Source organism: Urocitellus parryii, chromosome 8, assembly GCF_045843805.1.
Source record: "Urocitellus parryii isolate mUroPar1 chromosome 8, mUroPar1.hap1, whole genome shotgun sequence".
Classification (NCBI taxonomy): Eukaryota; Metazoa; Chordata; class Mammalia; order Rodentia; family Sciuridae; genus Urocitellus; species Urocitellus parryii.
In genome coordinates, this window is record NC_135538.1 from 132,767,843 (window position 1) to 132,839,931 (window position 72,089).

The 72,089-nt window shown below is 39.8% G+C and overlaps 2 protein-coding genes across 5 annotated transcripts in view; one reads left to right on the top strand and one right to left on the bottom strand.

The window, feature by feature from the left end:
• The first annotated feature begins 4,008 nt into the window (after positions 1–4,008).
• Positions 4,009–24,737, top strand: Wrnip1 (WRN helicase interacting protein 1). Of its 3 annotated transcripts, XM_026398917.2 has the most exons (7): positions 4,009–5,025; positions 7,218–7,409; positions 8,663–8,904; positions 18,100–18,329; positions 22,255–22,410; positions 23,171–23,250; positions 23,850–24,737. In XM_026398917.2, exons 1-7 carry the CDS (start codon positions 4,213–4,215, stop codon positions 24,123–24,125), a joined length of 1,989 nt encoding a protein of 662 aa, XP_026254702.1. In that variant the 5' UTR covers positions 4,009–4,212; the 3' UTR covers positions 24,126–24,737. The 3 variants fall into 3 exon arrangements, with proteins under 3 accessions (XP_026254702.1, XP_026254703.1, XP_026254704.1); XM_026398918.2 differs by lacking the exon at positions 23,171–23,250 and having other exon boundaries at positions 23,850–23,996; XM_026398919.2 differs by lacking the exons at positions 23,171–23,250; positions 23,850–24,737 and adding an exon at positions 22,715–23,164.
• Positions 24,738–69,725: 44,988 nt separating this feature from the next.
• Serpinb1 (serpin family B member 1) overlaps positions 69,726–72,089 on the bottom strand; it is an 8,641-nt gene continuing 6,277 nt past the window's right edge. For both annotated transcript variants that reach the window (XM_026398925.2, XM_026398926.2), the window contains exons 6-7: positions 71,886–72,053; positions 69,726–70,205 (exon numbers count right to left, since the gene is read on the bottom strand). In XM_026398925.2, coding sequence (XP_026254710.1) covers positions 69,801–70,205; positions 71,886–72,053 — 573 coding nt within the window. In that variant the 3' untranslated portion in view covers positions 69,726–69,800. The remainder of the gene's footprint in view (positions 70,206–71,885; positions 72,054–72,089) is intronic.

Consider the following 72,089-nt stretch of genomic DNA (forward strand, 5'->3'; position numbering starts at 1 on the left):
GCACATGTCTAAAAAGAATAGAATGAGGCTGCAGGCAGAGTATATAATGAGTATGTTGAGATATGTACTTCACAGTTAATATCAACCCAGCACCACAGGACGAAAAGAAAAGAAAGAGAGGGAGGGACGGAGGAAGAGAAATAGAATTGTAATACACAAATTTTTTAATATTTTAATTTTTAATCCAAATTGTATAATGAATATTTTTCAATGACAATAAATACTTTTGAAGACATACTATGGAACAATAAGATATAGAGTTATACCTATATGTAAGTTCACAGCATAAACTTTACATACATTTAGAGACTGGGAAAAGGTGCTAAAGTACTAACTAGGATTTTCCATGAGCAGATTTTCCTTAAGTATGTGTTATTTTTGAACAAAAAGTATCAGGCCTTATATCGAGTAAAAGAAAAGATGTTTAAGAAACTTCACAGTTGTTTAATTTTTTTGTCATTATTTAAAAATATGTTGAATAAATTAAAGGTGACTACTTGTCCATATACTTCTTAAAATGTTTAAAATCAGTGCACATTTAATAGCACTTAAAAAAAAAAACTTGTTTGAAGACAGCCCTAGAAACTATTTTTAAAGTAGTACTTGCTTCTTTGCTATTCCTGTGTTAGTCACTTTGGAGGACAAATAAAAGTTGATGATCCTCTATTTTTTGCACAGTTTCAAATTATATTATGGTCATAGAAATAATGATTCTTTTCTTAACCCACATTTCTTTATCTTTTCTATTAATTTTATTTTTGAGCCTAACATTTCTAGTCAGAAAATCTCTTAACCAACAAAAAATCGGATTTCACTCAGATTTTGTACAGGAGGTTGGAATACATACTTCAGTTAATATCAACTGGGAGGAAAAAAAGGTATCCTGTGCCTTTTCATATCATACAGTACTAATTCAATGACAATGAGGAAGAGATAAATATCATGTCCCAAATACATTTCTTTGGTATATTTTGAGTTGAATATTTCAGAGAAAACTCTGCAGACACAAGATGGCTGTGACAATCTGTCCTTTTGTAAAAAGAAGTCTACATCTATCCACATTAATAAAAGATGCAGGCACTTGCATTCTGACTTGATAACCCTATCCTTTGTGCCTAGGAAAGATCTAGAATGGCTTTAGGACTGAGGCTAAGCAACTCCATTTTAAAAACTACCATTTGAAACCTGCAGTCTCAGCAGGCACACCCACAGAGCCCTCCAGTATGGCCTCAAACAAATTACTTCCACTCACTCTGATAAAGAGAGTGAAGCCCCTGGTAGACTGTCCTCACCTGACAAGAGGGAAAGGCAAGAAGATCAGGGTGGAGACCACCAGACCAGATGTTTCTGACCCCAGGGTAAATGATGTCCTGGAGAATTCCAGTGGTAGCTGATAAGGATTCAAAGGGGGGTCGAACCCCCCAAAATTTAGTATAAATAATAGAGCTGATGAACAGAAATTCAGCCAGCAGAAACAAGGATGCACTCGAGCTGGAAAGCCTGATGAGGACCTGACATCCCATCACTTGTCATCATTCTTGAGTCTCTGCTCTCAAACTCTATTGCCTCGTATGGACTTTGGTGACAGCCGCAACCCCTCATTACGACCCCCTCCTCAACTGATGGTCCACTCCATGCCAGTAAAAGCCTTTTTGGTTCCAGACATGATCACTTCTTTCTGAGTGAGTGTGCATCTGCAGGACGTAAAGCCTAAGGCTTGAGACTTTTGTACTTCTCATGCCCAGGGAATGTCTGTCACTAGCCTGTCATGATTGTGTTTTGCAGTGCTTAGAATTAATTTAGAATTGTTAGATGTGAATTATGTCTATTTCAGTTCCTAGCATTAAGGATTGTCGTTTTCTTGATTAAGAACCCGTAGAGTGAAATTGCATTGAGTAAGTTGAGTGAATAAAGCATTGAAAAGGGCAGAAACATGTGGCTATTCTTTATTTCTCCCCTCGACTGCATATCACAAGTTTGCCCCCTCGAGACACACCTGGTCCAGACAGAGATGAGCACAGGCACCTGTTACCTGTAAGTTTTCATCTGCTTAAACAAGACAACCCTGGCTTACTGGGCACATCTTCCCAACCTTCCAGAAACTGTACCTGCAAAGCCCAAGCCCCTATCTATCCCTTTAAGCTCTATGTAAGACTGGACCATCTTGGAGTCCCATATTTTAGGCATGTAATAGAATCTGTATGCTTCTCTGTTAGCTATTGTCAGTTTATATCATAGAGTAAATTTATCATTTTCAGAGAGAAAACAGTAGATTTAAAACCTCCCTATGATAACTTTCAAGGAGAGGTTCTTTGTCAAATTTCAGAAAAGTTTTCATTTTCCCTCACTTCATTTACTTTTTTTTTCTTCTTTTTTTTTTCTAGTTGTAGATGGACACAACACTTTTATTTTGTATATTTATTTACATGGTGCTGAGGATTGAACCCAGTGCCTCACACCTGCTAGTTGAGTGCTCTACCACTGAGCCACGGCCCCTCATTTACTTTTTTCTGATTACCAAAAATGCATGTTTAAGCCGTGCATGGTGGCATGTCTGAAATCTCAGCAGGAGGATAGGAAGTTCAAGGTCAGCATCAGCAATTCAGCAAGACTCTCAGTAACTTAGCAAGAACCTGACTAGAAATATAAACAAACAAACAAACCTGGGGCTGTGACTCAATAAAGTACCTCTGGTTTCAACCCCTAGTATTTCCCCCACCAAAATGCATGTTCAAGATACATGTTTAAAATATATTTTTTTAAATGCATATTAAGATACATTTTTTTCTTTAGTCAAGGAGACTGAGGAAAGAGGACTGCAAGTTTAAGGCAAATCTAAGCAACATAGCCTGACACCCCACCAGAGAAAGATATTTTTTTCAGAAGGGTAGGTTTACAGAAAAACAGAATTCAAAATCACAGGAAATTGTAGTACTTTGAAAGATGTAGAATACTGTAACTTACATTTTAATCAGCTTTTTATTTTTTTATGTGTGCATACACTGTAATTTTAAAAAGCTGTTCTGTTACCTTTGCAGTCGCTGTGACCAAAATACCTGACAAGAACAATTTAGAAGGTTTATTTGGGACTTACAACGTCTGGTCAGCTGACTCCATTGCTTTGGGCCAGTGGTGAGGCAGAACATCATGATGCAAGGGCTTGGCAGTGGAAAGCTGCCCAGCTCAGGGCAGCCTGGGGGGGGGGGGGCGGGGGGCGGTGTCACGGAACCAGCAGGGAGGAACAGCCCTAATTATTGCCTAAGAGCCCACCTCCTGTATCTTGCTGCTTTGGGGATCACACATTTCAGATACTGCACATTCCAGTTCCAAGCAGTCACACCAGTCATTACTTTGTTGTAGTGGGAGTTAGAATGCTCGAGTTAGTTTCCAACTTGCAATTAAATTGCAAATTTGTTGCTAAAAAAACTAACAAATCTAATAGGGTAGGGAAGCACCTTTATTTGCATTTCTTTGACTCCTACTGGGGTGAACTTTTTAAAATCACCGGTGCATATAAGTTTTTTTCTGCTGTTCAGTTTCTTTCTTCAGTTTTCTATGGGTAATATTTGGGTCCCTCCCCCCCTCCATTTCCGGTTCTTTACAAACAACTTCCGTGACCTCCCACGGACAGGCTCCGCTTCCGAAGCATAAAAAGCCTGCAATGCGCCACCCCCATGGCCCCAGACACTAATCTACTTCAGAATGCCCTCGGGCTTCCCGCGCCTCAAAGGGCCAAAGGAACGCCGCTTCCGCCACAGCGCAGTCTTGCGCAGGCGCACCACACCAGCCCTAGAGACACCCCTCACAAAGGCGGTTCGCGAAGCCGGAAGTAAACGAGCAGCGGCTGGGGCTAACGGTAGAGGACTACATTTCCCAACGTGCCGCGCGAGGTATAGCCTGCATCTGGGTAAGCAGCCCTGGACTACATTTCCCGAAGGGCCACGCGAGGCGATGCCCCCGGCGGGACAAACGGTCGTGGACTACACATCCCGACGCGCCGCGAGAGGCGTTACCAGCGGCCGGCCGAGGGCGGGCCGATGCGGGAGCTCCGGACGTGAGGCATGAGCGGCGCCCTCCCTCGGCCCGTGCGCGTTCTGCCGCCTTCCCGATCGAGGGTCGCGCGGCACGGGGCCTAGCGTCGGGCATCTGAGGCCTCGGCGTTCTCAGGGGCAGGTGCGGCCGCGCCGGGCGCCGGGGAGGGCGACGGCCGCCATGGAGGTGAGCGGGCCGGAAGACGACCCCTTCCTATCGCAGCTGCACCAGGTGCAGTGCCCCGTGTGCCAGCAGATGATGCCCGCCGCGCACATCAACTCACACCTGGACCGCTGCCTGCTGCTCCACCCCGCGGGGCACGCGGAGCCTGCGGCCGGGCCGCACCGCGCCGGGGAACGGGCCAAAGGGCCCTCGCCACCTGGCGCCAAGCGGCGGCGGCTGTCGGAGAGCTCGGCGCTGAAGCAACCGGCCACCCCGACGGCGGCCGAGAGCAGCGAGGGCGAGGGCGAGGAGGGCGACGACGGTGGTGAGACCGAGAGCCGGGAGAGCTACGATGCGCCGCCCACGCCCAGTGGCGCCCGCCTGATCCCCGACTTCCCGGTGGCCCGTTCCAGCAGCCCCGCGAGGAAGGGGGCGGGCAAGAGGCCGGCTGCCGCGGCCGCAGCGGCGGGGAGCGCGTCTCCGCGCAGCTGGGACGAAGCGGAGGCGCAGGAGGAGGAAGAGGCGGGGGGCGACGGCGATGGCGACGCGGACGCGGACGGTGAGGACGACCCGGGGCACTGGGACGCGGACGCCGCAGACGCCGCCTTCGGGGCCAGCGGCGGGGGCCGCCCGCATTCGCGGGCGCTGGCGGCGGAGGAAATCCGGCAGATGCTGGAGGGCAAGCCGCTGGCGGACAAGATGCGACCTGACGCGCTGCAGGACTACATCGGGCAGAGCCGGGCGGTGGGGCAGGAGACCCTGCTGCGCTCGCTCCTGGAGACCAACGAAATCCCCTCTCTCATCCTGTGGGGACCGCCGGGCTGCGGCAAGGTGAGTGCCGTCCTGGCCGCGCGCCCGGCGCGTGGATGGCGCTAACGGTCAGCGGGCTGTGGGTTATGTCCTCCAGGAACTCGCCCGGCTCGGGGATGGTGTGGCCTAGGGGCCCCAGGTGCTGTCTGGGTTAGGGCACTGCTAGGTCCACAAGTGGCGTCTGTGATGGGCGTGAAAGAGTAACACGCACCAGATTCTTAAAGACACATTTGCTGGACGTTTTCAGAAGGAAGATGTCTACGAATTTCTAGGTTCACAGCAAGAGTGGGACTCGGATTGGAGTTCGCTTCACGTTGCATCAGCTCCCCTGTCTTCTGATTTTTAGTGACCCAATTCTTTAGGAAACAGCATGCAACAAAAATTGTGAAGGGACATTTCTATATTACACTTGTATGTATATGGGTTCGGCTCTGAAAAAGTAATTAAATTTTTAAATTTCTGTTGTGCTTCCTTTCCCTTCCACTAGTTGTTGGTTTGACAGTGATTTTCAGAGCAAATATGAAAAACTTTCTTCTCTCTGCATATCATTTTCACCAAGAATTTCCATAACTATGCTTATAATGCTTTGCTTATACTGTTTAAGAGAAAAAGCATCAGTGCCTTTGGTGTTCGATTCCATGTACCTTCATTAGGGATAAGCAGTAGTGCAGAGGAGGGCGCTTAGGATATTGTGGGTCTAGAGAACACGTCATTGGAAGAACATTTGGGAAAAAAGTTATGAATGCGGTAATCCTGGTAAAAGAGAAGCTAAGAGGTGCTTAAGGATAATGAGTACCAGTGAATGACAGAATTTGGGAATCAGAAGAGGTCTCCTAGTTTTGAGGTTCAGACTCCTTCTTATGCAGGATATTCCTGATTTTTCTTTCAAGCTTCATCTCACACAACCACACCTGTCATTACTCCAGTTCCTGGAATGCAACTTGCTCTTTTTGTCTTATTTGTATCATGCTTTCCCTTTGGCCAGGCAAATGTATTTCAAATAACATTGTTTTTTGGGCCTTGGCATGTAAGCATATGCTCTATTACTGACCTCCAGTACCAGCCTCCAGATACATATTATGATGATGGTAGAATCGTTGATAAATCTCCCCATGGATTTAGTTGTTAGACCACTTAAGAGGATAGAGCAGTAACATTTTTAGTAATTGTTAAATTTTTACATCAGATCATGAGAAGGGATTATCAGTTATTAAAGTCCCAGACAGCAAGAAAAAGGTCTTCAAGGAGATGAGTGAGTCATAGAAGATTTTAGTGCAAGAGATTTACTGGGCCAGGCTGCTCAGTAAGGTAATTGGTGATCAACTCCAAGCCTATGTGACGTAAGAGCTTGATTCCAAGATGCAGGTTGGCTGGAATTTGGTAAAGAAGCCCACAATGTCTAATGTGCAGTACAACTTTCAGAAAATAAGTGCCACTTTTCCAGTCAGGAGCAAATTTGTCCCATTCTTATTCTTCTCTTTTTCTTTATTCCCATTCTTAGTACTAAAGTGCTAACAACAACAATACTTATAATAGCATATATATATATTTATTGAGCACCCAGTAAGTGCCAGATACTAAATGAACAACACTTTCCTTGGAGCTTTCCTTTGCTTTCTGGTAAGTGCTAACAGTATCAGTGCTGTTGTTAATGTCCAGAGTAGACATTCAGAAATGGTATGCATTCACCTCAGATACTAAGTGTTTTGTCAGTGGTCTCTCAACTCAACGACTCTTTCACTTTGCTTTTCTCAACCACTTCATTGAGCTACCACTAGTTGTAGTTCTGGGATCAGTTCTACACCTAGTTCTTCAGCTGTAATACTTTTGACTGGAGGAGGGAGAATTTTCTCTTTCCTTTGGTAAGGGGTCACAGCTGTCACCTAGGCTCTTCTAAATCTAGACAGCTGCTCTTTACTCAGATTCCAAAGATCTTAAGAGTCCCCAAAACAGGGATCAAAAGGGGCAAGGTACAAAGAAAAAAAGGTCAGGATTAGCCTAAGTTTTAGCTACTTTCCTGTTTTATTTGAATGTTGGTTTATTTATTTATTTATTTTTAATTTAAGACTTGGCTCTGTTTTTTCAAATGGTGTCTGTGTCTTTGAGCATTCTTAAGAGTTCAACTTGCTTGGTAATGCTCATGCTGCTTGTAGTACCCATGAGTGCTGTCCTCTCTGATTAGCTTTTCAAACTGTGTGTATTGTCTTTTCTAGACCACCCTGGCTCATATCATAGCCAACAACAGCAAGAAACATAGCATAAGGTTTGTGACATTGTCTGCAACAAATGCCAAGACAAATGATGTTCGAGATGTCATTAAACAAGCTCAAAATGAAAAGAGCTTTTTCAAAAGGAAAACCATCCTTTTTATTGATGAGATTCATCGGTTCAATAAATCTCAGCAGGTATATTAACTTCTTTTCTCTTTTGGTCACTGTGTACATCAAGTAAAATAAAAAGTATCAGATCACTTTTGAAAGTATAAAATACTATACAAATGCTAGGGAATGTTACCATTATTAACTGTCTATGAAGAAGCATAGGCTTGTCAACCCATCTCCTTCCACCCTGTATCCCCGTGCTTTTTCTTACTATGTTTTGAAAACAAGAAAATGATACCTGATATATGATTAGTGTATCCCTAAGCTATCCATATCAGAAAAGCCATTTTGGATCCAGTTTTTAATTTAAGAAAATTTAATCTAAAGTATTAGGAATCATTGTAGACAAATTTGATTTTAAGATCATTGTCCCTTTTTTGTCTTTATATTTTTATTTTCAAAATGAAAGAGTAGTTTTCTGTGCCTTTAGGCTGTCACCGAGTCCCCTTGATCAAGATTAGTATTTTTTTAAAAATTTTTTTATTAGTTGCTCAAAACATTACAATGATCTTGATATATCATACATTTGATTCAAATTGGGGTGCATAATCTTATTTTTCCACGTGTAAGATTACTATTTATTTCAGTGGATTTTAGAAGTAAAAGGTTACAATTTATTTTTATAACAAAGCCACTTTTTTTCTGAATAGACATGAAAATATTTTCCAGGCATACTTTTTCCTGACTTATGTTGTTATAGCTTTTTACTTATAATTAGAAATATTTCACAAAATCCAAAAATGTTTTCTGCCCCCCAGTCTTTTGAGTAGTAGACCTTTTAGAGTTCTGTCTAGATACTAGCTTTTCAAGTTTCATATGGGACATTGACACATCTCAGTGTTTCTGTGTAAGACAGTGTCTGGTGGTTATATATTCACCAAGCTTATTAGGAAGAAAATCTGAGTCCCACAGTGGAAGAGGATTTTGGAAATATTAATGTTTTCGTATTTTCTTTCTTTGCTGTAAATAAATAGTTGATATAATAAAGCATATGTCAAGTCAGCCACACTTTTATAAGTAGAGAATTTTTTTATGTTAAATCTGTATTAGAATTCTACCAGGAAGAGACCAGCTTTAGACTCTGGCATCCCACTGATTTTTAAGTTTTGGACTTAAAAACTGAGAGTTGTACTTTCCACAAGTATTTTATCCATACTTAGTGTACATGCTGTAAAAGTAAAATTAGAAAAGTGAGAAAATGGATAGTTAACTTACGTAGGATTCCTCAACTGGCTATTGACTGGAATCACTGTCTTCTGTTTTCCTCCCATGATTAGGATACTTTCCTTCCTCACGTGGAATGTGGGACGATCACCCTGATTGGGGCCACCACTGAAAACCCTTCCTTCCAGGTCAATGCAGCTCTTCTGAGCCGCTGTCGAGTGATTGTTCTTGAGAAACTTCCAGTAGAGGCAATGGTGACTATTTTAATGAGAGCAATCAACTCACTGGGAATTCATGTCCTAGACTCTAGCCGTCCCACTGACCCTCTGAGCCACAGCAGCAACAGCAGCTCTGAGTAAGTTGACAGTGTAAAGTATCCTGGGGACTCATACTTCCCAGAGAATCTCTTGGCAGGGGGCCAGAAAGGGCTGGGTCTCAGCCAGGAGAGAGGTGGGGACCAAGAAGAATGCTGATCTGTCAGTAAGGGGGGCAAAAAAAAAAAAAAAAGGAGAGAAGTGTTCATATCATACTAAGAGTATCTCTATAAACGTACCCTTTCTTTTAAGATGTATTTCCTAGCCTCACAGGGTATATCCATAATTGTTTAGGCTTTAATATTGCTTTGTTATTTTAGTTCTTGGGTGTTTGTTTTGTAGTAAGGGTTCTTTTCCTAGCTCACTGTTTTAAAAGCTTGGGAGACTATAGAAAACTTTGTTGATTAAAAAGATTTTGTCCTTCATTTAATGGAACAAATAGATATATACATCTTGCACCTACTTTCAAAACTTTGGAGATTCTGCTAGATTCAAATTTCCTTTTTTCCTTGCAATTTGTTATTATTTTTTTAAAGTAAAAATGTAACTGTAGCCATATAGTTATTTAATTTTTCACACTCAAAAAGCCAAACTCATTTCATTCCATGAAAGTAAAGGAATTTTAACTGAAATCGACATATCAGAAGCTGTTTTGTTCCTGTTGGCAATCAGTTTCTGCATCATGAACACCATGTTAGTTTATTAATACACAGGGCATATGTATTATGGATAATCAGTTTTATTTCTTGGGTAAGAGATTTTATTTATTTGCAGTAGAACATATTCTTCAGAAGTATTTGTGTATGTGTTGGCTAAACTAATGCAATGAAGCGTAATGCGGTCAGAGGAGAGGCTATTACCCACCTCCTTATGCTTGGACTACACAGCTGCTCCTGTTGCCCTGAGGCCAAGTTCTGGAGCCACTTTTCTGTGAGGATTAAAGTACAAGGCATAGTTGTAGATTCATGGTTTAGGTTTCAACAGTCTCTCCCTATGTGTCTTGTCTCTCCCATTTGCTCCTGCCTCAGATGTGGCTGTGTCATATGAAAGCCTTGAAACATTTGGCCATGGACTCCTGGGCAGAATGAAGTCACTTCATTTTGTAGTGTAGTTGTGATGGAATGGCCGATACAACTGTGGCTACAAAATATGGACCTGCTGGTATCCATCAGATGTGCTCATACTCAGGAGCCCTTTGTGGGCTGGACACTTGTAAGAGTTTCAGTGGTATTTTGCCACTTTATTGTATCTAGTACAGTTGTCTCGGCATCTGCAGGGAATTGGTTACAGGATCCCCCTGCAGATACCAAAATTCACAGATGCTCAAGTCTTTTATGTAAAAATGTTTAGTATTTTCATAAAACATACACACATCCTACTATATACTTTAACTCTTCTTTAGATTACTTTAAAAAAAAATGTTTTAAAATTATTTTGCAATGCTGGAGATTGAACCCAGTGTGGGAATCACTGAATTACACTCTCAACCCCTCTAGGTTATTTATAATACCTAATACAATATAAATGTTGTGCAGATAGATGTTATTCTATATTGTTTGGGGAATAATGAGAAGGGAAAAGTCTGAACATGTTTAATACAGGTACATTTTAAAAAATATCTCCAAGATTTGTTGGATTTGAGGATTCAGAACCCATGGATATGAAGGGCCAACTCTTTAGCTTTTTTTTAAATTAAAATTACAGTAATAGACTCTCATCAGTGTTTGAAAGACAAATTGAAAAAGAAAGGTAAATTTTTTTTAACATTTTTTGTGGTTTTTTTTTGCATACTGGTTATGATGTATCTACAATTTTCATTTACATAGGGTAGTTTTTATTTTATTTCATCATTTCATGGGATTGAGTTATTCAGAGAACTTCAAGTTTTCCCCTCTCTTCAGTAACTGCTGTGCCATAATTTAAGTAAATTGAGAAGGTCAGTAGAGATATAGAGCTCATCCTCATAAAAAGGATTTCTATATTTTAAAAAATTTCCAAGTGACTTCTAAGCATTTTAAAGTTTAAGAGGATCCAGTGAAAGAATTAAAATTTCTTTGAGTTGCTGAAACTGAAAGAGATATAACAATGAATCAGTTATTCTGAATCTGCTAAAATTGTATAGCAGTCAGAAAACCTTTTCCCTTGTCATTCATGTAGAACTGATCCTAGTTATGACTTCCTTTCACTCTTAATTGCTTTCCATGTCCCCTGCCTTCTTTGGAGAGATGGGAAGATAGAAATTTGTCCTTGTTTATATTTGTAGCACTATGTTTAGCATATATTATGCTCTTGGTAAATGGTTGATGAATAAATAAACCCTAGCTTTCAATATGAGAAAAGTAGTTGCATTGGGAGGGGGGAGTAATAGTCCAATATAAGGAATAGTTGCCCATGTATCAAGAACTTTTTTTTATGCTTATAACTTTTTAGTATCAGCAAGCGTAGTTTAATGAAAGCAAATTAAGCTTAGATCCATTAATTGATCTGTTTGTTAGCAATTCTGATAAGAAGTTGGGAGATGTCATAGACCAAAGAAAAAATACATTATAAGTGATTTTTCTGAAAGAAGTATCTGCCTCCCTGATTGTCATGGACAATTAACAGTGGATTGTGTTGTCTTTCAGTTATTATAGGTAAAATTTTACTTTCAAATCCCTATGGATTGGCATCAGCTGCATATTCATCTTTGTGCAGATAAATCAGATTTGGTTACACTAATCTAGCTGTAAGAAAAGACTCTTAACCCCTCCCCCTCATAATTACTTTCTCTTTCTGAGAAGCTATGAGTGTGCATTTGTATTCTTATGTCATGTTTTGGTGCCCTAGATAGCAACTAAAACATGTACAGAGAAATCCTAGGCTTTTGAAGACTTTGTGTGAGAAGAGGTGAGCAGGGTACTGATTCCAAAACTAATAAAGCTGCTACTTGACTATTCTTGATTGTACTTGAGGAATTATAAGATTGTGAGTTCTTAAGACAGTTATACACATGTTCATTCCCATTATAGTGAGATAAAAATATTCTTTTTTGTCAGGGTTGCTGGGGATTGAACAAAGACCTCACACATGCTAAATGTGCACTTTACGACTAAGATACATCTCTAGCCCATGTGTTCTTTTGAAAAAAATTTCCCTCCTATATTTATTTATTCAGTATAATTCAAAGGTTCTGTATTTGCTAGGCATGGCTGGGTGTTGAAAAGTACATTAATGTGCCTGTCGAGAACATGATAAAGGCCAGGTGAGCAAATCGGCTTATAGTGCCATGGGGGGTGGTATAGAGAAGAGATTTCTAAAATATTCGAAAGCAAACATTTTACCTCCTGGATGAGGAGATGCTGAGTTGAGTTTTGAAGGGCAAGCAGAATTTAACCAGATGAAATAACGCTCCTTATCAGTGCCACAGTTCTCTGGTTTGTTTGGCTAATCAACAGTTTCCATGTATTTTGCTCTCAAAGAATTTGGTCACATGATGAAGTGAAGTGTGCTATCTGAGCTGGGTTAATTTTGGAGGCAGGAAAAAAAAAAAAAAACAAAAAAAAACCTATGGTCTCTGGTATGAGGAGCTTGTGATGCTGAAGATGAAAAAGTAAAGCGGCGTTTAATCATTCTGCACTACTTGCCGCAGTAAGAATTGTAGGTTCCCAGATCCTAGGACACAAACATTCAGAACTTCCCTTCTGAAGAAGTAATTTGTTTGTGGTCCAGAGAAACACATCTCTGTGGACATGAAGAGGGTGAAGTGAGAAGCCATAATTGCCCTTTGGCTCTATAGATACGCAGGTCCAAATTGAAGTAGCATCTATCCCTTCATAGGGTGCTGGGGTTTGTCTCTTAGATGGGGCTTTTCTTTAATCACCTGGAGAGAGGAGCCCTCAAACAAGATGACTATAGAGTTTTTTACATTGTTTGTTTTTTCAACAAAGGTTTAAATTGTTTTGCCTACCTCTAAAGTAATCTTTTCTGCTGCAGAATAGAAAAAAAAGATGATAGAACACTGGCATAGAAGATACTGTCCAGAGTGGATTGTGGGTATAGAATAGATTTTAATAATTTTTTGTAAAAATATTTTACTATAAGGTAAATAAGTATGCCAGTATAATTGTGTTAATCTAAAGAAAAATATTAATACAAAGAAAAATTTGGGGGGCTGGGGCTGCAACTCAGTGGTAGAGCGCTTGCGTAACATGTGTGAGGCACTGGGTTCAATCCTTAGCACCACATAAAAATGAACAAATAAAATAAAAGTATTCTGTTAATCTATAACTTCAAAAAATGTTAATATAAAGAAAAATATAAGTTAAAATGGTACTTTTAAAAACATCAGCAACAAGCTAGGTGCAGTGGCACATGCCTGTAATCCCAGCAATTTGGGAGGTTGAGGCAGGAGGATCATGAATTTAAAGCCAGCCTCGGGAATTTAGTGAGGCCTAAGCAACTTAATGAGACACTGTCTCAAAATTTAAAAAGTAAATAAATAAAAAGGACTGGGGATGTGATTCAGTGGTTAAATGCCCCTGGGCTCACTACCTGATACCAAAAAAAAAAAAAAATAGCAACCTTATATTAGTTCACTGTGGTTGCTGTACCACAAACTGACTGGCTTAGAACAACAGAACTTAACTCTCCTGGTTCTGGAAGTTAGGACCAAAATCAAGGTGTCAGCAGGGCCATAACCCTCCAGAGGCTTCCTTCAAGCATCTGGTATCTCCTAGCATCCCTTAACTTCTGGTTGCCATCTCTGCTTCCATCTTCATATGACCTCTATGTCCTTGTGTCTTCTTTTCCTCTTATACGAATATTTGTCATTGGATTTAAGATACACCCTAAATCCAGGGTGGTTTCATCTTGAGATTCTCATATCTGCAAAGACCCTATTTTCAAATAAGGTCACATCCATGGGTTCCAAGGATTAGGACTTAACATCTTTTGAGGGTTACTATTCAACCCTCTGTAGAACCCTGCCAGGTATGTGGTATATAATTTGGAAAGACATAGGATTATAGAAAAAGATGACATTATCTGTGAAATGTATGTCTGTCTTTATGAAGAAAGTAAGTTTTGTTTCAGTTTAACTCAGGTTATCATGGAAACATCAGAGTTTGGGGCTCTGCTTTGAAGATTTACAATTCTAGAGAGCATGCTATTGAATATCTAATTCAAATGATAACAATAGCTAACATTTATAGAGTACTCCTGATGTGGTAGACAGTACTCTTGAGCATTCTGCATGTCTTGTTTAATCCTCAGTATAGCTTTGCAAATTAGGTATCAGCTTTTTTTTTATTAGAAGAGGAAACTGAGGCAGAACAAGGTTAAGAAATATGCTCACTATCATTCAGCTTGAATGACATGGAACCAATTTTAAAGGAATGTTGCCAATTATTAAGCAACCTCAGTTGCTGGAAGGATCCTAGGTACCAAGGTGAAAGGGGATGAATGCTGACAGTGAACATTACCATCCTAACCTTTCTCTGTGTGTTTTTTATTTAAGGGCAACTCTGTATTAATTTGTAAAGGAGTCAGTACAAAAGATCCCACCTAAAATGTAGCAGGTATGCCTTTTAACCAGATATGCATATCACACTTATTTGGGATGTATTTTGTGCCTGGGGTCTGACCCTGGAGTTTTGGGAATCAGTAAATCAATAGTATGGTATCCACATCTGTATTTGAGGAAAGTTCTCTAATCTGATGCGTATCCCTGATTGAGAACCACTTTTTAGCAGTTGTTACACTGACCATATAATGTTTAGTTTCCTTAGTGAAGAGATTCAAGGAGTTTGTTTTATAATTTAGGGAGGGAGAGCTTAATAAACCCATCTTATTCTTTTGTTCTGCGGTGAAATAACAGGGACATTTTCACTTTCTTTACTCCTTCTACTTAAACATCCAGCCATATAAATAGTATTCTCCAAATCCCAATATCCTTTACCAGAAGAACACTGTGCAGGATCCAGGCCACTGGAAAAGAAAGGGGAAGGAGGAAGAAGCTTTCCATATTCTGTTAAGATCAGAGTGTTTCTCTTTACTTAGCTCTGTGTTTCATCTCTAAATTGTATTAACCAGAATATAATCTTTTCCTCTCATTATGAAGGGTTTTTACTACCTTATAACAACATAATTTACTGTCTATTGCTTATTTCTTTGTAGGATGCTATGAAAGTTTGGACACTATCCCCAAAGTAGATTTCATCTCATTTAATTCTATGCTACCTTTGAAGGTTATTTCCAAATGCAGAATATTTTGTAAGTTTATACTTAAATTTAAAAATAACGTTAAATTCTCTAACCTAGAGAAACTCTCTCAAGATAATTTCGTAGTTACTGTTTGCTGAGTGGTTTTGCAAATATCAATGATTAACTTTAGTTCTGTCATCTCTGTCCCATTCTAAGATCTCAGAGTGTTTTATTGTATTACTACTTTTCAGAATTTAAAATAAAGAGGGATTTAGGACATATTAGATGGTAGTTAAATCACACCCCTTCATGCATGGTGTTCATAACAGTGAATTTCCATTTTGTAATTTCCTTACATGACTATTGTGAGTGCAGTGAGTGCCCCCTTTTATTCCTTGAACAGTTGATGAGAAATTCATTTTGGGTTTAAAAGTACACTCTCCTTTTGGATGGGATGAACTTTGAACTGTGGATGATACCCAAGGGGAAGAAGGAGTGGTGGGAGCTTGGGTGGCTTTTGTTGTGGCAGCAACTTCATTCCCATGAATGCAAACCAAAACAACAGAATGATTTATACTTTGGTTAGGAGTACAAATCAAAGGACCATATTTCCCAATTAGACAAATACATGTCCATTTTCAAAGCCTTATTCACAGCATGCTATTTATAAATCTATGGAGCAAAAATGGACTAATTCATAGAAAAGAGATATATACCAAAATACTAATTTTAGGATAGTCTAGCAGTAGTGATTTTTCTCTTTTTGACTATTTTTAAAATAGAAAAATTCAGAAGTTTGAGTAGCTTGTTTTTCAAACCATTATTAAATTTTTAGGAACGTGAAACTGTTCATAGTGTGGTCTAAGTTTTGCTTTAAAAATTACATGTAAGGTTAGTGGTTGCATGGCTGGTTGAATCATAAAGAAAATTAAATAAATGTCATCATCATACTGGTTATTGTCTAAGGTGATGAAGGTAGGATTCTGTTTTGTTTTCTATATTTTTATATGATTTCTTTTAAATTAAAAAATATTACTCTGAAATAATGAGAAAATTGAAGTTAGCCTATTCACTGTGCAGTAATTGAATATCTGTTATCTATTAGGCACTAGAAATACAAAGAACTAGTGGAACCTTATTCCTGTCCATGTGCTCAACATTTAGTGAGGGTGGAGAGATGACACGGGAATGAGCAACCTAGTTCAGTATGTTGGAACTGATTAGGGGTCCTACTTTTACTCCTTTTCTTCCCTCAGTTGTCCTGAAAACTTTTTGTTGTTAGGAAGCTTCCCAAGGAAGTGGAAAAGAGGTGTTCGGTCAGTTTTACCCCCACACTCGCCCCAGGTACTATGCCCTTGATCTTAGAGACATCATAGGCTGGCCTCTTTGATGCTGGTTCCTCCTTTCTACCTCTTTAGTATATGCTCTATTGTTTTCTTCTAAATCATCTTTCAGAAAATCCAGCTTCTGGTTGAGAAATGATCCATCGACTTTCCAAAGTGCCAATAATATGATCCTGGTAATATGTTTTGGATGATCTGTTGAGTTCACTGCTGAGAAGAGTTAACTGCTGAGAAGAGTTAACTGCTGAGAAGATGATGCTCTCAGAAGGAAGAGAGATGAGTTTCTGGGCTATACCTAAGGGTCTGAGGCCAGACAGTTTTCTTGAGTCTGAGGAGACAGTGTTCTTTTAGAAAGTTAAGTCAAGCCAGGTATCTTATATGTGATGAGGCCCACAGTGAGTAACTAAATCCTGGTCACTGTTAGTAGGTAAGGGAATGAGATGGGACAGTCTTCATGACATTAGAGACACATCTTTGAGTGAAATGCAGATTGAGGTTACTCAGGTTGTTTTCCAGGCAAAGTTGTAGGTGGGTGTAGGAGAAGAAATTCTGTATTAGAAATTTTATGTTGACCCCAGCATACAAGCTGGATTCTGCTCCAGAACCCTCCCTTAGCCCATCCCAGTTGGCACCTGTTGTATAACTTATGGTGTACAACCACTGTGTGTTGTTTTCCAAGTAGCTGATTTGGAAGGACAATCCTGATGAACTTATTAATTACTGTGTAGATATTTTCAGTTGAAGGATAATAATGACATGGGTGAACTATATATTCAAAAAATTATATTTTTTGCAGCTCAATCAGGAAATAAGACTCTTGTAAGTAATGAAATGTGTTAGATAGTCAAGATGGAAATTAGACCTGAAAACTAATTATAGTTAGATCTTGTTTATGAAGATACAGACTTTGGAATGTGTTTGCAAATTTTGGTTCTCACATTTGGAGAGAGGTTAGGTGATTAACTCAAAGTCCCACAACTAAATTCTGGCAGTCTTTTGATAATTTTCCAGGGTAGTGACCTCTTTGCTACCCCAGGTAGATTTTGTATGAGTAATACCCACTCTGAAATGACGTACTGCTCTCTGAAATTGTTCCAGGCCAAAATTAGAGAGAACTTCTAGGTCCTGCTGTGTCCAGGGAACTGAGGATCTTGTTTATTGTTTGTAAAATGAGGGAATTGAACTGCCTGATCTGGACCCTTTTAGAGCTAATAATGTGATGTGGTAAATCTTGCCTGTGTGGAAGGTTGTCTGAGCATTTTTTGTGTCATCCAGATAAGGGTTGCCATATGCTATAATGAGGTGCTAATGTTTCTGATAAAGTGTTCACTGTTCTTTAGGGCAGAACCAGAGAGCCCACTTGTCAACTATAACTTTCCAGGACATTCAATTTCTGTTTCACACAAGCTTCAATGAGTGAACTTACAGTAAGATACCCTGGTGGCTCATAAGATACAATGTAGTATTCTTCCAACTCTTGGGACCCAGTGAGATGCCCTTGTAACTTTTAAGATCTCAGTAATGCTTGTGACTTTTTAAATCTCAGCAGTGCTTAACCAGATTAACTGTGTGAGTTCAAAACAAGGGTCAAAAGCCTTGAACTAAGGTGGTTTTTTTCATCGACTTTACTAGAAGTACAAGTTCACTAAGGTATGCTGCAGAATGAGAAATGTGTTACCTGAGTGACAATAACTAATGCTGGTTGTGTTCCAGACCCTCCGTGTTTATAGAAGATAAAGCAGTAGATACTCTTGCTTATCTCAGTGATGGGGATGCCCGAACTGGCTTGAACGGACTGCAGCTGGCAGTGCTGGCCAGGTTAAGCTCTAGGAAGATGTTCTGTAAGAAGAGTGGGCAAACCTATTCTCCCAGTAGAGTTCTGATCACTGAGAATGATGTGAAGGAAGGTCTCCAGCGATCCCACATTTTATATGACCGGGCAGGTAAGTAACTGAGTAACTGGAATGTAGAAAAAGTAACACTATAGAGAAATAAGTGTGCACAACTGCTCATTGCCAGGCATCAAAAGGAGTTCAGGGGTTTGAAATTACAGGCTCCTCTTTCATCTTATAAAATCGTTAGATATTTTCTCATTTCTTTCTGGTAGCAACTTATGGTGTACAAGCACTTTTGAAAGCCTATGTATTTAGTTGACAGTGAGTAATTCCTGTAATTTGCAAAGGCAGTAAGTAGCAAGAGGACTTTTGCAATAAATGACTTATTTAGTACTTTACTTGAGTGTTAAAAATCCTTAATTTCTGGGGGCTGGGGTTGTGGCTCAGTGGTAGACTGCTTGCCTTGCACATGTGAGGTACTGGGTTCAATCCTCTGCACTATTCAAAATAAATAAATATATTGTGTCCATTTACAATTAAAAGATTATTTTTTAAAAATCCTTACTTTTTGGAGTTTAACCTAAACATTGAGTTTATATGGCTCTTGATGCTTTTATTGTGTAGTGGGTTCTTAGAAAAATTCAAATCTAATTTTTCAGTGTGCACTTAACTGTTTACAGAGAACCGCATTTAGAGATAACAGATAATGTCAGCTTTTATTAAATCTGTGAACGGGTAGTATTAAATATAAGCATAGCACATTTGCATCTTTTTATAAAAAAAGGTTAGAGATGAAGATAGCTTACTGCAGATTAGGCTGAACTCCTGTGATGGAACATTTGTATGACTCTGAACATAGTCATATTACAGTAACTATGGAATAGAATTTCTACACCTTTAAAAGTTCTCCCAGAAAAAGAAGCTGATAATTGAACATTCCACATCTCATGTTGGCTGTGCCACATCTCTGATATTTCCTGATGACGAGAGTCCTTCTTATTGGCTGGGGAAGGGGTGGAGGGGCTTAAGAATGACTTTGGTTGCAGGCAGAGTCTCTTAGTAAAGGTGCTCACTACACAACCTTGGTAGAGTGACTGAAACTTTTTGGCCTTAATGCCCCTTAGCTGATGGTAATGTGTGTGTCAGTGCTAAGGTCACATTGGACATGTGAAACACACAGTCCCATCTGCATTTTGACGTTTACCTGCCTCCCAGCAGGAGCCTTCTCACACGGCTATCTCTCCCTTATGTGAGTGTCATGTCAGTGCTTAACAAATCTGAAAAGTTGAATATCTAGATATAGAGCTTTGCTTTGCTTTTAGTCAAAAACAAAAATGAGAAGAACAAAATAAAAGTTTTTCAGAAGTGAAGGAATTACTACATGGTGGATTCTCCCTTGCTTCTGGAGGTCCAACAGCTGTGATCTTTCTCCCTTTTTGTAAGTGTACCAAGGGGGGCTTCATTTTGACTAGATCAGTCTTTCATATTTAATCAGACTATCAGTTAATATCCAAGTAATATGAAATTTTCCAAATAACCTTAGAAGGTACTTTATTAATATTCTCATTTTGCACATAATAAAACTCGGCTTGCCTCATAAAGCTTGTGGTAAAACTGATCCTCAAATTAAGGTCCGACTGGTTCCCAATATCATTTCCTTTACCACTGCTCCTGCTTCCATTTCAGGCCTGCTGTGTGCAGTCACTGAGCTTGCCCTAGAGCACATTCCCTGCAAGGAATCACACTTGGAAGTGTCTAGTCCCAGGGAACCATGAACCATGGGGATTACCTTGTCGCTAGTTCTTTGCTTCCTTAGGAAGAGCTGGGGGCAGTGGAGGCCTCCTGATGCCACGTCCAACAGCCTTGAGAACTCTACAGTCTATGTCTTTCTAATATCAATGAGCCCCCTCTACCCACATGCAACTCTATATAGAGTGTCTGCTACACAGAGGATCCACAACAGGTGTAAATAGAATTCATGAACTTGAGAAATGTTCTCATATAGGCTGTTCCATAAATAGAGATTATAGAAGCATTGCCCTGAAAACCTGTTATCTTAGACTTTTATAACTGATAAGAAAATAATCTATCCCATAATTTTTTTATTTTAGTGTTGCTCACTAGTATATAGTACCCATAGTAGGATCCAGTAAATAGTTCAGATGGTGTGCATCAAATTAAATAAGTATCCAGATGAGAATAAATTTTCTTTCATGTCTTGACATCAAGGTATTATAAACAATTGTGTTCTGGTAGAACACAATCTTCTTATTCATATGGGCTTGTGTTAACTTTTTAAAGCAGTGTATAATAAAAGCAGAAGCATAGAATAATAATAGAATCTAAAATACAGTGTTTCTATAGTGCATGCTTGCTGTGTGCCAGGCATGTATTTAATACAAGCTATGAAGTGAGTGGTCTTGGCATCCCCATTTTTAAGATGAAAACCTTGAGACAGAGAGGATCAGGAATATACCCTTGGCTGAGTGTCTGGTACCAAAGTTTAGGTTTCAAGCCCAAGCTGCCTGGCCCAAGAGCCCATGTTCTGGCCCACGTACCTGTGGTATTACCTCTCACATTGACCCAGTAAAACTTGGAGGAGATGAGTAACCTGCATTGGGGGAAGTGTAAACTAGACAGAATGTGAACTAGAGGTGGTTTCTTTCATCCTTCCATACCCATGTGTTTGACTAGATCTACCCTAGTCTTCCCCACCTCTAAGTTTTGGCCCACAGAGGAGCAAAGCACAGGTGTGAGAGGGAGCCAGAACCATGAGGATCACTTAGGACACTTTCCCAGCCAGTGTCTGTAGCTGACTTCACTAGGGAAACCCTGGTACAGTGGTTTGTCTATAGAAATCCAATACAGTTTGTCTATAGAAATCCAATAATGTTGACATGTTGATCTGCCCAAACCTCCTTGAAAACTGGATTTGCTCAGATTCTGCCATCAACCTTTTGGGACTTTCCCCTTTGGTAGGCCAGGGGAGTTTCTTGTTGCTTTCTTTCATCTCCATCTGAAGACCAAGTGTTGTATTAGCAGACTGATCAGCTACTGGGATTTGTTCCTGGGGCCCAAAAACTGTCTGGAAGAACACAATCTTATTGTTCATATGGGCTCATGATGAAGAGAAGCACTAGGTGCTTCTCTAGAAGAACTCAAGAACACCCCCAAACACCCCTCTTTCTCATAAGGGGAATGTTCTATCCCTGAACTTAAGAAAAAAAGGATGGACAGGAAATTGTGAAATGTGTACAGGTACCACTGCCTTTTATTTATTTAAAAAATCATTGAGCTATGATTTCCTGCCTTTCTATGTGTTTTTTCTAAAGCACATTTCACTGATTTGTTTTTCTTGTGAATCCAGGCCAAAAAATGGAATAAGACCAAATGGTGAGGGTGAGTCTTACCCATTCAGAGTGAGATCTATTAGTGCCAGTTCTCTGGGATCATGCCACACAGGTGTCTGTACACCAGGGCTGTGGTTTAAATGACCACAGGCTTCAGATATCAGGAAGACAGCTGGAAACAACACTGAGGAACAAATGGGCCATGACAGCTGCCCTTGACACTTGACTCTCCATCCTGATGGCTACAAGCAGCCCCATGGTCTGTTTTCCTTAAATAGACTGCAGGGGGATAAGATGGAGTCAGAATGTGAGACTGTCCCTACCTCCCCTCTTGTCTCTGGCAAATCCACTGTGGTAGAGATTACTTTTCAGAGTGAATGTCCCCACCCTGTTCACCTTTTGTGTACACATTCAATGGGAACACCCTCTTCATGTTTTTCAAGTAGCATCCTCTTCCTCTGAACAGGACTTAGCCACCAAACAAGCGCCCCACCTCCAAGGAGGACTGCACTGGGGCATGCTACAGGTTTGCATCCTCCCACCTAGTATAGTTTGAGGATAGCTGTCAACCCCACTCTCCTCAGCTTCCCTGGGACCTCTGTTAGTGCAGCCTTCCTTAAATCAGCCTGTCACAAAGCTGGCTGGGGGACCCCTCTGAGTGGGTGCCTTTCTGTGCTATACAGGAGAAGAGCACTACAACTGCATCTCCGCCTTGCACAAGGCCATGCGAGGCTCAGACCAGAATGCTTCCCTCTACTGGCTGGCACGCATGCTTGAGGGAGGAGAGGACCCACTCTATGTGGCAAGGAGGCTGGTGAGGTTTGCCAGTGAGGACATCGGTGAGTGTGTCTGAGGGTCCCAGAGCCCCAATTCATATTGGGAGTGGGGCAGGTGGCATGAGGGAGGGAATGTGACTTCTTTTGGCCTAAGGATGTCATGGAATTATGTGTAAAAGGCAAGAGAAGACTTTCTGCAGGAGCTTAGTTGTCTATTTCTTGGTGTGTGTGTGTGCGCGCGCGCACGCTTTTGAATGTATTAAAAAGTCACCATTTTCTATTTCCTCTTCGGGAATGTTCTTTAGAATATGAGTAGTTTATTCAGAATGTTGAAATAAAAGAGATACTTTTCAATTTGCTTTTGCAGCCAGGTGTTGAGGTTTTCGTTGGACAGTTCCTGAGGTAGAAATGGAAGACTCTGGACACCATTTAAAGACAAAGAACAGCTTTTTTTTTTTTTTTTTTTTTTTTTTTGCCTTTGTAAATGTTTTGTTTTTAATGTACCCATACTTGTGAATGTCTTCATGGCCTTTGGTCCTCTCAGTATTTGTTATAGTCTCTTGTTTTTCCTACTACTAGATATAAAATTTTTACCCACAAGGAGCCAGTTCTGGACACCACAGTTATCACTCAGTAAATATTTCTTGAATAAGTTAATGTGATCAATGATCAGCGATAAGTTCCATTTCTTTTGCTAAATGGGACTATTTTTGTCACCAAGTCTATAAGCAGTTATGGTCTCTGGTTGCGGCAACACGCGGACAAGTGGGGATGATAGTGTGTGTTGTGACTTAACTCCTTTGTCTCTCTGTGTGTGTGACAGGTCTGGCAGACCCGTCTGCATTAACACAAGCAGTTGCTGCCTACCAAGGCTGTCATTTTATAGGCATGCCTGAATGTGAGGTAAAGTAAACAGCTCCCATCTTTACAAATCCATTCCTTTCTCCTGTGTTCCAACCTTTGGTGGATTTGAATATATGTGGTACCTTCACTATTGATGTATTGGGCCCGCTAGATTGGGCTCAACTTTTGAAGTCCCGTTGTTTAGAATTCTAGGCTCTAGAGAGATCAGACCTTCGGTGTGGATGAAGTTATTATTTCAAACTGTCCTTAGGAATCTCAGGATTCAGAGAAGGTGCTAAAGTCTTCCTGGGCAACAGAAAGGTTGTGAAGGAGCTAAGGAGGAAGCCCCTGTGGGTTTGCCTCCCAAACAGCAGCTTCCTGTTCATCTGTTTTATATCTTGAGGGTTTAAAAAAATTTCAGTTTGCAAAATGTTCTTCAGTTTTGTTTTGTTTTGTTTTTTTAAAAAAGGAGAAGCACTGGCCTGGCTTGTCTCTCATTCATAGGGATTTCTTCTCTAGTTATCCAGACTAGGCAAAAAATGGAGATAAAAAAGCATGATGGGAATCTTTTTAAAAAGTTAACTAGAGGTATCTTAAAGCACTCTGCCAAACAAAACCTTTCTGGCACCTCCTTGGTAATGTGTCCTTCTGTATCCTAGGTGCTTCTGGCCCAGTGTGTGGTCTATTTTGCGAGAGCCCCAAAGTCCATTGAGGTGTACAGCGCTTATAATAATGTCAAAGCCTGCCTGAGGAACCACCAGGGCCCTCTGCCCCCGGTGCCCCTGCACCTGAGGAACGCACCAACCAGGCTGATGAAGGATCTGGGCTACGGCAAAGGCTACAAGTACAACCCCATGTACAGTGAGCCTGTGGATCAGGAATACCTGCCCGAGGAATTGAGAGGAGTCGATTTCTTCAAGCAGAGGCGGTGCTGACTCTTAGGCAGTGACAGCAGAAGGATGCTCTTTATTGAAGGGAAAGAGTAACTGGATTGTGAAGTTGGTTGCCTGGTGGAAGTTAAAACAGACCAACATTTTGTGCCAGAAATTTAAGAGTTCCATAGGTGGAGGAGATTACTTCAACTAAATGTGTAACGTTGAAATTGTGTTCATTTGCACTCTGTGCAATGGTTATGCTTATGAAAATATCTGGCAGCTTTGTGCAATGAATTAATGTTATAAGGAATTATCTATTTTGTCATAGTATTTAAGTCATAATGTCATTTCAGAATTCAGTTCAGTAGGATTTTTTTCCTTTAAAAATGTATATTCTGGGTAGTTCCAATTGTTAAAAAAAATGTAATTGTGATTTAATACTGCATAGTGTTTTGGGTATTTTTTTTATATGCAAAGGTCTTATGAGCCAATAAAACTATTTCAAAGTACTCTTCAGTTCTTAAATGTTTTTCCCACCTAGGATGGTGGGTACCAATATTTGTCACCATTGCATTTCAATAGATAGATACTGTAAATCATCATAGATAAGATTGGAAAGCTTGGGAGAAGTCAATCTGTCTTTCTGAAAATAAATTTTAATTTTTTAAAGAACTGCATACTCATAGTTTTAAATGATTCATAAGATCCAGTAGTCCCTGACCCATTCCTACCCACCTCCTCCTTGCAGCCCTGTATTTCTAAATAATAATTCCTATTTTACTTTGTGTTTCTTGAAGTTAAATATGTCATTGCCCTCAGCTTCATGTTCATCGTATCTATTGATAATTTTGTCTCAGTCACCATTTTGTGTAGATTTTAATGGGGATGGTCCCTTCAATTAGTGGGTTATTTACTTCTCTTTTCCCCCTTGGTGTGGTCTTTCTTGAGGAATGCCCCTGCACTGGAATAGCTGCCAGCCTTCACCCTGGGGCTTTTTTTTTCCTTCCCCCTGTGTTCTGGGTGTGATATCCTGTTTATTGGTTTATTCCACTACTTTGGTGCAACACATCAGCCTAAAAAGCACATTGCAGAGGCTTTGCAACCTGTGGGCCTCCACCGTGCAGTCTTGACTGGCCAAGCTTTAGTCATTCCAAGACTATCCTTTCATTGTCACTTTGGAGGTTTCCTTTGCTCCTACCTGTGTCATGTACAGGATCCTGTGCTTTTTTCTTCCTTGCTTGGGTGCACACATTCTTTAGTGACTTTATGGAGCAAGGATGCCTGGGAGGGAAGTGTTTTCAGACCTTGAGAGATGGAAAATGGTTTTTTATCACCCTCAGGCTTGTTCGACAGTTTGGCTGGGAATAAATTCTAAGTCAGAAATTACTTGTCTTCCAATGATGCTATAAGATGGCTCGAAGACATTCTCTTCATGATCTTTTATTTGTAACTTCTGCAAGCTTATAGAATTGACTGGCTTTGACCCTGGAAATTTTGGAAGTTCACAGTGGTTTTCCTGGTAAACCCTTTCAATCTGGGAACTCCTGCCTTCAGATTCTGGGGAATTTGTTCATTCAGTAAGTATTAAGTGTCAGCTTCATGCTGAGCACTCCTGGTGTTGGAAACAATTTTTGTTGATGAAACAAAACAAAAATTCATGTTAGTCTATTAAATAACGATTAGTGCTATGCTGAAGAAAAAGTAATGAGTCAAGGAAGGGAGAAAGGATGGGGAGGTGTGATCAGTTGGGGTAGCTAGAGGTAGACCACTATGGAGGTTGTATTTGAGCTTTCAGGGAAGTGAATGTGCTATTCATGTACATGGGGAAAGATCATTCCAGAAAACTGCATGTGCAAAGTTTCTGAGGGAGGAAGGTGTTTGGCAGGCTTAATATCCAGTAAAGAGGCCAGTGTAACTGGAGAGGAGGAGTAGATGGCAAGATGGAAGGAGTTCAAATCATGTGGGACCTTTTGGATCTTGCACTTTTACTCAGAATTGCCAGTGAAAGTGCGAAGATCAGACTTAAATTGCCTAAGGAACACTTCGGCTGCAATGTTGAAACTAGAAGGAGGGAGGGTACGGGTTGAAGATGGTGAATCAGGATTTTCAGTAGTGCATGGGGAGGTGATAGATGAGACCAGGATGATATTAGTGGTGCTAGTGAGAGGTGATTTAAGGTGGTTGACAGATTGTAGATAGGTCATATATGTGAAAGGGGAGTCGATGGCTGTCATTAAGAATGTAATATGCACCAACTTGGTTCTAAGCATTTCATGTGAACTAGTTATTTGAATCCTCAATAAGTCAGCAAGCTAAGTACCATTATTTACATCCTCAAGATAAGAAGACTTGGAGGTAACTCCCCTAGGACCACCCAGCTAATAAGGTGGGGCTCAGGTTTGGACCTAGGCAGTAGGACCCAGCCCATGGGTTCACCTGTAGACACCTGGATATTCCGTTTTTTTTTTTTGGTCCCTCTTCTTGGTACTCCTGGTGGGGATGCCAGCCCTCTTGAACTAGTCCTTGGATATCCTGTTGCTTTCCCTTTTATTTTCCATCTTTTTATCTTTTGCTCTAGTTTCTGAGAGATTTCCTCAACTTTATTTTCACTCCTTCATTGCTACCATCCTGTTTTAAATTTCTAAGAGCTTGTTTTTGTTCTCTTTAATGTTCCTTCCCTTTCCTCTCCCCTCCCCTCTTTCTTTTTTCAGTAGCTGGTGTTTAATCTTTTTTTTTTTTTTTCAATGAGTGCTTATCTTACCTCCTTGAAGATATTTGTTTTTGAAAAATTTGCTTCCTGCTGCCTCTTTTTTCCTGGTGTGTGTGTGTGTGTGTGTGTGTGTGTGTGTGTGTGTTTCTTTTCCTGTTTGTTTTCACTTCTCATTTACTGTTCCTGAAATTTAGGCATGAAAAACTGAGGACCAGGTTGGAATCTCTGAGCATGTGACCAGGGTGTAATGTTGACTGTGGTCCTTGCTGAGCCATTTGCTGGGAGTCTTCAAAGTCAGTCTTTAGGACTTTCCTCTTGGACTGCTTAGAGTCCCATAGAAACACTTTTGTTTTACCCAGTAGGTCATGACGGCATGGCTTTCTGCACTGGGGTGCCAAGCAGGAAAAGAGCAGTTGTCCTACATCCTTCAATCAATCAGTGTGTGCATGACCTTGACTTCTGACTATGAAATGGAGCCCAGGCCTGTGTTCATGCAGTTCATAGATCCTCCAGTGGCCAGGAGGAGGACAGGATGTCCTGGAGGTTCTGTCTCCTTTTAAACTTCCCTATCCATAGCCACCTCCTGAGCCTTTGAGACACCTTCCTTGTAGGTCAGTTTCCTCACTGATTTCCCTCTCATCGTTCCACCCTCCCACACTGTTGCTATTATCTCATTTGTTCTTCCCTTATTAAAGTGTTGATGACTTTTTCTTTTAGGATTTTTAAAGATCCCCTCACTGTAGTTTTGGTGAGACTTAGGAGCACATGAAGTCAGATGTGGGATCATTCTATCAGCTTTACTTCATTAAGAAATTTACAAACTCAATTTTTCCTTGATTTTTTTTTTTCCTGCACAAAGAATTGAACCCAGGGGATGCTTTACCACTGAGCTACATCCCCAGCTCCTTTATTTTTTGAAACAGGGTCTTGCTAAGTTGTCTCTGCTGGCCTTGGACATGGGATCCTCCTGCCTGAGTCTCCCAAGTCACTGGTATGGGTCACCAAACCTGGCAACCAATTTTTCCTTGATTTTGCTCTTTAAACATTATTAAGTAATGGAGTCACTGCCACATAAGAAGCATGCTTTTGATACAAACTGCAGGTGACAGTAACTCAGTCCTGGCTTTTTTGCTCTGGCCTGTTTCCCCGGGCTGAGTTGGGCACTGGCATGGGAATAGGTGTTGAGTGTGCTGTGGGATGCTGAGCATTGGTCCTCAAGCCAATGAGCAATTAGAGCTATTTAAGGTCATTTTATTAGACATTGACCCCAAATGTCATCATGTCTGAAACAGATGGTGCCTTTCCTCACACGGGATGATATTGGGGAGAAATGAAAGTGTGATTCCGGAAATGTCCTCAACAGGGTGGGCCTAGTAACCAACTTTACAGAGTTTTGTTCATGAAAGCACAAAATCAAGTTTGCAAGGAAGTGGTTTTTTGTTTGTTTCAACAAACAGTTATCACTCATCTTTTGCAGATAACAAATATTCAAACCTGGACACTGTATTATCCATCCAAATGAGAAGCACCTTTTGATAGTAATGCTGTTTAAAACATCATTTTTTTCTTATACTTTTATATAAATGCCCTGGATATCTTACATTTTTATGAGTTAACATTTGTGCAATAAGTTTAGAAGCACTCTGTAATATGTGAATAAATGGAATTCCAAACAGTTCAAGCCCTCAGGGGCATTAAATCTTAAGCAGAAATATTTTTGATAGTGGGTTCACAACAAATACTCATGAAAGCAGTCATTTTAAAACCAATATTTTTCAGTACTTAAAGACATTTCTATTAAAACTCAGAAGACGAAATGGACACCTGATGTCCCATTGGTAAATGGTAGCCAACACCAACTTCTTTTTTTTTTTTTTTTTTTTTTTTGGTACTGGGAATTGAACCCAGGGACACTCTACCACTGAGCTACATCTCTAGCCTTTTTATTTTGAGACAGGGTCTTGCTAGGTTGCTTAGGATCTCATTAAATTGCTGAGCTGGCCTCAAATTCCATACTCTGTCTCGACCTCTTGCTGGAATTACAGGTGTTGGCCACCACCAGATGGCTTAATCAAAGGGATTACTGAGAATCATTTTAATCAAGGATTACCGGTTACAAAGGTGTGGCAAGGGCTCCGAAACCCGATACCAGGTGGGATGAAGTTTCCCCTCCAGGCCAGAGGAGGCAGCAGGGGAGCCTCTGGAGATTAGGACTCAGGAGTCAGCACTGTGGCCTGGTGTGGAAGGGGCAGGATTTAGCAGCCATGCACATCTAAAAAGAGCTGTGGGTGTGGGTGTGGGTGTGGGGACCAGTGAAGGAAGTGAGGAGTCTGACCTCCTGATCCCGCCTCTTGTCTTTTCCTGGTGTCTTTCATTGATAGAACAACAGAAGTTTCCCTGATTAAAAATCAGGACACAACAAGGGTGGAAAGTGGATCTGAAGGGAGAAGTGGAGAATGCCCAGTGTTATCAGGTCTCTGAGCTAAGAAATAAAACTATCTTTTAGAAAAAAAAAATTCTGCAAGATTGCATAGCTTGAGAACCAGAGAGAATAATCCAAACAACTAATAACCTAGTCCGGTAAAGTGACCAGATGTAGGCAGGACATGCAAATCAGTGGCTTCTGGACTACTAATTGCAATCAGAGAACATACCCCACCTTCAATGGCAGCCTAGAAACAACAGTAACTGAGAAGCACAGTGAATGTTTTCTTACTGAAACAAGAAAACAGCAAAAGTAGAGAGAAGCCCTCTTCCTAAACAGGCTCCATCTTAAATTTATATTTTTATGATGCTTGGCATGTAGGATATGACAAGTACATGTTTGTTGAGTGACAGAATGAATGGATAAACTTTCATTGAGATACACTTTAACATAGAATTTAGTCCTTGACATTCTGTCCACTAGGAGTCAGACTTGACTGAACCCATAGTGAAATCGTATCTTGGCAAGGTCCCACATGGCCAAGACTGAGCTTCAATATTTGCAATTAACCTGACAGATTAGTAGCAGTTTTAAAATAGAACTTATCTGTCTGATTATTAAAGCAATATGTGATCATTGCAAAAAGGCATGAGAGGGATGAGAAAAAGGAAAAAAATCCCCCCTCACACACAAAAACAACTTGAACATTTCTTCTCAGTATACCACTATAAACACTTAGTTACGTCCTGTGGGTATTTTTTCAATGTGTGTGTTTACAAAAATTTCTATTTTGTTGATGAGGCATTGAATTAAAATGTACATTCTTACATCCATCCTATATCATCTGTGTCATAGCTTGCTCTTTCTCGACATATCACATGATTTTCCATATTCTGAATTAGTCTCCTCACCTATGACTTAATGGCTGTGTACAAAGCCACCAGGGGGCCACAGAGCTCCTGTTCTGCACAGCTGCAGCCTCGTCATCCATATTAGGTATCACACAATGAAAATCATAAGAACCATATTTACTAAGAGGAGTGGGGAACCTGGCACCTTTCCCCTGCCCTCCCTGTCCTCAGTCTCCCACCCACATGGTTTTGTCAGTTCTATGGCCTGATGAGGAGTGTGGGCCCATGAGCAAGTTGGCTTGGCTTCAAATCCTCTCTGGGCCACTTCTCCGCTATGTGAGATAGGACCAGCTTACCATCTTTGTTTCTCACCTTCCTCATCTGTAAAAAGGGTACCCAAATATTACTCAATTACAATGGGAATTACATGCTTACATTGTTGTTTAGGATAATGCCTGGCACATAGAGTTGAAAGAGTTACTCATTCTTCCAATGTCATCTCAAATACCACTTTTCTAGGGAAGCCTTCTCTGTCCACTCAGGCTGAGACAAGCTTCCATTCCACGTGCCCTTGGCCCAGTAAACACTCTACCGACCCAGGATTGTTGCTCTATGACTATGAGCAATATTCCAGGGCCTAGGTAGCTGAGGTTGGACGTTGCTCTCTCCCTCTGTGCTTTCTTTAGAAGTCAGTCTGCATCCTCTCTAATTTCCTTCTCTGAGGGGCCAGGTTGAACAGGGGAGGCTTGCCTGGGAACAGAGAAAAATGCCGTCTTCAAGCACACTTGATCTTCATGGGCATTGATAACTGCAAACACACACTCACAATGCCTGTTGTATGCTGGGCACCAATCAAATGTTTTCCATATATGATAATTTTTTAAATGACCATATAAACCAGTACTGCCACTGTGCCTATTTTATATATTTGAAGAGGACAGTCAAGTCACATATAGAGATGACGGAACTAGGTCTGAAACCCACAAAACTTATCTGCCCAGCCACATTGCCAAGTGGTTCTCAGACTCGTGTGTTTCAGGATCACCTGGAGGGCTTGTAAACATCCCAGGATTTCTATTTCAGCCTCTCTTCTAATAAGTCCCTGGTTAATGCTGATTCTCAAGAGACCACACTATACGATGTGACCTGCCATCCATACTTTAAGAAGTTTTCAATGACAAACAGGCTGTTCTCAGGTCCAGGCTAAAATTGCAAAATACTCATATTAGTCATTTATCTTTTCTTTCTTGATCCCAAAATCTGATGTCTTATAAGCCTTGAGTCTTATCCAGAGCCCTGCACCACCTCCCTTCTCCCAACCCCTTTCATTTCTTGGCCCCTTCTGAGGGCAGCTGCTGGTATTAAGTGGTCCACACCTGAAATGGCTACCTGAGTGAGGAACTTGCTGCTGAGTGTCTTGCTGAGGCCATGCAAGGTGTGTCTGGCTGAGGGCCAGTGACATGCAAGGTGACATCCAGAGGGAGGGGCATCTTTTTCTAAGACATAAAGTCACCAAGTGGGCTGGCTGCATTCTAGGGCAGAGAAAGATATTTGGGCAAGTTGCTCTGTGCCTCTTACCTATTTTGATTAACTTTCAGCCTACTGAAAAAAGTAACCGTCTTTCTTACTTGATTCCTTAATAATAAAATATGTGGATTTCATTCTGCAGCCTTCACGTCCTCTACCTGCCTCATCACCTCCTCACTGTCACAGGTGGTTGGACAAGTGCAGTGAGGATGGAAGGTCTATTCTTTGCCGCTACCATGGAGATCTCATCCCGCTGCATGAATATGGGAAACTTGAGTCACAAAGGCACACACAGGGTGGGAGGCTCTGATCACTCATTGGTGGTGCGCTAATTAAAGCTGGCTCTGAGGAGGGCATGGCCATCTGGTTGAACGACCTGCAAAGTTCTGAATCTGCTATTGCTTCACTTTGCATGGAAGTCACACAAGTGCCATCCTTACAAGCCCTCAACTTTGTTCTGAAGCACAACATGTTTGAGTTGGAACCATACTTTTTTCCCATTCTCCATTTTTGAAATTCTACCCCAATAATTGTAAAAAATATGAAGTGTTCACTAACTCGTCCAGTTAGAAAAAAAAAAAATAGCTGCTTTCTCCGCTTACATCATACCTGACAGCTAAAATTGCATGGATTCTGACTTTTGAACTCTGGACTAAGCTTCCTGAGGGCAATTGGATCTGTAGTCATGTGAACACCACAATGTCTGGCTTCTAGTTAGGTCTTCATGAGCATTTGTTCAGTTGCCTCTCCTTGCTGGAAAGGATGGTAATCTTCACAAATAGATGTACCCTATCTCAGATAGTGCATGAACTTCCCTGGCTCAGACAACACATTGATCATGTGTTGAGATCCTTTTCCATGGTCTGGATTGCAGACTGGAATAACTGGTATAGTTTAGGATACAATACGAATTTTCTACTTCTGCACTAAAAAGAGGATCCACATTCCTCCTGCAATATTTTTTGCACTTAAGCAACAACCTGATTACAAATTTAATGTTACTGTTTCTTCAACGAAACAGTTTGAAAACAGAACATGCTTAATGCCATAAGTCATGAAACAGATTGCAGACCACTTCTGGAACCAACACATTAGTCTCTAATTTAGCCTTCAGTTTCCTTATCTCTTATGGAAGCACAGATTACAATAATCTCTAAAAACTCATGCAGTTTATCTACATGATAATAGCTACTTAAAAGAAACTTCCCATTTTGTTGATGAGTCATCAAACTAAAATGTACATTTTTTTTATATCCATCCAACATTTTTTTAGAATATTTTTTAGTTGTCAGTGGGCCTTTATTGTACTTATTTGTCTGCTGTGCTGAGAATCAAACCCAACGCCTCACACATGATAGGAAACGCTCTACCACTGAGCCACAACCCCAGCACCCATTCAACAATATTTCATGTTGGGACAACTAGATTTTGAGACCAGGTCCTTGTTCTGTGTCCAATAAATCTCTCATTGGTGCCTCAATTTTCTCAACTTTAAACAGAGATAATAGCTGTTAGGTCCCCATTTTATTAATTCATTCATTCATTTTTGCTAAGACTACTTTTATATTGGAAGTTTCTTAGGTAAATCAAGTAAGATAAAACAGGGAAACATACTTTAACACCTGTCAAATGCTATGAAAAGGTAAGGCATTATTATTACTACACATGAAGGCATTAAGAAATATCGGCAACCGTCAGAAGCCAGATGCCGAGGGACTTGGAATTTTTTCCTTAGCTTGGTAGTCCAACAGGAATGGAGTGAGCAGCAGTGGAAAAGTGATGTGTCCTCACCTCCCTCTCTCCATATCTCTCTTTTCTCCCTCCAATCTTCCTTTGCGGAAAAGCAGCCCTGGATTGCCACTTATGTGGATGGAGTCACTGCCATCTGTTGCTGGGGCTGTGTTACCCTTGTTGGGGGACCTAGAATGATATTTTATTGCCTGTGTTCTCACCCTGTCTGCCCATTCTTATAAATAAAAAACAGGCTCAATTGAGAAGCTGGATTTAAGGAATATAGGATATTCAGAGAAAACTGCCAAACTTGAAATCATGAAATATCAGGCAAGGTTATCTCAGGAACCTCCCTCCTAGTTTTTTTCTATCCTGTGGATTGTCACTTAATGAAGACTGAAGAGAGATTAGAGAAGGCTTCAAACATCAAGCTTATGAAATCATTGCAGAAGTTTTCCCAATCTGTGGTTGAACTGGGGGTATTGTCTGACCTCCACAAATCTTCTAAGACTAGGCAGGATAATCAGCCATTGCTGGACAAGGTGGGGTCCCAGACTAAGAGCATCAGCAGTATGCAGGAGCCCATGAAAAATGCACAACGTGGGGCCCAACCCGGATCCACTCAATCAGAATTTCTAAGGCATGGAGCTCAGGAACCTGTGTTTCAACAAGGTCTCCAGAGATTTTTCTGCCTGCAAAATGTTAAGAAACAATGTTCCATATTATTGTAACACTCGTTGGTGTCACAATGTCAAGGAAATTGATCAGGGTTCAGTAACAGACAGATAACACCAAAATAGCAGACACTTCCCCCTACCATTCCCCTCTCCTTCTCAGATGCTTCATAGGGATTTTTGTTCTTTTTGTATAGAAGGAAGCCACAGATTCCACAAGGTCCAGCTCAACTTCTTAAAGTTCCAGAACATTTTCAGGGCAGCCCTAGGCATTTTAAAGGGTGAGGAGGAGGAAAAAACAGAATTCACCTTTATTTCCCTTATGCCACCTCCACCACCAGCCAAAAATCTCACCTCGAGAGACCAAATCCAGTCCCCTCAGATCTCCCTCTTTTTTTTCTCCTCCCAAGTCTTGTCCTAGAAGGAAATGTCAAAGACATGTTAAGGCTCCGTGTCCCTCTGCTGAGAAGACTCTTACTTAACTCTGCTGTCCGTATGTCCAAAGCCCACCTTATCACAGTCCTGTGCTGCTTAGCTAGAGGGATAGGTTTTCAGAGATGCATTGTTGGGTGATTTACTCACAGTGTGACCATTCTGGGACATGCACAAACCTAGGTGCCCTAGATATTCGCTCCATCTGGCCTCTTGATGCAATCAAGAGAGGTGGCAAACCCTGGATGTCTGAAGCTTCTTTGGTCAGGATGCTCAGAAATTTTGAAAACGTGTTTTCTGCTGGATGAAGAAATCCAGATGAGGAAACCAGCCTGATACAAGGGAAAGAAACAGCCAAGAGGAGAAAGCAGCCCCGGGGCACTGGACCATAGTGTCAGGAATTTCTGAGACTGACTGGCTGGCTGCACCCCCACCATTTCTGTTGTGGATTGAAGTTTCCAATAATTCCTCCTTATTTCCTCTTAATCCACTTTAAATTGGGTTTCAATTACTGGCATCCAGGAGTTCTCATTGTTTGCTGGCTAGGGCCAAGGTGGGGGTCAGAGCTGGGATAGATAGGTTCTAGCAAAGAGAGGAGTCTGTGGTTAAGTCCTTGGCTCCATCAGAACGAGTGGAGGGCAGAGCAGAGGGCAGTACTTGAACATTCACATGCTTTGGTGCATCTTTGTTTATTGGAGCTCTAGTTTATGTAACTAAACTAGAGTTAGTTACAAGTGCTGGGAGCTTGGTCCCCAGCGTGGGGGTGGTGCTGAGGTAATGGAACCTGGAAGAGGTGGAGCCTCGTGGGAAGTGATTATGCTTCAGGTGTATACACCTCAGAAGAGATCAGTGTAGTCCTTGAGGGCCTCTCATTGGTTCTTGTGAGAGTCAGCCATTATAAAATGAGTGAATCTGACCCCTGAATCTCTCAGGCTCCCTGTTTTGCCATATTGATCTCTCCCTCTCACATGTTCTACCACCATGGGATCATCCACCATGATGGGATGTAGCCAAAAGGTCCTCACTAGAGTGGACTTGATGCTGACACTATGCTCTTGAATCTCCAGAGCTGTGAGCTAAGTAAATCTCCTTTCTTCATATGTTACCCAGTCTCAGGTATTTTGTTGAAGCAACAGAAAAAAAAATGACTAACACTATTGCCATCTAATTGAGCTGGCAACGTATGCTGGGTTCACAAAATCTGACTACATCCATAACCGAGAAAACGTCGAAGAAAGCATACAAGCACATAAAAATAACTGTCCAAAATCTGGGTCTGCTCTCAACTTTAGGGTTCGTTGGAAAGAGAGCCACCTGAATTCTTTTTTCTTAAATAGAGAGGATACACAAAGAGAGGTTTGATGGAATGTTCTTTCCAAATCAGTTGAAGGGTCCAGTTCCAGGGGGTTGAAACTAGCTTCGTGATGTCATATGCTCAGTAGATTGATTGACATCTTGGCAAGTCACACCCATCTCAGGTTCTGTGTGAGATCAAAACGCAGGGTGAGCGAAAAGGACACATACGTACACAGCAACAACAGTGCACTCCACTCATGTGCTCAAAATGCTCATGGCTCACAAACAAAACCCATGGCTGGCCTGTGACTTAAGTCCAATGGGAACATCTTTCTATTCCCATTTTTTTTTTTTTGAGATCACCATCAAAGGCAGCCAGGATTGGCTGCTGCTCCTCACTTACACCTGTCCTCCTCCCTCAGAACCTGTCTATCCATCCTTACTCCATTCCCTGATACCACAATTGGTCACAAAGATGTACAGAAGAATGCAGGTGAGCATATGGGCCTTGCAGTCAAACCAGTCAATTTCAGCTCATTACATCTACACTCTGAACCTCTGTCTCTTCTTTGGTAAAATTAAGCTAATGATACCTAAGGCTAGAGAAGAGCCAAAAATAATGATTAAAAAAAAAAGTGCCTGGCACATAGAAAGTGCTTCAGTACAGATCTTGAAAGCCCTGTATGTAATAGCTCTTTCTGGTCAAAGCGAACATATTTCTCTCTGGGTCATGGATATTTTTAGAAGTGGCCAGCATTATTTTGCTGTGCAGGCATCCATTCAGATGTAATGGTTCTGACAACTTGCCACGTCAGGTGGCCCAAACACTCATTCTATGTTTTACTTCTGAGGGTCTTTCCACTTGTGTTGTTCAAACAACACTCTGAATCATCTCTAAGATTAGATCCCTTGTAGATAATCAAGTGCTGTCCCCCATAGCATCACAGGATAAGAAAGGAACTTCTGAGTCATTTAATCCAATTTCTACCATGTGACAGTAACTTGACCATGGTAGAAAAACAAAGATAAAAAGATTATAGATATTTACACAAAAAGTATATTTGATCATTACTTTTACCTATATTGATATAACTCATTTAAAAAATAAAAAAATCAAGCCATAATGGAATCAACTGCTAATACTTTTCCTGCAAACACAAATAAAGCACCTGAAATAGCAAGTTGTGGATAGAGAGACGTCAGTGTGAGGAACGGCTTCTTTCCTAAGCAGGTATTAGGAAATCATTGGTTCCTCTAACGACTCTATGCACTTTAAACTCCCATGATCTTCAGTTCAGTCCTCTCAAGGTTTCTATACATGTCCACTAGAGAAAAATCCAGAAAGGTTTTGCAACGTAGTTTTACTGTGCGCTGGTTACCCATGGGTCTGAATCCAGTGAGATAAAACACACTCAAATGGAACAAGTTACATTAAGTGGATTTATTGCTTACAGATAGGCAGCGAGTGACAACAGAAGCCTAGGATCCATTGGAAGTTAGTCCTCCAGGGCTCAGGAAAGCTGCCCAGAGTGGAAGGAGCTTCAACTGTGCAAGTTTCAATTGTACCCCAGCTGAGAGCTCCCAGAAAGCAGATGACCTGGGTTTTACACACCAAGGCACAATGGCACACTGAGCTAAAGCACCGCCGGACTTTGTGTTTCTGAAGAGAAGATAATCCCTCCCACCTTGGGATGTTTCACTCCAAGTGTTCTATGTTTGTTTTTTAGAATAAGCAAGAAAGCAGAGAGAACTGTTCAAGGCTACCTGAGAAACAATCCTGCAGTCCACCCCCAGTTTTATTACCCTATTTAGCAAAGGGAATCCATGTTGTATGCCATTTTACTTCCAAATCTGAAGGTAGAAGCTTGTCTTCTCAGACCAATATACACCTTGAGTGACACAATCTCAGTGCGCCCTCATTGAAACAAAGCCAGAGTACCTTTTACTTGTCCCAGGGAGACCGCTACCACAAGCAGGGTAATCAGGACTACCTAGAGTGGTGACCCCACCCAGGATCCCAAAAATCTAGGTAAGAAGTTGTTAAAGATCAAGAAGGATACTTCAGATTGCCCCACTGTTATAGTTTAAATCTAAAATGTTCCCCAAATGCCCATATTTTGAAGGTTTGCTCATCAGCTTTTGGCACTATTTAAAGATGGTGGAACCTTTAGGACGTGGGGCTTAGCGGGAGAAAGTTAGGTCTTTGGAGTGGTGCTCTTGAAGGGAATATTGAGACCACAGTCTCTCCTCTCTCTGTTTCTCTTGCCTCCTCTGCCATGCACTCCCACCATGATGTACTATGCCACCACAGAGCCAAGTGACCATGTACTGAAACCTCTGAAATTCTGAGCCCAAATAAATCTCTTTACTTGTTAAGTTTATTTTCTTAGGTATGTTTGTCATAGCAGTGGAAAGCTGATTAACTTGTCTGCTCTATCTTATATTTCTATGACACCTGTGGTATTAATCCAGGTGTAGCAGAAGATGTTAACAACAGCATGCACTCTTCCAATTGGACAAAATAAGTCTAGAGCGATTCTTTTGTCTAAAACAATCTTCCTGAGGGAGTTGAGGGATGTCTGCTTGACCGCCAGGCAGTGAATGGGGAGGAGGAATATCTTCCATGGTTAGAGGTAGGTTTCTTTTTTCTTTATCTTTTCATGGGCACTACCTCCAATGTTTGGTACCAAAGGTCTCATAAAGGACATAAACCCAGAGTCAGTTCCACCTCCCACAAGGAAGGCCTGTTGATGATAAGCTGATGCCCCAATGTGCTTCACTTTCCAAGGGTGACATCTAGGGAGTAACCCCAGAATGCCCAACATGCAGGGTGCCAGCCATCAATCATCCAGGCATGACATTGCCTATCCCATACTTGGGGGGCCCTAGGCCACCCAAAGAGAATGATGGAGCCTTTAGGTTACCTCTAGACCATCCACAAGGAAAGATGAAGCCCTTGAATACATGGCACCCCCTCCCCCATTTTATAGTTCTGGATATGGAGGCATTGGTGTTGACCTGCAGAGGCTCACACATGGCCCGATTGCATGGGCTCATTTTATCCCACACAACTTTGCTCCTGAAGTCTCAATACACAGGGTTAGCAATAGTCCAGTCCTTGTTTCCTTCATTGCCACCAGGACACCTCTCATCCATGTAACCAAAGGAACCCTGTGTGCCAAAGTGCCAGCCCACCGAGGTTTTTATTAGTTGTGTTCTTGACGTTTGGCCACAGAATCCATTAGTAGGGGGCCCCTTTGGCTCCCTTCTGGCATCAACTATGCCAGGGCTCAGGTTCTGGGCATCAGGAATGTGGGTGCAGCTAGCCACTGATAGGACAAGAAAGTTGTTCTGGTTAGTGACAAAGCAAGGTCCAGAATGACAGAGCCAGTGCTTTGTCAGGCTAGCTGCAGTGGCCACAGCTTGGGAGGACATAGCATAGATATTGCAGGTGCAGACCTCTGCTCCTACGTGCTGTGGAAAAAGAAGAGACGGGTTAGTGCTCCACCCCTAGCCCTTCCAGGGTCCCAGGTGTTGGGCTCAGTTGAAGCTGGTGTAGCCACCAAGTCTCTCTGCTGCTGTCCCGAGTCTACTACCTCTGTGGCACCCGTTGTCTTTGATGCTTGACTGAGACTTTTCAGCCCCAATCATCCAGTCCAGGAAGGGACATCACATTCCATACATATCTGACACGGCTGATAAGGTGGCTCACCCAGCTGGAAGGATCAGGTCCCTGGTGACACTAGAGGGATCGTAGCACCCAGCATTCCATGGTCCCATCTCACACTCGGGTGATCCCATAGAGAGAAGGCACCCAGGATTAGAAGCAGGGGACCCTGCCCGGGTCACTGTGGTGGCCTGAACCACAAACCACTCCCAGGATGTACATACTAAAGGGAAAAAAAGAAAGAGTGAAGGGGAACGTTGAGGTTGGGATTTTAGTTCTTCAGTTGCTGTGCAGGTTTCCTGTTTCATCCTTCAATAACTCTATCCCTCTGCAGACGGCAGGGTGCAGGGAGAGGCCATCATATTCCAGGAGAGTGCACACATTGCTGGATTGCTTGTGCATTGAAGGGGGATCTGAGTTCCAGTGAGTTCCCTTGAGATATTCAAACACATGCTGTAAGTTCATTTTGCTAGTGGTCCTAGCAGTCCTGCCATCACGAGTCACCTGTATGTGTATCTTTTAGGGAGGAAGCTGTTGCCAGAGTCTGACCCAACACTCAGAGTCTTTTGACAGTCCAGTCACTCAGTAGCTATTATCCTGACTAGATGGCTTGGTGAGAATGGACTAGATGTGGTGGTGGAGGTGGCCTGTGTGGCTGTCGGCACCACATGCAGTTTGGCTCATGGAGTCAAATGTCCTTGTCCAGTCTCGGTCAAAATGGCAGCAAATGGCAGCTCCAGCCTGGTGGACCCCATCTGCTTTTATGGAGCTGTCAGTAAGCCATGTTACACCATAAGTAGGTGTATCTCTGAAACCTGTGGGTTCTTGGTCCCTTCTGGCAAACCAGCCATTTGTTCGTGGAACCAGCTGGTCCCTTGTAGTCCTTGCTGGGCCTGATCTTGAAAGTACTATTTCCCTTTAACAGTTGAGCTCTGTGGAGCCTGTCTAATTTTATAGGTGGGGTTTATAAGGTCCCAAGTGAGTCCAAGCAGTCAGACGGCAGCATAACACATGATGTTCCAGCCAAAAGATGCTCGGTCCCCACTGGTGCCTAATAGCAAGCAAGATGCATCTAATGGCTGTTTCAACCAACTTACCTATCCAAAATCTGAGAAGCTAGTACACCCCAGGGGCAGTTTCCCATTGCCAGAGACTGTATTAGGATATCTGTGATTCCATCAGGTTAGCAGGCACCAAGTGTTTTAAGGGCAGTGCTTGGGCCACCACTTGTTAAATGACTTCTAAGATCTGCTGTTGTAAATGGCCCCATTCAGGCTGGGGATGGAGCTCAGTGGTGGTATTCTTGACTAGCATGCCTGGAGCCTGGGTTTGATCCTTAGCAACAGACACACACACACACACACACACACACACCACATACGTGCGCGCGCGCGCACACACACAGACAGAGTATCTGGTACCCTTTAAAGGGCCCTATTCAAAGTTGGAGACTTTGTGGGCCACCTTGACTAAGGGAGCCAAAAGAACACCAGGGTGGGTATACATCCTAACTCTGGTACCAAATGAGGACAGCCTCTTTTTTATCAGTGGGTGCTGCCAAGGGCCAACAATTTTTGCTTGACAGTATCTGGGATGTTTCTTTGGCTTCTCACCCACATGACCTTGGCAGAAGGTCTTCAACTGTCCATTATTCATCTCCATGCCCTGAAGGCTTTTTAGGCCAGCCAAAGTTGGCTGTCACATTGCAACAGGGTGGTTTGTAAGATTTTTGTCTGAGTTAGCAAAAATGTTCTATTCTCTACTTATCAGGACCACTGATTTTGCTGAGTAACCCATTGAGGTTGGGGTAGCTTAGGTGACAGACAGGAATAGATATGCCCCACGTTTATGAATCCAAGTTTTGAAAGATGGAGTTGATATTCTGTGCCACAACCAGCCAAAATGTCAGTGCCTGAAATGGACTCAGTGGAGGGCATCATGGTCACCAGCACCCAGTGGGTTTGAAGGGCACCACCACAAATAATAAGATAAACACTGTGGGTCACCACATATGGCCTAAAACTTCCTGGGCTCAGTTTAATTACCCCCCTTTCTCTCCTTATATCTTGACAGGAGTATAGGGCCAAGGGACTACAGTGGGGGCCTAGAGACCTTGGTTCCACCTGGAATTGTGTCATTCCTTTTGGGACAGCAAATGTTTTATCAACAATCATCAACTATCCCAGATAGTAAGGCAACATGTCTCCTCCTGGATCTCGCTCATAACTTTCCCTGAGATCCTGTCTCCCTTTCTTCGAAGGCTTGCCCTGCAAGTGTTGGTTCCCTCTCAGATGACTCAGAGACTGAGGACCTATTTCCTGTTCCAAGATGCCTCAGGGTTCACCAGCTACACATTTCCGGAGCTCTCTGGCCTCGTGAATGAGTGATCCTATACATTCCCAACACCAGGGGTCAGGCGCTACACTCCTGTTGTTTCTGAATCCCTTTTTCTCTACATCAGTCCAGGGAACCAGATTGTTCACATTTCTGTGTGGAGAAGGGGTGACCTATGTCCCAATTATCACTCCTCCGTCCCCCTAAAGAAACCTGCAAACTTCATATTCAGCCTCAGCACCCCTGGGCTGATGTCTCTGCCCTGGGCTGGGCACTCGGGGTACTGCTATTCCCACTTTGTCAGGAAGCCAGGGTTCTACTGGACCTGACCCTATTCACTGTGCCAATTTTATAAGGCTGGTTCACTGTGAATGGTGACCTACTCATCTGCAACCAGTGGTGACATAAAGTGACATGATGTGGATTTATTACTTACAAATGGGCAGTAAGGGACAATGGAAGCCTAGGATCCATTGAGACAGTGGAGTTTGTCCCACAGCTGAGGGGGCCTGGAAAGCAGCCCACACTGAGTTAGACTCCCGGGCTGAAGCACCGACAGAGAACCTGTTTGCAGCAGGAGAATGGAACCGAGCCTGGGTGTCAGAACATTTAATTCCCAGCAAGTTCTAGAAGTATTCTTGAGAACTGTATGTGATAAATTGGGGAAACTGAGTCATCCCAAGGCCATCTGGAGAACTGTCCTGCAGATTTGCTTTGAATGGATTGCAGAAGAAGTGAGATGTCAGAGTATCATTTCAGCGTGACCACCTCCCAGTACAACATGTCAACTGAAATCCCCATTTCACCCCATGCCATGATTATCTCATTATGTTCATTCATGAATTCATTTTTCCCTCCTTTGTTTTAATGGGTGAGTGTTGGAGATGCAAAAAAAATGTCCATGATAGAACTTTCAAGTTAAAATGGCAGAATAAGTGCATTGCATTAATAAGTTCTCAAAAATCTCACAAATACTGTAAAAAATAAATAAATAAAAGTATTCAAAAGCACATGAATCCACAAGTATGATAAGACAGGAGAGGAAACAAAAAATAATTTTTCTTTAATATCTTATTTATTTGTTTTTATGTGGTGCTGAGGATCGAACCCAGGACCTTGCACATCCTAGGCAAGTGCTCTACTGCTGAGCCACAACCCCAGCCCCAAAATATAATTTTTAAAAAGGCACATCAACCTCCATGAATGAGGTGAACCAAAGAGTGAGACAAACAGGAAAGGAGACAAGAACAATAGAAATGCAGAGAGCAGAGGAGTGGTTCCCAGCTGATTCATGAAAGCTGCCTTCCCTGCAGCGAGAACCAACCTACCGATCCCATGGGATCCCCTAACGTCCCAGAGTCAGGCAATACCAGGTACCTCTGGAAATGCAGATGCAAGGGGGAGGCTCAAGTAAGGACATTTGTGAGAAGATTGATGGAGAAGCCCTTAAATCCAGAGTCGCTCTATTCCATGTTTCTCTGTGGTTGCCTCTCCCCATCTGGAAGAACTTTGGCAAGAGAGATTAAATGATTATGTGTCCTGAATACCAATGCTGACCCACTTCATTCTTCTTATTTCCCAGAACATTGGCTACCAGACTTTTAATATCTAGGCAGGAAATTGGGAGTCTCTGAGATTCTAATCAGTGTAGGAGGAAATACTAAATACCTAGAGACATGGACAGTGTTGCTGTAAACTCAGATTTTGTTTAAATACCTGACAAGAACAACTGAGAGGAAGAAAATGTTTTTGGATTTTTAAATAGTCACTCAGTGGTGTTTTCCACAAGATGGATAGCATCAGTTAATCATCTGGGTCCACTTTTTTTCAGGGAGACATCCAAGTAGGAGAAAAGCAGAGGGAATTTGAAGAATGAAAATAAAGGGATTTATTTATCAGTCCTACTTCAATCAAGCTGGAAGAGAAACAAATCAAAGATTGTTGGCAAGGAAGTGGAGAAAAGGGAATGTTTGTACATTGTTGGTGGGAATGTAACTTTGTGTAGCCATTATGGAGAACAGAATGGAGGATACTAAAATACTTCTTCTGGGACTACTATATGATCCAGCAATCCCTCTTCTGGGTATATATCCCAAGGAAATTAAATTGAAATCACAAAGAGATATCTGCACCCTCATGTTAATTGAAGCATTATTTATAATAGAGAAGACATGGAAACAACCTATGAGTCCACTAATGGATGAATGGGTAAAGAAAATGTGGTATTCATATACACAATGGAGTATCATTCAACCCTAAAAAATAATGAAATATTGCATATGCAACAATATTGATCAACCAGAAGGACATTATGCTCTGTGAGATAGATAATCCTGCCACAAAAGACAAGTACTACAATGTGCTGCATGATCTCACTTATATAGGGAATCTAAAAAAGTCAACCTCATAGAAACAGAGAGCAGAATGGTAATTTTCAGGAGCTAAGGGGTGGGGAGATGGGGAGAGATGAGTCAAAGGGTGCAAACTTATAACTGTAAGATGATTAAGTTCTAAGAATCTAAGATAGAGCATGTGACTGTTGTTAATAATAATCTATTGTACACTTGAAATTTGCTAAGAGGGTAGATAATAAGTTTTTTCCACACACAGAAGTGAAACTATCTATGTGAGGCAATTGATTAGCTTTATTGCAGGAATTATTAGCCCAAGTATTATATATTGAAAATGTTGTATACCTTAAATACATACAAGTTCAATTTTATTTGAAAACCATATTTCAGTAGATCTGGGGATAAAAAATAATAAAGGGAAGTCTCAGGATGACACTTAGCAATTATTCTGGACAGAGGAGCATGAAGGTTTTCCGAGGAGATGTCTCCTTGAAAAAAGTGGACTCGGATGATTAATGTGATGATTAATCAAGACTGATGTTATCAGTCTTGTGGCAGCACTGAGAGACTATTGGAAAGCATAGGGCAAATTATAGGTACAAAGAAAATTAAGCACAAATACAAAGTTAATTATTAACTTAGGGAAAATCTAAAAAGCAAGAAGGTAAATAAAGTTGACCTTACTGCTCAGTTATAAATAATCCTAGCATGATCATAAAAAGGGGTAATTCCAAATACGGATTAAAGTATACTATAACTAAATAAGATGGTGATTAGAATCAAAAAGGATGGTGGAAACAGAGCTAAATCTTTGCCCACCATAGGTGAAAATAGACTAGCCACTGATTTCATTTAATTCAACTTCTATTGATGAGCATGATTTCCCCATTAAGCCCAACCCCTTATACAAGTCCCTCCTATCCAGGGCTCTGTCTACGCCCAGGACTTTTGGAGAACAGGAGGTCCAAGGCAGTTAGTTTGAACACAGCTTGGCACAAGTTATCTTCACTCTGCTCTCTGGTTCCTCCACCCATTATTACTACCCAGAGGACCTCTCTCTTCTCTCATCTTAGTTGTGCCTATTTCTCCTCTACCGCTCACGGTTTCTCATCTTTCACTCCAGCCCCAGTCTTATCAAGAGTGGAAAAACCAGTTCCTTAACCGTGTGTCCAGAGCTTTCCATCTCATCACTTCGATTAAAGACAACTACAATAAAGTCAGCAATTCAAAAAATCTTTTTGTTTCCCTGTACATTGGGGTTGCTCCTGGGTAATGTGAGAGGAAAGACAGAGAAATGCCCAGCAGATGAGTACGTGGGGTTATAAACATGCCAGAATGGCTCATAGGTAAGAGAGAGTCCTGGAAGATTTTCAGTCAAAAGTGCAACCAGTAAAGTTTTTTGAGCTCTTTATATATCGTGGAGATTAAAGCTTTATCTGAGGTGCATGTGGTAAAGGTTTTCTCCCATTCTATAGGCTCTCTCTTCATGTTATTGATTGTTTCATTTGCTCAGAAGAAGCTTTTTAGTTTGAATCCATGCCATTTATTGATTCTTGATTTTACTTCTTACGCCTTAGGAATCTTGTTAAGGAAGTCCATTCCTAAGCCGACCTGGTGAAGATTTGGGCCTTCTTTTTCTTCTATAAAATGCAGGGTCTCTGTTCTAGTGCCAAAGTCTTTGATCCACTTTGAGTTGAGTTTTGTGCAGGGTGAGTGATAGGGATTTAATTTCATTTTGCTACATTTGTACATTTCCAGTTTTCGTAGCACCATTGTTAAAGAGGCTATCTTTTCTCCAATGAATGTTTTCGACACCTTTGTCTAGTATGAGATAACTGTATTTATGTGGGTTTTTCTCTCTGTCCTCTATTGGGTACTATTTCTACAGGTCTACTTTGGTGCCAATACTATGCTGTTTTTGTTACTAGGGCTCTTTAGTATAGTTTAGGGTCTGGTCTTGTGATGCCTCCTTCTTCACTCTCCTTGCTAAGATTGCTCTATCTCTTCTGGATCTCTTATTTTTCCAAATAAATTTCATGATTGCTTTTTCTATTTCTATGAAGAATGTCATTGGACTTTTAAAAAATTGCATTAAATCTGTATAACACTTTAGTACTACAGCCATTTTGACAATATTAATTCTGCCTATCCAAGAGCATGGGAGATCTTTCCATTTTCTAAGGTCTTCTTCTATTTCTTTCTTTAGTATTCTATGGCTTTCATTGTAGAAATCTTTTGCCTCTTTTGTTAGATTGATTCCCGAGTATTTTATTTTTTTGAGACTATTGTGAATGAGGTAGTTTTCCCAATTTCTCTTTCAATGGATTCATAACTGATGTATAGGAATGTATTTGACAAATAACCTAATCAACAAATGGGCAAAGGAACTGAACCAACACTTCCTGGAAGAATAAATACAATCTATCTATCTATCTATCTATCTATCTATCTATCTATCTATTCAACATCTCTAGCAATTAGAGAAATGCAAATCAGAACTACTCTTAAGATTTCATATCATTCCAGTAAGAATGGCAATTATCAAGAATACAAGCAACAATAGATTTTGTCGAAGATGTGGGGGAAAAGGTACATTCAAACATTGTTGGTGGGACTGCAAATTGGTGCAAGCACTCTGGAAAGCAGTATGGAGATTCCCTAGAAAACTTGGAATGGAACTACCATTGACCCACTCCTCCATTTATACCCAAAGGACTTAAAATCAGCATACTACAGTGATACAGTCACATCAATGCTGATAGCAGCTCAACTCGCAATAGCTAAACTATGGAACCAATCTAGGTGCCCTTCAACAGATGAATGGATAAAGAAAATATAGAATATATATACAATGGAATATTACTTAAAGAAGAATGAAGTTATGGCATTTGCTAGTAAATGGATGGAGCTGGAGAATATCATGTTAAGCAAAATATCCAATCCCCAAAAACCAAAGGCTGAATGTTTTCTTTGATATGCAGATTCTAATTTACAATGATGGGGGGCTGGGGAAGAATAGAGGTACTTTGGATTAGGCAGAGGGGAGTGAAGAGAGGGGAAGAAGAAGAGAGGGAATAGGAAGAATAGTAGACTAAATACCCTATATACATATATGACTACACAACCCAGGTGATCCTATATTATGTACAACCAGAAGAATGAGAAGTTATACTCCCTTTATGTATGATGTGTCAAAATACATTCTTCTGTCATGTATAACTAATTAGGACAAATAAAAAATTCCAACCTGATCAGATTAAAATTCTATACTGTGAACTGTGACCAAAGTGTAGGGTTGAATAGGCTGATATCATATGCCAGTAGAGAAAATGGGATTTTTCCTGATGGGATGAGGATGGGTGGGAGTTGAGACACCTGGGAATCTGCAGACTTGGGAGTCAAAGGGTGACACAGGTGTCTAGCTTGGGGGTGAAGTGTCATTTGTGAGATAGTAATTGGGAAGAGACAAGGTGTGGTTGGGAGGTTTCTGACCAGGGACTTGACCTGTCACTCTCTCCCCTTAGTCTCTGCTAAGACTTTCATAAAAGAGTTTGGAATTTTTTGAAAGAAGGAAATTCTCAGGCAGTGTGATGAGTACAATTCTGTGAACTGAAAAAAACTTATAGAGATCACAATTAGATAAATACAGGTTGACAACTGTTCTAGGCGTGACTTTTCTTAGTCAATGAGAGAGTGACCCTCTCAGATACATAGAGACTATTTCACAGTCATCATAATGTAGTTGATGCCATGGGCCTCCACAGTCCCCAGCTGGGCAATGCTATTTATTTCGAACAGATGCAGGCTTAAAATGAAGGCTCAAGCAATCTTTAGGGCACATTGCTATGCTCTGTAATTTAGGTGTGGTCCTTAATCTTTTAAAATCAAGAGTCTCAGAAAAGCCATCATGACAATAAATATAGATGACTTAAAGATCTCTAAATACCCACACAGATTGGGAGCATAAATTAAAACCCTTTCAAGTTGGATGTCATAAAACCCTGTAGTCCCAGATATTCAGGGAAACTGAGGCAGGAAGATCACTCAAGCATAAGTATTGGAGGCCAGGTTATGCCCTATCTCAAAAACAATTTTTTAAATACTAATGTATTGTAATTGAAAAGGTTGATACTTTATGTCAGAGAGAAAATTCAGTAATAACAGGCATGATCAATACTATCTCCTGGGAGAACCCTCCTGATCAGAATGAACCAACAAGGGTTATTATAGCACTTTTCATGGTATGCTTCATATTTTAGTCAAATTGGCAGAATCTGAAAAAGATACAAAGATGAATAAGAAGTGGGTCTGTCCTCAGGGATCTTATAGTCAGTCTCTGCAACTTTCAGACAGAAACACCAAAGGTAACTCAAACAAGTATAAGTGTTAAAGGAGGTGCCAGATAAAGCAACCAAGGGTCAAGAATGTGATGAGGATAGCTTTCAATAAGGTCAAGATGCAAATGGAGCAGGCCTTTGAGAGGGGACTTAGAGGGCCAGCAGGGGGTCAGGAGGTACACATGGTAGAAACAAGTATTCTAGGGAAGAGGTGTCAACAGTTCTGCTTCACTAGAAAAGGGTTTCTCAGTCACAGCACTATTGACACTTTGGGTCAGATCACTTTTTGTTGTAGGCACAGTCTAAAGTGTTGTAGATGTGTGGCAAAATCCTGAACTCCACCCACTAGGTGTCAGTGGCTCATCTGCCCCAATTATGACAACCAAGAACATGTCCAGAAACTGCCAAGAGTCCCCTAGGATGTGGGGGCAAAATCACCTTGGACAAGAACTACTGATACAGAATATATGCAAGCACATAGACACATACATACAAGGATACACCCATATACACATGCATGCATGTATGTATGCTTCAGGAAAACCCAGTCCCAGTGTATGACAACAGGCTACCAAAGGTAGAAGATGTCATGAGAACAAAGAGGCAGACAGATCCTGGGTTGCACTAAAAGCAATTTACTAAGGATTCATGGACAGAAGCACATTTGGGGCAGCAGCAGTGCAGGGGAATCCCTGCACCCCAAGGCAGGAGGAAGGGGGAATGCTAAGCTAGACAAAGACTGGTCATGACCACTGGAATGCACCTGACTTTTCTCAAAAACTATTAAAATACCCAACATCATATAAGAAACAATCCAGGCATCAGAGGCCAGTACAACATGCTCAGCAGACCATCTTAATGACGTGGTTTGTCCTGTAGGGTCTGGGATGCATGCAAAGGTCACCTGACAAGCAAAATGGTGGTTATAACCAGGTGACTACAGTCAAGTGAAGCTAGATCCCTATAACACATATGCATGTATATGCACATAAAATGCAAAAATGTAGAGCAGAGGTGAGGTATAGGGAGGAGGCCTCAACCTGGATGGTGTCAGTGGAATGGCAAAGAAGGAGGGAGCCAGAGAGATTGTAAGAGCAGCTTTGTTGAGGTGTATTAGCATAGAAGAAATTACGCATGTTTAATGTATACTATTTGCTGAGTTTTGATTATTTATATACCTGAGAAATCAATGTTACAGTCAAGATAGTGAATTTACCCATAAGCCCCCAAATTTCTTCATTTCTCTTTATAATCCCTCCATCCTTCTCTCCAGCCGGATCTTTAAGCAGTTACTGACATTTCTGGCCTTGTAGATTGGTTTGCAATCTTTTTAATTTTATGTGATTAAATCATACAATGTTACTTTTGGGAGAGGGCAGTGTTCTGGCTTCTTTAACTCAGCATGTGCTATCATTTGAATGTCTCTTCCAAAATTCATAAAGTTGTTTTTTTTTTTTTGCATCAGAAATGAACCCAGGGGTATTTTATCACTGAGTCACATCCCAGCCCTTTTTATTTTTCATTTTGAGACAGGATCTCACTAAGTTGCTTAGGGCCTCACTAACTGGCTAAGGATGCTTTGAATTTACGATCCTCCTGCCTCAGCCTTCAGAGCCACTGGGATTCCTGGCCTGCACCAACAACCCTGCTGTCATATTGAAATTTAACTGCCATTGTAACTGTGTTAAGAGGTGGAGCCTTTAAGAGGCCATGGCTGTGCTCTCATGAATGGAATGATGTCAATGTGGGAGCAGGCTCCTGATAAAAGGGTAAATTCAGGATCCTTCCTATCTACTGTGCTCACTTGAGCTTAGTCATATTAGGATGCAGCAGGAAGGCCCTCACCAGAAGCCAGCACCATGATCTTAGACCTCCCACTCCCAGAACTGTGAGCCAAGTAGACTTGTGTTGCTTACTAATTACCCAATGTGTGTTGCCATGATATAGCAACAGAAAATGGACTAAGATATTCTAGTTTGAGACTCTTCCTTGTTACTGAGTGTATCAATAATCAACTTTTTTATTGAGTACTATTCCGCTGTATGGATATAATAGTTTGTTTATTCCTTTACTTCACCTACTGACCGGTTCTGTTTAATTTTTTACTCTTACAAGTAAAACTGTTATTAACTATTGTCCACAAATCTTTGTAGAGGTATATGTTTTATTTTCCTGGTAAATAGCTAAAAGTTAAACAACTGGGTCATATGTCAGGTGTAATATTTATTTATTTCCCAACTGAAGGTGCTTAACCACTGAGTCACAACTCTAGCCCTTTTTTATATTTTAGTTATAGACAGGGTCCTGCTGAGTTGCTAAGTGCCTCACTAAGTTGCTGAGGCTGGCTTTGAACTCATGATTCTCCTATCTCAGTCTCTCAAGCTTCTGATTATAGGCACGAGCCACTGTGCCCAGCAGTCAGGTATATTTTTAACATTTTAGGAAATTGTTTTCCAAAGTAGTGCACTAATTTACATTTCCATCAGCTGTGTGGTCAACCTTTTTTCATTTTAATCATTGGTTTTAATGACTAATGATGTCAAAGTTTTTTTAGTGTGTTCGTCATTTCCTTGTTGTAGGGCCTGTTTACATCTTTTTGACTTATAAATTTTGGTTGTTTGTCTTCTTACTATGAAAGATGTTTTATACATGAGAAAAAAATGTCCATTGTCAAATATATGTCTTACAAGTATTTTGCCCTGACCTGTGGCTTGCTTTTGAAAAGCAAAGAGATTTGTTTTGTTTTGATTTGTTTTAATAAAACCCAATGTATTCTGCTTTTATTTGAAATTTGATCCTTTTGTTTTTATGCCATATTAAAAATATCTTTGACAAATTAATGTTCCTTAGTTTTTTTCTTGTATTTTCTTTTAAAAACCAAGCAATATTTTTAGCTCTAATATTTGGATCTTTGCTTTCTTTTATAGTCAATTTTTAATACTAAAATTTCATAAAAGGAATAAACATTGAGATTCACATTTTTGCATATTTGGGTCCAATTGGCTCATGGCTACCTGTTGAAGAGATTGCACTTTTCCCATAGACTTGCCTTGGCACATTTGTTTTAAAGTAATTCATTGTACATGTGTGGGTCTATATCTGGAGTCTCTATTCTGTTCCACATGTCTGTATGATATAGACACATTCCTAGATATCTATGTATCTCCTTAATTTCAGTAACACATGTTCTTGATTACTGGAGCTTTAAAATGTCTTAAAATAAGGTAGTTTAAAGCTTTCAATTTTTAACTTATTTTCTAAGTTACTTAAATAGAATTATCCTAGGTCCTTTGCATTTCCATGTAAATTTTAGAATGAGCTTCTAGATTTCTATAAAGAAGACTGCTGAGATTTTGGTTGGAATTGCATTCATCAATAGATGCATAATTAACATTTTAACAATATTGAATCTTCTGATCCATGGGTACTTTCTCACCTTTTATTTTGATTTATTTCCTTTCTCTGAGCTCTGATTGTAGTTTTCAGTGTACAGGTCTTGCACATATTTCAACAAATTTGATCTCTAAGTATTTCATATAAATTCTAGTGCAAGTGATTTAAAATTTTTTTCAGTTTCTGATTGTTCATTGTGCATATATAGATATATAACTGGTGTTTTTGCATACTGTAGTCTTTATTGAAGTTTTGCTAAATATTAGTTTCAATAGCTTCTTGCATATTTCTTAGAATTTCCTACATGGATGGTCATGTTGTCTATGAATAAAGGAAATTTTATTTAGTGCTGTACAAATTGGATGCCTTTAATTCTTTTTCTTGCTTCATTGAATTGGTTAAAACTTCCAGTACAATACTGAATAAAAGTTATGAGAACAGAAATTCTTGCTTTGGTCTTGGTTATAGAGTGAAACTATTCAAACTTTCAACATTAAGTATGTTAGCTGTGGGGTTTTTATTTTCTTTTGCTTTGTTTTTTATAGATGTCCTCTATTAGGTTGAGAAAGCCCTCTTCTTTTTCTAATTTGCTGAGGGTTGTGCATTATTACAAATCGATGTTTAATATTTTAATGTTTTTCTGTATCTATTGAGATCATCATATTGAGACGACCATAAACATAGTATTTTCATGTTAGAATTAAATTGATCATTTTGAAAATTGTGCCCAGCATGATGGCACATGCCTATGACCCCAGCTCTCCAGGAGGTTTAAGCAGGAGGATCAAAAGTAGGAGGCCAGCCTGGGCAACTTAACAAGAACTTATCTTAACATAAAATAAAAACTGCTCAGTGGTAAGTGCTTTCCTAACATTCCTGAGGTCGTAGTTTCAATCCTCAATGTCACAAAAAGTAAATAAATAAATCGTGCTTTCATGGATTTTTGAATGTTGAATTAACCTTACATTCTTGATATAAACCCCTTTTGATCATGAGGTGTTATCCTTTGTATATTGCAGAATTTGATTTGCTAAAATTTAATAAATAATTTTTGCATCAATGTCATGAGTTATCTTGGTGTCTAGTTTTCTTTTACTGTCTTTGTCTGGTCCTGGTATCAGGACAATACTGACCTCATGTGATTATGAGAAGTGTTTTGTTCCTTTCAATTTTCTGAGACAGTTTGTAGAGATTTAGTATTATTTAATTTTTAAATTTTTATAGAACTTTTAAAAACATCTGTACCTAGAGTTTCCTTAGTGGGAAGTGTTTAATTATAGATTGAATTATTTTAATTGATAGGTAACTCAATCTTTGTGAGACTTGGTAGTGTTTATATTCCAACAAATGTACTCATTTCATTAAAGTTATTGAATATTAGTGGAAACCTTTTCATTGTATATTCTCTTTGTCTGTGGAATCTGTTGTGTGTCCTTTGTCTCATTTCTGATATTTATAATTTACATCTCCTTTCTCTTTTTCTTGATCAGTCTGGCTAGGAGTTTGCCACTTTTTTTTTTTATATTCTTAGAAAACCAGCTTTTGGTTGTACTGATTTTCTCTTTTTTGCTCTGTTTTCTATTTTATTCATTCCAGCTTTCTTCTGCTCACTTTGATTTTATTCTACTTTTCTAATTCTTTAGGATAGAAGCTTAGGTCATTGATTTGATGTCACTCTTATTTTCTCTTATAGATGTTATTGATTTCCCTCCAATCTCTAGCTGCAGATCACACATTTTAATGTCATTTTTTTTCATTTTCAAAATGAAACTTGGTTTCAAAGTGCTTTTTAAGTTCTGTTTTTATTTCCTCTCTGATTCAAGGATTACTTTAGAATACATTCTTTTAGTTCCTAATTATATGGAGATTTTTTCAGATATATTCCTACTGTTGATTTCCAATTTTACTATTATGGAAAGAGAAACAACTTTGTATGACTGATTATCATTTAAATGTACTGAGGCTTGCTTTATGGCTCCAAATATGGTCTATCACGGTCAATGTTCCAAGTGGCTTGAGAAGAATGTGCATTCTGCTGTGGTTGGATGTAATGTTTTGTAACTATCAATTAGATCAATTTGGTTGATAATATTGTGTAAGTCTTCTGTATCTTTACTCATTTTCTCTCTGCTTGTTCTATAACTTATCAGGAGCTATGTACTAAAACTCTCTAACTATAATTGTGGGTTTGTGTATTTATTCTTTTAGTTCTGCTGGTTGATGTTCAGTGCACTTTGATCTCTGTTATGTGCATAAACCAAAATAGAAGTTTTGGGGGGAGGATCTATAATTCTTTACAGATCTTTGACTGATGAAGATGGGAGTGCTGGTGAAGAAAGAGAATGAATCAAAATAAATCACATCTGAAGAATATACTTGTCTGGTATCTGCGCATTCAGGTATTTGTGTAAGTCATGGGACAACAAGGATCTCCCAAGTCAAGACCAGCCTTACGACAATGTTTTGTTTTGTTCTCACAGTTAGTGCTTAGGGGTCATTATTTTATTTTATTTTTTTTGTTATTCTATTTTTTTATTAGCTTCACATGACATTACAATGATCTTGGCAATTCATTATTTTTGCTTTTTCTCCTGAACTCAGGGACCTCAGGATGCTTCTCTCACTTGAATTTTGTACTCAGAACCTTCATTCTTACAAAAATATAAATGATTGATGTTCATTAAGATATAAAAGGTAGCTAAAGATTATTACTCCTGTAGTAAGCATTTCTATTTTAAAGAGTAATTAAGTTTTTAAGATGATGGGGTATAGATTAGCCATGGAATTTCAGGCATTAGAGGATAAGCAAAATCTCTGGGTGTGGAGGACCTGGAATCCTCAGGAGCAGCTGTCAGGGTTTCTTTTTGGATTAGATGAGCCTGGTTTCAGGTACAATGAGTGCTGTGTCTCTCAAGTTTGAATTTCAGCTAGTTAAGTATCTTGCAGCATTTTTACCACTAGAAAAAAGAACCATGCTTTGTTGCTTTGTGTTGAAAACTCAAAGCATACCAGACAACCCCTCACCCCACCGCTCTGCTGTCCAGGCAAATCCAGTTCTGACCAAATCACTCACAGCACATGAACTGGAATCCTGAAATTTCACATTCTACTTTTTCCCAGGGTAACTGCATTCTGTACCATAGGCCTCACGGGTGGCATTTTAAAAAAATCAATATGAATTTTGTCTCAGTGTTTTAAACTCAAACCAAATTTGAGACTGCAATAATGAAACATCCAGCCTCTTATCTTACAATTAAGTCTGATAAATCTATCACTTTTCCTCTGCTGCCTGGTAATTCAGGCATGTAAAGGGACTTCATTTTGTGTGGGAGGGAACAGAATAGGGATAGATTTACTGAAATTACAGAAACAATGATAAGAGGAGATATGAAATCAACAAGGAAATTGTTGCTAGGCAACGAGCTTGGTTGTCAAAGAGATAGAGCAGTCTTCACTAATAACCCATGAGCAATCTTTGACAATAGGCCATAAATCCCTGAGCTAGAAAATGTCTATGTCACAACTGGATTAGGGCCAATACTTCTCCAGTGAACCGAAGAATCCAGCTCTCCCAGTCCATTCCATAAGTATGAACCATGCTTCCTGCAAACAGAAGTTTCCTGAGTTCTGCACATTTGAAGAATGTAGTCTCTTTGCTAGCTGGAACATTTTGAATGGCTTCTGTTTTTTAGAGTTGTATGTAATATTTGAACTGTGGTCAAATGATGAACCCAAAATGTGCCAGATGATCTTATTTTATCAGTCCAGCAAAGCTCTGCTGGCTTGATCACCAACATTTAACCAGTGAGTCTGATTCATTAAAAGGACCATGAAATCTTGTGAAAACTGCAGAGTTAGAGGGACTTTACAAAATGTTAAGTCCTTTATTTTCACAGATCGGGATTGTGGCTTCTATGATTGATACATTCACAATCTTCTTCCCTTGCTCTTTGAGTTTACATTCCAAATACAGCCCAGCTTTCATGTATGGAATATTATACAGCTGAACTCAATCTGTCTTTTTCCTCTGTTAAAAGACTTCTTGAGGGCTGAGGTTGCAGCTCAGTGATAGTGTGCTTTCCTAGAACATGTGAGGCACTGGGTTTGATCCTCAGCATCACACTTAAAAAATAATAAATAAATAAGATAAAGGTATTGTGTCCATCTACAACTATTAAAAAACAAAAAAGACTCCTTTCCTGCAAAGTCTCTGCTATCCACATCCTTGTTTCCTAGCAGCTAGCACAGTTTCCAGTATTCAGAAATATTAACGCATGGATCTGAACAATGATATTCATATAGTACTTCTTAGTGAGCCAGAGAATGTCCCGAACACGTTAGGAAGTGCTCCTCGCCCTCCCTATTTCTGCAGGATGCTGGGTGCAATATGAGGGGTAAGAAAACATTCTGGGGCCAGGCTCTCCAGTTTGAGCCCTAGCTCTTTGTGACCGTTGATAACTTGCTTAACATCTGAGTTTCATCATCTGTAAAATGAAGACACTGCTCCTATACAATCATCAGATGACCGAGAGCATGAAACAAACTCCTAGAGAGCTTAGAAAACTCCCTGGCACCTAAGCACTATACTGTATGAGATATCATCCTCCTTTTAGAGTTTGATCTATATCAATACCATCCTTGATCACCACAGAGCAGAAACTCTCCAGGGTTACCGATTAGAACTTGAAAGAATTGTGCTCAGAACTGAAGACAAAGTGAATGGGAAGGGGCCAGGATGGAGGAAGTGGTGGTGGGAAGACAAGCACCCTTCCTATTGGGGAGGAGGTGTTGGCTTTTCTTATAAATCAACCCACTTGATTGCTGGGCTGGTGATTTTTCGCAATATAAATTAAGTAGCCATTTAGCATTTCTTCACCGGTATTTTTCCATTTCAGTGTTGATTTTTGTTTACTTCATTTCTTCCAAAAAATAGTAGAGATGCCCTCCCAAGAGTTTGATTCATCACTGTAACAAACTGTGGTTGAACTGTTCAGGAAGACAATGGTTTCCTGCTGAATGAGAGGCAGGATTGCTCATATCTACAGCAAATATTTCTCAACATCCAAGAGAAAAAGAGCAAGAAAAAGAAAACATGTGAGAATTCTCTGTGACCTTATATACACATGAAAGACAAACCCATCACTTCAATCTCAAAGGACATTGCTTTCCACACAAGGAGAGTTGGTCATTCAAAATGGACTGATTGTGGAAACCCTGCATGTATGTACACACAAAATATAACATTAAGAAAATTCAGATAGTACTTAGACAAAACTCCTTTGTGGTCTCTAGAAGAGATGTTTTGGCCTTTAGGGTGCTGGAAGAATTCCACTTCTGGGTCTGGGTGCAGAATTCATGAGTTTATTAATTTTGTGAACCATAGTGGATAAAGGTTTTGAAGGTAACATATAAAACATGAGCTAATTTATAGTAAATATCATTTATCAAAATATAGATGGTGTTTTTAAAGACTTTCCACCAAACACTTTCCAAGTGTTTCCAAATGACTTTCATCAAGTCAAATAAAGGCAATCCCTAGCTAGGAAAAGAATGATTGCAATGATGAATAAAAATTGTTGAAGGTACAGTAATGCTTAGAACAGAGTCCCAGGGTTAGCTGACCTCCCAGGCAAAATTAGTCCCTTTGTGCTGCAGAATGACATGTATGTCCCTGCTGCTACTTTGGGCTTCTTTTACCTTATCATTATCATTGCTTATGATATTTGCTTTTTCAAAATAGCCACCTTCCTGAGGAATTGCTTGGTCTTATTTCAATCTTCAGCATCTAGGGTGAGGAGAGGCACATATTAGGTTTTCATTTTTCATCTGCTGAATGGATGTGAGGGTAGAGGACTCTCCATTTGGATCCTGGTCAGGGAGCTTCCTGGACCTGATAGAATCACAGGACCACAGGGACAAAGGTGGCTGAGAGGTCATCCAATCAACCTACCACTGATGGCTGGGCACTGTGATCATCTCTCCTGGTGCATGTCTCAGGGACACTAGGCTTTTGTTATATATTGTGCAAGTGTTTTCTACTGGTAAGTGCAAAAAAAAAAAAAATGAATGGAATCAAATCGGTAAATTTCTACCTTATGTCTACATTTCTACTTCCTGCATCTTTTGTCTTGTTTAAGGAGTTCTTTCTCACTCAAGGATTTTAAGTATTTCCTTCAGCATTTTATTCCAGTACTTTTATAACGTGCTCTTTTAAAAGTATTAATTTGGCTTTTAAAATTAGGCTTTTAATCAACCTAAGATTTGTTCAGGGTATGAAGTAGAGACCTATTTCTTCCCAGAAGTCAGCCAACTGATCCAGTATTTCCTTACTTCATCCTTCCCTGGATTTGAGGTGCCACATTAATCACACAATGAACTCCCATGTTTTTGAAGATTTATTACCTGACTCTCCATTTTACTTTATTAATTTGTTTCTGAGACAAAGTCATGGCTGTTTTAAAATAATCTAGGACTAATTCTCTCATTTCATTTTTTTCCTATTTTCAAAAATATTTTTTCCCAGTTCTACTCATTTACACTTCCAGAAAAGCCTTAGAATCAAAACTCCAATTGACAAAAGCCCATAGAATCCGCTGTCAAAGTGGGATTTTGATTAGGATAACATTAGAATTATGGATTAATTGAGGAAATTGGTGTCTACACACTGAATCTGTCTTCTAATAGTGGTCCATGATCGTGATAGTCTTTTATGTTTTTTCACAAAATTTTGGTAATTTTCTTCCTACTTTTGTGCCTCTACTAATTTCTAGGTATCTTAAATTTTTGTTATTATGTTAAAGGGGATTAATATAATTTTAATTAACTATTACTGTCAACAAGAAACCTATTGATTTTTAATATTTACCTTGATCTTGCTGATTATTTTACTTTATTGGTTATGATGGTTGGTTAGTTTTTTCACTAGTTATGCAAATTTTTTGAGGGAGGTACCAGGGATTGAACTCAGGGGCACTGGACCACGTAGCCACATCCCCAGCACTGTTTTGTGTTTTATTTAGAGATAGGGTCTCACTGAGTTGCTTAGCACCTTCCTTTTGCTGAGGCTGGCTTTGAACTTGTGATCCTCTTGCCTCAGCCTCCTGAGCCTCTGGGATTACAGACGTGCATTACAATTGCACCCAGCCTTGTTTATTATTTATAATATTCATACTTGAGTTATCTTTCTTGGCTCACTTCTTGTGATATCTAAAAAAATGTATTAGAGCATTAGTGAAAGCAGGAAAGTTTGTTTTGGTCTTAATTTTGAGGGAGATTCTGACAATACTTCACTACTAAGTAGGATGAGTCTAGCAGAAACTCCCTGGCAAATTTGGGTGCAAATGGTTTCCAAATGTCTTTTCATTATTTATCAAAATGATTATACATTTTTCTTCCTGAAATTACTTTCACTTTTTTCCTTCTATGTTTCTTCTTAATTCATATTAGTTCTTATTATATTGTTTTTCTTATTACTAGACTATTGCTGTCATTATCATAATGGCAACATTTTCTAATGTGAATTGTTCTTGGTTTCATAGCATTGACGCAATTTAATTATGTCCATTAAAGTGAAAGGATAATTAAATTATAATATGTACTTAAATGTTATGTTCTAAACCACAAGACTGGGATCCCAATTAGAATGTTATACTCCATGATGGTATAAAAATATGTCAAAATATATTGTACTGTCATGTATATTTTAAAAAAAATAGAATTTTTTTATTTTTTATTTTTTAGTACTGGAGATTGAAATCAGGGATATTCAACCACTGAGTCTACCCAGCCCTATTTTGTATTTTATTTACAGACAGAGTCTCACTGTGTTGCTTAACACCTTGCCATTACTGAGGCTGGTTTTGAACTTGCAATCTTCTTGCCTCTACCTCCTGAGCCGCTGGGTTTCAGAGCCATCCATGGATTGCGGACATCAAGCCTAATGAATAGGAATATCTGGTGTCTGAGAATGACCAATAGACATTTTCTCTGGTTAACTGCCCTGACACATTGTGAATTCCAGCCCTGCTCTTCCATGTCCCACACAGCACCTGAGATGGGAGTGACCTGCCAAGATCTCACCAAAGACAGACTCTGCTATTGAAACCTTATCCTTGCCTTTAATGTACCCCCTTAAATAAACCACTGGAGGTATCTTTCCTAGGTCAAGTTCCAGCACCCATGTGAACTAAACCTCTCCAGGGCTCTGCTTTTAATAATATATTTCTGAATCTTTGTCTTTTGTTCTCCACTAATTATTCTAGACTTTAATTTCTCAGGTGGCTTACATCCTCCTCAGCAGGAAGAAGAACCCCCCAGTGAGATGCTGGCGGTCCCTCCCTATAGCTGGGATTACAGGTGTGCACCACCGGGCCCAGCCTAGAATTTTTTTTTTTTTTTAAGAAAATATCTGCATTTCCCTGAAAATGGAGACAAACATCTTAGTGATTGCCTAAATATTTCAACTAATGTATTATATCTTGCTCAGAAAACTAAACCTTGCTGTGCATCTTCATTCTTTAAAAACCACCTTTTAAAAATACCGTGCAAGGATAAAATATTTACAGTTTCAATATCCAGGGAAACATTTATCTGCTGGAGTGATATCTCAACAGAATTTGTTGTATCACTCTGTACAAAATGAAGGAAGGGTTGGTGCAGGATGTCTTTGAAAACCACTTTCGGTAATATCCGCTTGCTCTTGCGACAGCATAGCTTTTTATTTTTATTTACAAATATGTTTTTAATGGTTTGTCCTGTGCCCTAGATGTTATATTCTTAAGTTGCCCTTGAGCTGAGTCATCTTGGGCTGATTCATTCACTCCACACTACTTTCTCCATTGATTTAGCTGCTGTCACAGCTGACTAGGATTTCAGATCAGAAAGTTTTCCTGGTATCCAGTTCTGTAGTTTTAAAAGTATGTAATTAGATCCCTGAGAGTTTAGTTGTAGAAATGTTTCTATACTTTATAATCTGTAGATGTTATGGGGGCATCAGTCTCTCCAAAGTTGAAACATAACAGCTCCTTCCTTAGTCTGAATTTTTATATTTTATTTTCTTTGACTTGATTGCTTTTATTATTATTATTATATTGAGTATAGAGTTGAGGACTAAACCCCAGGCCTGGATGTACAATTTTTTGTACATCTGATCTCAGTTCTTGGCAGTGACATTGGAGATGGGGGCTTCTGAATTAGCACCATACATTTTTATAATTTAGCAGGTTCTACTAAAATGCTATTTACCTGCTATTTTTATTCAAGTCCAGATCTGCCTTGGTGAGAGAAAGTTTATTGGAATTTGTAAAAATATAGTTTTTCATTTTAATTGACTGAGATGCACAACCCTGAAAGGACAATATGAATATTGACAAGTCAAAAGCTCCTACAATAGCTTAGATTATGTTTTTCCTCCTTCCAAACAAGATTCTATGGTGAAATGCAGGGGCTCTGACTCATGATGTGAGGTTCCTATTTCCATCCAAGTACTAACCAGGTCTGACCCTGTTTAGCTTCTAGGATCAGATGAGATCCAAGTCTGGTTATTTTTGCACTTGAGAACTTTGAGATACAAGTCCCTATTCTTATAGCTATGAGATCATCTTTAGAATAATGACTGCCGAATTCACATCATAAGATTGGTGTTAATATTCAGTGAAAAGGTAAATGTCAGGTTATTCCTCATTAAATATGAGGAACTTTCCCTGCCCTAAAGACAGGATAGTAATCTGACAAAAGAAATAGACCAATGCAGAAATTGAATTAAACATTTGTCTTAATTTTGATGATTTTAGAAGCACCTTGAAAAATAAATAGATAAGTAAAAATGAATGAATAAATAAAAACAGCAACTTTGTGATGTTTAACCAAATTTCTGTTCTTTCCTCTTTTTGGGATTAGCTGCAACTTTCTTTGGGACATATCAGGTAGTGTTCCTGGTATATAAAAACTCTGAAGGTATTCGGGAACCAGTTCTTGGCAGCTATGACTTCACAAAGCTGCATGATTGCTTTCACTACATTTTGATTTTTAATTAATTAATTTTCTTTATGTTCTAGTGTTAGCTTAGGAATAACAGGGTAAGGTGGGAAAGGCTCTGGAATTGTAACCTGCTCAGGAAGGTTCTCTTAGACCTTGTTAGACATTACCTCTCCTTGGGGCAGTGGCCTGCGCAACTGTCCCCAGGCTTGTGGCTTCACTTTTAATTGTATTGTGCAAAACTGAAATTCTTAACTGTAAGTTAGTCCAATTTAGTATTAAAACTGTCCAAACACATAGGACTAAATTTAACAAAAAATACATGTGTGTTGTGCATGTGTGTTGGATATGTTGTATGTGTGTGTCCTGTTAAGAAGCCCTTCTCAGTTTGAGTAAGTCCCATTTGTTGATTCTAGTTGTTAACTCTTGCGCTATGGGTGTCCTATTGAGGAATTTGGAGCCCGACCCCACAGTATGTAGATCATAGCCAACTTTTTCTTCTATCAGATGCCACGTCTCTGATTTAATATCAAGCTCCTTGATCCATTTTGAGTTAACTTTTGTGCATGGTGAGAGAAAGGGATTCAATTTCATTTTGTTGCATATGGATTTCCAGTTTTCCCAGCACCATTTGTTGAAGATGCTATCCTTCCTCCATTGCATGCTTTTAGCCCCTTTATCAAATATAAGATAGTTGTAATTTTGTGGATTGGTTTCTGTGTCCTCTATTCTGTACTATTGGTCCACCCGCCTGTTTTGGTACCAGTACCATGCTGTTTTTGTTACTATTGCTCTATAGTATAGTTTGAAGTCTGGTATTGCTATCCCGCCTGATTCACACTTCCTGCTTAGCATAGTTTTTGCTATTCTGGGTCTTTTATTTTTCCATATGAATTTCATGATTGTTTTATCTATTTCTACAAGAAATGCTGTTGGGATTTTGATTGGCATTGCATTGGACTTATAGAGAACTTTTGGTAATATCGCCATTTTGATGATGTTAGTTCTGCCTATCCATGAACAGTTTTTTCTCAGCAAAAGAAACAATAAGAGAGGTAAACAGGGAGCCTACATCCTGGGAACAAATCTTTACTCCTCACACTTCAGATAGAGCCCTAATATCCAGAGTATGCAAAGAACTCAAAAAATTAGACAATAAGATAACAAATAACCCAATCAACAAATAGGCTAAGGACCTGAACAGACACTTCTCAGAGGAGGACATACAATCAATCAATAAGTACATGAAAAAATGCTCACCATCTCTAGCAGTCAGAGAAATGCAAATCAAAACCACCCTAAGATACCATCTCACTCCAGTAAGATTGGCAGCCATTAGGAAGTCCAACAACAACAAGTGCTGGAGAGGATGTGGGGAAAAGGGTACACTTGTTCATTGTTGGTGGGACTGCAAATTGGTGCAGCCAATTTGGAAAGCAGTATGGAGATTTCTTGGAAAGTTGGGAATGGAACTTTGACCAGCTATTCCCCTTCTCGGTCTATTCCCTAAAGACCTAATAAGAGCATGTTACAGGGACACTGCTACATCGATGTTCATAGCAGCACAATTCATGATAGCAAGATTGTGGAACCAGCCTAGATGCCCTTCAATAGATGAATGGATAAAAAAAATATGGCATTTATACACAATGGAGTATTACTCTGCATTAAAAACGACAAAATCATAGAATTTGGAGGGAAATGGATGGCATTGGAGCAGATCATGCTAAATGAAGCTAGCCAATCCTTAAAAAACAAATGCCAAATGACTTCATTGATATAAGGGGAGTAACTAAGGACAGGGTAGGGACGAAGAGCTAGAGAAGAAGATTAACATTAAACAGGGATGAGAGGTGGGAGGGAAAGGGAGAGAGAAGGGAAATTGCATGAAAATGGAAGTTGATCCTCAGGGTTATACAAAATTACATATAAGAGGAAAGGAGGGGTAAGAGAAGAATAATACAAGTGGAAGAAATGATTTACAGTAGAGGGGGTAGAGGGAGAAGAGGGGAGGGGAGGGGAGGGGAGGGGGGATAGTAGAGAATAGGACAGACAGCTGAATACATCAGACACTAGAATGGCAATATGTAAATCAATGGAAGTGTAACTGATGTGACACAGCAATCTGTATACGGGGTAAAAATGGGAGTTCATAACACACTTGAATCAAACTGTGAAATATGATATATTAAGAACTGTGTAATGTTTTGAACTACCAACAATAAAAAAAAAGAAAAAAAAAGAAGCCCTTCTCTCCACAAGTTCATTCTTATATTACTTTCTAAAAACTTTATGATTTTGCTTTCACAATTAAGTCTACAGTCCATCTGTTGTTAATTTTTGTAGAGGTTGTAAGGGAAAACTTTTTTTTTTCTTTTGCATACATGTTCTCAAATGTCCCAGAACAACTTCTGAAAAACTTCCTTCACTCACCCCAACTCTGGAGTGCTGCATCTGTTGTAAATATGATGCCCACATGACTTATTATTCAAAATGATTAAATTTTGAGAGTAAAAGAGACCATTGCTAATATAGTTGTCCCTTGGTATCTGCAGGGGCTTGGTTCCAAAGCTACCCCTTACCACCATTCTCCATCCTCTCATGCCTTGTGGATACCAAAAGCTGAGGTTGCTCATGTCCCTGACATGAAATGGTGTAGAGTTTGCAGAACATAACACTATCCTCCAGTGTACTTTACATCATCTATAAATTACCTATACCCGATACAATGCAAATGCAAATATAAGTAGTTGTTATACTGTATTGTTTAGGGAATGGTGACAAGGACTATACATGTTCACTACAGACACCATTTAAAAATATTTTCCATCTGTGGTTTGGTTGAATCTGCAGTTGGAATTTGTAAAAATATGCTTTTTCCAGAGAGGCAACTCAATTGCATTAGAGTAAGGGGCATATGTAGGTAGTTTTTGGCAAACTGGAGTGATGGTCCTCTTCAGAAAGCTGGGTGCATATTGTTTGGGACTATTCCTAGGCTCCTTGTTCTACTCCATTTCTGACTATCCCTGCATGGAAACCCCTCTTTGTTATTTTGGCAGTGTTAGAATAAATCTTGATGCAATTACGTTCTCTTACCTGATTCTTCTTCCAGATTGTCTTGGACATCCCTGGCCTTTTACAAAGTTATTTAACTATTGGAACCACAAGAAGACCACAAAATAAATTTGAAACCACAAAATAAAATTGTTGTGTTTTTGATTGGGATTGTATTAAGTCTATAGATAAATTGAAATATTTAAAATATTGAATCACCACCATGGTTTAGCTCTCCATTTATTCAGATCTTCTTTATATTCCCTCAGAAGTGCTTATAATTTTCTGTATAGAGTCCTGAACATCTTTCTGTTATATTTATTCCTAGGCATTTTTTGATGTTATTATAAATGGTATTTAAATGGTTTTAATTTTTGATGTTACATAGAAATACAAATTAGCTCTATAAAGTGACCTTGTGGCCAGCTACCTTTCTTAACTCTTAAATTCTAATAATTTAGATTTCCTATAAAAATATTCCAAAATATCAAGGTTTGTTCATCCCTTCAAATCATCACATATTTTATTTATTATTCTTGAGTTAGCTAGGATCTTATTACATCATAAAGTAGTGACAATATTCAATATTCACTCTTGTCTTGTTCTCACATTGCAGACTAATTTATCCTTTAATTTCTTTCTATTATTGTTTCACTTTGAAGATGTGTTATTTGGTGCATGCAAATTTAGATTTGCTATTTTTGTGTAGTGAATAGGATCCTTTTACTGTTACAAAAGGACTTTTATATCTCTAGGAAAGGAAAAGCTACTTTGCTTAATATTAACATAGCTACACTTTTATGGTTAGTGTTTCTATGATTAAGTAGATCTTCTATTCTTTTCCTTTCAAACTTTCTCTAATCTTATGTGTTAGATATATTTCCTGTAAACAGAGTACAATACTTTTTTAATCTAGCCTGGCCATCTTTGTCACTTAACAGAAACACTTAAGTCCTTACTGAAAACATTTACCTAATGTAAGTTATTACTTAAATATTTAATTTCCTATAACATCTTGCTATTTGCCAAGCCTATCCTGTGTGCTTTCCTTTGCTTCTTCTGAATTGATTGTATATTCTTTATTATTCTTTGTTTTCTCTTTGATTTAGTTTAGAGGTCATAAGCCCTTTCATTACTTTTCCATTCTTTCCACCTGAGACATCACAGCGTGCATCTTTGACTTATCAAAATCTAGTAGTACTTTATTTTCTTCTCAGACAGTGTGAGGACTCTAGAACCTTTGCAGGTGTGAGTGTGCTGGGAATGGAACCCAGAGCCCTGTCCATGCTAAGCACACAGTTTATGACAGACTATACCCCAAGCCCAAGGCCCTCAGAATGTTTAACTTCATTTACTTCCCCTAGTTTTAAAATTTTACCATTTTATTTTATTTTGTGACTTTTTTGAGTTTGGAGTTTCCCTCTGTTGCCCAGGCTGGCCTCAGCCTCCCAAGAGGGTGTGAACCATCCCTGTGCCCGGTTTATCATCTTATTTGAATTCTGTATATTTGAAATTATTTAGACAGTGTTACTAACTTTATCTGGTCAATATCCACCAAAATTTCCACGCTTACAAAGGTTTCTTGATCTTTACTTTCTTCTTATAACTCTGACATTCCTTATACTTAAAGAATATTTTTTAGAATATTTTTTAGGAGAAGTCTGGTGATACTGTTTCTCTCTCTCTCTCTCTCTCTCTCAAAATATCTCAAAAGATATTTTTCCCAGATAGGGAATAATTCTAGGTTGCAGGGTGGTTTTTTTTTTTCCCCCAGCAGTTCCAAGGAATCATTTTATGTTCTTCTGGCTTTCATCTGATTTTTTTTCATGATCTTTTTATCTTTGCAGATTCACTAGGATGTGTCTGGAGATTTTCTTTTTCTCTCATTTTAGTTTTTCTGCTTGGGGTTTGAGTAGGGTTTCTAGACTCTGTGGATGGCTGTCTTTTGCCAGATTTAGGGAAAAAAATTCTGAGTGTTAGCTCTTTACATATTACTCTTCTCCATACTGCCTCTTTTTTTTTGTCTCTTATCCTTTCTTTTGTATTTTTCCAAACTCTTGACTTTGGGGGTTTTATGCATTATATCTATCTCTCTAGAAGACACTAAGATAGGTGATTATTTAATTATTTTAACGGAACAATTTTGGACCTGAAAATTCACCATTTTTCTCTCTAGCTATCTAAGTTCCTATTAAATCTGATCTACTCAGTTTTTTAAATGTTATATTATTCTGCTCTAAAATTTATTCAAATATGCATTGTCTCTTTTAAAATTGCAGTCATCCGCTGAAATGTTTAACCTTGTCTTTTTATCATTTTGATTCTAGAAAACAGTTGTTTTATAATTTGTGTGGGAGATTTAGAGCCTTTCTGCTGTTGCTCCTACTATCTATTTTTTGTGTGTGCTGGTTTTAGTTTAGGTTGCCCTGAGTCCTCCACCTGGGTATCTTTGATTGTGTGCAATTACATTTCAAGTGAATCAAAAATAATTTCAGGTTTAAGGGTAATTCCACCCTTGCCCCCCGCCCAGGATGACTTGTTTGCTTCTGCCATTGCCCGGGGTAGGAGCAGACCAAGACAGATATAATGCAGTTTTAGTACTGGAACCCTCTGGGCTGCATTAGAGCTATTTTACTCATACTCTTCGAGCACAGCTTTGAGGCTGCTGCAAAGCAGAGGAGGTAGACGGGGCTCCCACTCCTGACAGCCCAGTGCTGTTTGTCCACCTAGCCTTGAACATGAATATCCACGATTCAATTCCCACTGATTTCTTTCAGACTGCAAATGCCACTAGGGTGCAAGTGGACTTGCTTTCCAGTTTTGCCCCCCTCCCCTAGATTTCCAATTTCACTTGGATCATGGTCCAGTAACTCTTCACCATCCTGTTGGCTTTCCCTTGGCCTTGGGCTGATGCTTATCTTGTTTGGTGGCTTTTTAGTTGTCTCCAGGGGCCTGCATTAACTAGTTCATCACATTAAGAATTAGATTTTTGTTACATAAAATATGAATTGGATTTTAGTCTCTGCTCTGGAACGTAAAAATTATTTCAACCTTGAACAATTTACTTATGGTCTATGGATCTGTTCCCTCATATATCAACAGAGGGATTTGAGCAGGGTTACATGGGCCCCTGGAATTCCGTTTCTACATGATTAACACTATTTAGGGGAAAATTGCAGAGTGGATTTTAGCATGGGGAATGTGTTAGTCAGCTTTTGTCACTGTAATAGATATTGAAGATCAGAACTTATAAAGAGAAAAGGTTATTTTGGCTCAATTTTAGAAGTTCTGGTTCATGATCAGATGGAGCCATTTCTTTTCTGCCAATAGAGGAGCAGATGCTGGACAGCAGTGGCAAGGTGTGGCAGAACAGAGCCATTCACCTATAGCTGGGAGCAAAAGAGAGAGAGAGAAAAAACAAGAGACAGGCTCCCACTCTCCCCTTTGAGGGCACTTCTCCAATAATCCCTCTAGGTCCCATCTCTTGAAGTTTCAATCACCTCCCAAGAACACTATCTTGGGCACCAAGCCCAGACATGAACCTTTGGGACATTCCAGATCTAAATTATAGCAAGGATGCAAAGAGAGAAGAGTCATAAAAGACAGTAACCATTGCTATTTTCCCCCTAGCGCTAGGAAATCATGGAATATGGTAGTACTGATAAGCATTTTAGGGGGAAGAAAAAAGAGAAGAGGAAAGGAAAGAAAACTTACTGGCAAGTGATTTGCTAACATTTTTTAAAAAATCTGTGAAGCCCCCCCTCCCCCAGCATCAATGTTGTCAGGCCAAGAACTCCCTGTGTAGCCTTACTTGTCTGATCTCAGGAGAAAAAAAGAAGAGGAATGGGATCTGGTGGGCTTGCAGGACCTGAGGGAACTATTAACTCACCATGTCCACAAGCCTTGTTCAGCAAGAAAATGTACCAATTCAAGCCTCATTCAAAGCAGCACAGTTGATAAAGGGTCGTGTTAACCCCAGAGTTCACATCCCATCTCCCTCCACCCCAATGCACACAGCTGTCTATCACCATAACAACGGATGTGACAGAAGTCAAGAGACCTTGTCAAACACCCTAGAGGCTGATTAACAAAGAGAACTTTGCACATCTAGTTTGCTTGTAGTTTCTCTCCCTAGGTTTTCTTTTTGTAGTCTCTCATCATCTTTGAACAGAAGACACCCACTTCTTGACTAGATGTGAACCCACATGAACTAAAATCATCCATAGGGAGAACAAAAACGGGGTGCATGTTATGACCAAGTGGCCCTTTATTGAAGAGCTTAAACACTAGACGGCTGTAACAGAACACTCATCCTATGGAATAAAAGGACAGAAACATGAGGGAAGGCCAGTTAGTCTTCATAGCCTGGGTCCTTAATTGAGGTGTCCAATGGGAATAGAAACCTATGTTTCTATTCCTCCTTTCTGCAGTCAGGGGAGCTGTCTGGCATAGATTCTAAAATTCTAAAAATAAATGACATGTTTTCATGTCACGACACATTAAAAAAATATCTAATCCATTATTGTGGGTCCACGTTTTTAAATAATGCTGTATTACTTCATTTATAATAAAAATGATTTCTTTTTTTTGCCTTATTCTAATGGCAGATAGAGAAATGATTGACTTTGAAAAAGTCATGTTTTCTCATGGAGAGTATGACAATTACATAGATTACTACTTTGTTAAGAATCTATCTACCCATCTGATGTATTTCCTTTTTTTTTTCTTAAACTTGTTGCATTTTAAAGTAATTAATGGATTTTTCTCAATGTAAAACAAAAAAACAAACAAAAAAAAAAAAACCCAGATACCCAGGCCAACATGTCATGGATATAAAAAGTCAACAGGGCTGAAGTTAACAAACTAAAGATTTGTTTCTGAATAGCTTTATTGGTAAGGTTAAATGAAATTTGTCACCATCAAAATCTCAGGGAATAAAGCTCTAAAGTTAAACTTATATTTCCAAAGTGTCTTTCTTCTAAGGGGAAGAAAATCTGCCAAGGAACATAATGCTAAGGGTGGGGTTGTGCCGAATAAAGAAAAGGAATGGGTGGTCGGCTGTGAAATCTTCCTCCGGCATCAACATGCAGAAGGTGGCGACTCCTGCTGTGGCCGCCGCAGCCTCCGTACCCTCCTCATTCACTTCCACAAAGGACTTGTGGACAATTTTTGATATAAAAAGATCTCTGGCTCCTGACATGCCAGAGAGATCAGCTTTGCTACTATTAAAGAGATCCTGCACACCCAGGCGGGTGAGGTCAGAGTTGAGAATGTAGCTCTCTTCCAGTTTGAACCTGGGCAATTTGACATTGACCTCAATGATTTCCAGATTCTCAGGTTTGGTCCACTCCTGCAGTTTCTCCAAAGTCAATTGTTTCTCAATCTGGAATTAGAGTAAGGAGAAAAGAAAGAAGAGGTAAAGTTGATTTCATGGAAGTAAAGTAATAAATTATTATTTAAATGAATGGGTTCATACTAATGATTGCTAATCGGTTTCCTTCACATTTTGTGCCAAAAAAGGGATTCCATTTAGAGAATTTAATTTTTGTCTGGCATTGGTGAAACAGAACAGAGCTATGCTCTAAGTCATCAAGGGTCCAAGTAAAGGACTTTGGATATTGGGGCCATCATCTACACATCACATACCCCCTCTACAAACCCACTTATCCACTCTCCTCCATCATCCTCCCTCCCTCCCTCCCTCCCTCCCTCCTTCTATCCATCCAGCCATCCCATTCATTTCTCCATCCTCCCATCCCTCCCTCCTCAGGGCGTACTAAATCCCTACCGCACTGGATCACTGTGATAGGCCATGACAGTTTTTATTACCCTAATTAGTTAAGTGGTACAAGGAAAATTTCTAAAGGTTCCTACTATTTACTCCGAAAGCTACTGGACCTGTAGCAATCTGTATATCAGGTGTTGAGGTAGTTTCTAGTAACTTTAGCTTCTAAGTAAAAATTAAAAAGTTAGATGATGTGTTAGACCTAGTTCCTAATTGAAAATGGGGGTAATAAATGCACCCATCTTATAGCATTGTTTTGAACATTGAGTTGATATCTACAAAGTGCTTGGCACATGATAGTGCTATATAATGTTAAGTATTAACATTACTACTACTACTACTACTACTACTACTACTACTACTACCACCACCACTACTACTATTAGACTAGAATAGAATCATCATTCCCCTTGTATTAGTGATGTGATAATTCCTTTCATGAAACCGGAGACTTACATTTTGAAATCAGAAAAGACTGATTTGGAAACACAACTAAAAGAAGGAACACATTGATTTTGCAAATGATAATCCTTCCTGATAACAAGTTTTAGTTGGGTAGAGGCAAACCACACAGTAGGCTAAGGACACTGAAGAAAAACTGTAATCCTCACAATTTTGCATATTTCTAACTCTGGAAAGAGATGCCTTGTCCTTTAAATTATATACAACGAAAACATTATGCCAAGTTAATATTAGTTGAAATCAATATGGCACATGAATCTTCTCTTTCATGAAGAATTTTAATTGATGAGTTATGTGAACTGTGATGAAAGTGGATAGTATACTAATAGGGTAAAGCTATAAAGTAAAATGTTTGGGTTTTAAAATCTTTTTCCTCATCTTACTATAATTTCCTTTAAGGTTAAGTCAAGAGACTTCCCATGAGTTGCCACTAACCAAAGTGATATTTAGTATAAATTTCTAGATGTTCCCCATCACAACTATTTGCTGAAAGCTGGGCATCTTGAAATTTAAACTTAGGGCTTCTGGGCTAGGAAGGTAGCTCACACAGTAGAATGCTTGCTTAGCATGCACAGGGCCCTGAGTTTGATCCCTAGCACTGCAAATTAATAACAATAATAATGATTTGATGATGATAAAATTCAGGGCTTTATAACAGTAATTGCTGATGGGTTATATTTACAAAGAAATGGCAAAGCAGTGGACAGGAATGTTCAGGTAAAGCCAGTGAACACATAACAAGTACCCACCATGCAACATCGACACAGGAAGAATCAATGTAGCAAAAGGAAACACAAATTATGAGGAGCCAGTTACCTTCTTCAGACCTGTGGAATCGTCCTCAATATCATCTGGCAGCAGAATAATCATGCTGAGCTCCCTGCCTTGGTAAGGCAGTTCCAGCACCCGACACTTAAGGTCCTGGATGTAGCCATAAGGAAATTTTTTCTTCTGATACATCATCTTCACAGTTTTTGTGTCTTTCTAAATAGTTAAGAAAAAAAAAAATCACTTAGATTG

Coding starts and splice junctions, on each gene's coding strand:
- Wrnip1 (XM_026398917.2), top strand. CDS start 4,213: ATGGAGGTGAGCGGGCCGGAAGACGACCCCTTCCTATCGCAGCTGCAC. Junction 18,330..22,254: donor CATTTTATATGACCGGGCAG/GTAAGTAACTGA, acceptor TGTGCTATACAG/GAGAAGAGCACTACAACTGC. Junction 22,411..23,170: donor GTTTGCCAGTGAGGACATCG/GTGAGTGTGTCT, acceptor TGTGTGTGACAG/GTCTGGCAGACCCGTCTGCA.